Consider the following 72,089-nt stretch of genomic DNA (forward strand, 5'->3'; position numbering starts at 1 on the left):
GTTTACTGTCAACAGTCACCTCGAATTGGGTGCATGCCCTCCCGTTAGCGGAATTTGCTTATAACAATTCCATGCATTCCGCAACTGGGGTTTCCCCCTTCTATTTTGCTCATGCCCGCAATCCTAGGTTCATGCCCTTACCAGTACCTCTGCACCTAGAAAGCATACCTGCAGTACAACGGCATCATGCTACCATTTTAGAGACTTGGAAGGCTGCCTCAAGGGAGTTAAATAAAACTCAAGAGACTATGAAGAGACACGCAGATAAGCATAGAAGACCATCCCCGGAATATAAAGTTGGTGATCAGGTGTGGCTATCTACCAGGAATCTCAAATTGCCAGGTCCACGTAAACTGCAACCCCGTTACATAGGACCTTATAAAATCATCAAGACAATCACTCCCGTATCCATGAAACTAGAGCTACCTGAGGAAATGCAAATACATCCAGTATTCCATGTGTCCCTGTTGAAAGAACATCGAATCCCTATGACACCTGAGGTCCCTCCTCCTCCTATAATAGTTGGGGACGAGCTAGAATATGAAATCAAGAAAATCTTGGATTCTCGTAGATATCAGGGAAAACTACAATACCTGGTAGATTGGGTAGGTTTTGCTCCTGAGGATCGGTCATGGGAACCGGCAGAAAACGTGCATGCTCCTGTTCTGGTTCGTAGATTTCATGCACTACATCCTGACAAACCTCGCCCTGTGCAGCGGCCTTTGGGTAGGAGAACTGTTACACGACAAGCCTCTTGTGTCCTTGCGGGGATTCAGGGAAAGAAGCGAATAGCAACCTGTACTTTTTAGGCGCTCCCTTAGTGCAAGTGGTGGAGGGAGTGTCCACTGAGTTTCTCCCTTAAATAGCTCTCCTCAGCAGCAAACCGGTGCTTGGCTTTCAGATTCGTAGAGTCCTCAGTCCACGCCCCTCCTCGCTGTGTTCCTGTTGTCCTAGGGAGCCCGCTTTGCTGTTCTCCTGCAACCTTTCCTTTGTCCATGCCCCTCTCAGAACCTGATATGTGTATCTAATCCCTGATTCTCCCCGTCTCCAATTGGATGCAGTCGTGTGTGTTGTACTGAGCAACGCGACCGCGGTGAACTTGCAACGTTGTTGCATTCCTCATTCCTTTACGCTCGGTTAGAGCGGTTGCATTCCCAGAGCCTTAGGCGTCAGCAGAGTCAGTCGGATATATTGTTTCCTGTATTCGAGCTCACCGCGCCTTGTAATCTGCTGAAGGGGATTGTATTTATTTTTACACGTGCTTGGTGCGCGTTTAGGAAATTCCTTTGAGGATCCTCAAGTAATTTCTTGGCACTTGTTTGGTGCTTGTATATAGGCCTGTTGGTCACATTTTGTTTCTTTCGATATTGACTCACAGGGCTTCTGAAACCTAAAGAAATCCTCCTCTTCTTTTCATTTATACTCTTTTGTAGAGTCTTATTTGAGCCTCCAAGTCTGAATTTACCCCGTGTAGTATTCCTCCTTTTTAGTTTCCAACAGTGGCCCCGATCTCCTGTTCATTGCCTGGCGGATTTTCCTCCCCTGCCTTGCTGCTTCCTCCAAGTCCCAGCTGAGTCGCTGTTTGCAGCTTAACGAGATGTCCAGCGGGTAAGAGGGAAACGAGGTAGAGTTTAGTTCACCTTAACTTAGACAGTTTGATAGTTTTACAACCCTATGAGAGAGCAGAGAGTAAATACTCTTATTGTCTTTATTGTCTTTGCTGCAGGTTGTTTCTGCTGTGCTTATTAGGAAACGCCCGCTGGGGGATTCAAGTGAGCTCTTCCAAACCTTGTCCCCACATCTCTCAGGGTCAGTCTGCTGCTAGAGTGTAAACAGGTTCACGCTTCCGTGGACTGGCCTCAAGAGTGTGGGGGGTATTCTCGTCGTTCCTGTTGATTAGGACTACGCAGGTGGGTCTACTAGGCAACACACTTTAAAGAAGTTAACGCTCACTCACCCTCACTCTTAGGCAAAGACATTAAGTATTTACAATATGCAGATGACACTATATTATTAAGTCATTCTGTCATAGGTCTAAGAAGATTAGTTGATTCTTTTAATCATTATATCACTCTTAACGGTTTGAAAATCAATACCAAAAAGACAAAAATAATGATTATAGGTGGAACAAAAACAGATAAGAAAGAATGGAACATTAATGGGTTACATATCGAAACTGTAATATTTTATAAATACTGAGGAATAACATTTGGCGATAATATGTCTTTTAGACAGCATTTTATTAACCTCAAAGCAAAGGCAACAGCATTGTCATTTGCTTTTAGAAATTTGAGGGACAAGTCGTCATGCCCAAATCACGAACACCTATTGAAGGTCATGAAAGCAAAGCTGATTCCATCTTTGGCTTACGGCTCAATGATTTTTCGAGGTAAAGACGTAAAAACTCTTGATGCCCTGCAAATAAATGTCTTTAAATCAGTTTTTAGGAACCCCAGGTATATAGGACATGCTAATGTCAGATTAGAATTTGGTCTGAAAAGGCAATCCCTGGTACGGCAATGTGCCTTCTTAAAAATATTATATTCATTATATCGCTCAGAACAAGGTACCCTTGCAAACCAGTGCTGGCAGGAGATAACGAGGTATGAGCATGTTAGCAGCTGGAGATCCTTTTTAAGCGAGAGTTTAAATAATTTTGATTGCCCAACCTTTGAAGAAGAGGTGAGGAGCAAATCTGTTTTTAAACAAACAATAAATCAAACAGCCAATCTACTATCGAGTGTTCTAGATAAAGATGAGCTCAGAATAAAGTATCATTCTTGGTCAATTACCAACTCATTTATTAAATTAGAACCCCAATGTCACACAGAGGCAGGTTGCAGCCTGTACCGACAGCCGGATACAGCGGGAACGATGAAGACGTATGTTAACCCCTTCCCCTAAGGAGAGATGTCCGTGAGTAATTAGACAAGGTACACTACACGGACATATCCCTAATCGGGGAAAGGGGAAAAAGGGATAAAGAAACTGGAGTACAGCTGCGAGACCTCAGGACAAGGATATCTTCGGAGGGAATGACCTTCTCGCATCTTATCTGCCACCCAGAGAGCCCTGGAAGTGAGACAACACATTCATTAATACTTCCTTCTCTTAAGTCTTACACTCCCTCTCCTTCCCCCCTTATGTGTAGGTACTTACTCAGGAATCGGCTGCACGTCTACATTATACAGAATAGTGGCAATGATTCAGGAAGAAGAATACATTTTTAGACATTGTCACTCCATAGATGAAGAGGCACTTATCTGATTGGGCGCCTCCCTTAGACTTCAGGGAGTTCGTGGCAGGACAAGCCTCTGCTTCGAAATGAAATGGGTAATCCTTATTCCTCCAGGATAAGTGCTCCCTATCGCCATGACCTTTTCAGTCAGATTGGGGCGAAGGAGCAGGCGTTCCTTAATTAAATGTTTTCAAGCGCCTTGTCTCACCCTTCCCTTCCTTTCAGGGAGGCGAGTAATAGTGCGCTTACAGTGTATAGTTTGTGCCGAACTCAAAAGTAAATCCAGGTAATGGGAGTCCCTTCAGCCAGCGGGTCCTTTGCAGAATAACCCAGAGTGGGAGAAACGCAGCCACAACAACGACCTCTCGTTGAGGCGCCGAGGATTCCTCTCCGGTGGGGGCGAAGGCGCGCTCTTCCGTGTTGCGCGCTGACTCAGAAGGCTGAGTGCTGCTGCGTCGTACTGTTCGGCAGGCAGCTATGCGGCCACCTATTCCAGCGGGGTCTTTTCCAGCGAAGGTCGTATCTCCAGCAACCCCGCAGCCGGGGTTGGAGTCTGGCACTAGTACTGTGCTCCTATGTCTCCCGCAATACTCTGTGGGCGGAAACTGGGCAGAGCAGCATGGGATAAATCCGGGGAATTCAAGAGCAACTTGACGGCAGTAGAAGCACTCCGGCAGCCAAGGCAGGCAAGGACGTACTCAGGTGACAAGCCCTGGTGGGAGCGTGGGCGGAGCTTATGTACTTGAGGGGGATGTCCGGTTTCTGTCTCTTGGGCGCCTGGGACACATAGTCTTCCCCTAGTAACTCACACAAGGTGATTTCTATGCCCCGTGTGCCTATCTCCGCTGGGTTGTGACACCCAATCATACTTGTGGACCAACTTAAAATCATTTCTACTAAAAAGCACATATATTTTTATGGAGATCATTGTGTAACTATCATTTATTGCTCAATTGTACCACTTGACGCTTCCATCTGTTATTTGCGACAATTATTGGATCCCTCATATGGTCACCCCATCCATATTCTATAGTTCTTATCTTCCCAGAGTTAATGACTTTATCTAAGGGCAGCGCCATGAATCGAGCTATTCCTTATGGGTGATGCACTTAAGTTAATGACAATCCACTGCCCTCACCAAACCCTTTTTACTCCCCAGAATGAATGCCTGATCCTGGCCTGTCTCTAAATGCCAACTAGCCTTTCCAAACAATATTGTAAGATATCTTGGCACACAGTGTCAAAGGTCATCAAGAGTCCTAAAAACATAAGCATTCCTTATGTGTCCAGACCAAGAAAACATCTTACTCGGCACATGCATGGGACAGGAGACCAGGCTGGGTCTGGATCTGGAGAGGTATGGCCCTTCATCTGTGCCTTGACTGGTGGGTCACCATTTCCTAAAGTACTTCAGGTAGTCATGATAGCCTGTGATGGGCTTATGGTCTAACAACACTTCCAAATCTACGAAGGGTTTTGCCAGCCGCAGACATATAAATGAATTGGTAAGTCCTTCAGCACCATCCCAGTCAGATTAAAAGATTTAGCAATGATATCGCCCAGTCTTGGCACGTTCACCTCGACTACTTCTGGACAAATATCCACACCTCTTAGGAGCCTAAGAACTTTGACTAACAGAAGAATGTCCTGTTCATCCGCTGTTCGAAGACTGCACTGTGTCAAACCACCCTCAGGACTCTACTCATGAGAACGTTTACCCTGTGCCACACCAGAAAGTGTGTATCAGTTCCAGCAACATTATCTTCAAAAACTCAACAAGAGCAACTCCTGGCTCTTACGAAAGAGTCACAACAGATTTAGTACACCCTGGCATGGACTGGGAAATGTTGTTTGGCAAGTTCACTTCTTGAGCCATCTTCTCAGAGAAGCAACGTTGTTTCACCTAAAAAGTGGCTTCATAACACGGTCTTTATGGTTACATGGCCTCTGACGAGCAGGACCGAGTACTAACATTTCTCCATTTGGCCTCGAGCGCCGTACAATGAGGCTTCATTGTGAGTCTGCAGACAGCCAACCACGAGTCTTTCCTTCTCCAAACCTTGGTGGAGGCCAGCCCATCCTGGAGTCTTGATCTTAAAGATTCCAACTGCAGTAACCACAAATTGGTCCTTTGCTCGCAGTGCAATATATCCATGTGTGTAGGTATCGGTGTTTATACAGCTGTGATGGCGCCCCAGCTTGCATCAGCCTAGCTGAGTAGCAAGTGGAAGGGATTGCTACTGAAGAGGGGGGAGTGGTGGGATTATATAACTCAAGAGTTTAGATACGGGGCAGGTGACCGTATGAACCAGAGGTCCTTATGAGGAAATTAGGACTTTTCCTAGAAAAGGTAAACTAAATCACATGTTTATTCCGTGCTCTGTTCCCACCAGCAAAAAGTAAGTGGTAATCCTGTGCAACGAAATGTGCAATCCTGTGTGGTAATGGTGTAACGACACATTGTTCTCACTTTTTGTACAAAACCTGGAATACCCCGCGAGAACTGTAAATCCACGACAAAGGGTCTTCTTCCTGGTTTAGTATGAAACGTTCAGTGAGACAATATTCTCCACACCTGAAATACAACAATCTAAACTTATGTAAAGGTCTTTCCAGTCTACTAGTTGTACTAAAATAATATTAACTTCTATATAAAATGAAGTTACCACATGTAGCCCGGGAGTGGCAAACACTAGTCCTCAAGGGCCAAAGATATCCGTATTTTCCAGTATTAAACCACCATCTAAGCCGATGACCTCCATATAAATTCACTGAACCTAAATGCATCCCGTGAGTCCGTTCTGCGAAGATCCATGCCAGATTTTTAGGACAACCAGTGGTTTCCAGACAGATTTGTGGCATATAAATTCATCCAATGTGGACAAACCTCAAAGATCCTTCCCAGGTTTTCACGATAACTCAAGGCTATCTTGATGGATGGATAAAATATGAATGCACCCTTCATGCACTTCCTGCGAAGATCCATGCCAGATTTTCAGGACAACCTCTGCTTTACTGGTGGCTTTCTTGCACATAAATGTATTCATAGTCGGAATCCTGCAGATATCCTTGCTAGGTTTCCATATCAATTATTTGCAGGTGAATTTAGCCCCTGCAAACGTCCTAAATATATAGCCTGGCTCCGGGCCTTTTGGAGAATGCTGAAGACTCCGCTGTCCTCTCCTGTCAGCAGAAGCAATGTTACACGTATGGCATGTGCATGCCACATACGTGAGCCACCTGCCGCTACAAACACTTAAGATTACAGAAAAACGAACTCATGCAATCTGAATTCTTTCAGCAGCAAACAGGAAGCTCCCAGAGACGGCTTTGATTCAATATAATTTTTTAATGAGCCACTGCGGCGGAATCGGAAAGCAATGGTAAATGCCAGCATGTGTAAGGTGACTGTCTCAACGTCTGGCCTGCTTCACAAAACCTGCCTGCTTACGCTGCTCCCTGAATGTACAGCTGCAGGTTTCTGCGCTCAGAAGGTCCAAGGGTGCAGTGCTTAGTGCGGTAAAATGACAGTTTTGTCTCGATTTTTTACAAATAAAAATTGACTTCTTTTGATAGAGCATTTGTTTTTCCCTGTTCCCTCTACAAACTTTCCTCAGTTACTGCAGCCCCCCTACACGTCGGGCCCTATAAACGGACACATTTGCTCACAGACACAGAAAGGGCAAACACCTTTGATACATCTGGCCCCGAGTCCATGTGGGCCCAGATACAAAGGTGAGGCCTGGGCCTGGGCCAAATGTCTATTACGTCGGGCGTAATCTGCATAGTTTGGTTAATGTTTTGTTATACTTGGGCGAAATTTCCAAAATGACGCCGTTATGCTTCTTCACATAACTAAGCCGTGTTTGCAGCACAATCATAGCACTGGAACAATGCGAATAACTGGCACTCAAGCAGCTTTTTGGCGCTGTATAGCCAAATGCCATATTTGTATTTCACATCATTTCCCCTAAATGTCATGTAATTACGTGAAAATAAATTATGCACATTTGGCAGATCACTGGAGAGCACGTGGTATTCCAAATGTAAATATAAAATAAGGTTCACTAAGAAGTTTGTTGATGACGTCTGGCAGACTTTTATTGTTACCTAAATCAGCGATGCTCATTTTATCGACCTTGGAAGAGTCAGTGAGATTTTTTTTTACCTTGGAAGGGTCAGTGTGTTTTTTGTTTTTTTAACCTTGGAAGGGTCAGTGAGTTTTTTTTGTTTATTTTTAACCTTGGAAGGGTCAGTGAGTTAACACCGTGCTCCCCATTTTATTTGATTTTTTTCAGTTTCAAGTCACCCCGCCACAATGGTTTCGTCCACTATGTAGTAAATGGGTTCTCGCCCTTTTGGAATGTGGCAGGTGGTGCAGTCCGAGTGTATCAAGGCGTGGCTATGCCCGGGCCCGCCCCCTCTAGTTCTGTCCAGCTTTTGCCAGGTGTGGATGACCTTTCACCTACGGCCGGATGGGAGACGGCCCGTTCTCTGCCATCAGAGGAGCCGCCAGTGGACAGGTACCACAGTGATCTACCCCTGTAACAAAAGTCTCCCACCCTCTAGACACAGTTTTCGAAGTAGACCGAAGGGTTCACTTTAGTTGTGTGTTTATTTTTTAAGCTGTAACAAAATTCTCCCCCGCTTTTGGCCACAGCTTCGAAGTAGGCCTGCTAATAGGTTAATACAACCTGTCCACGTGTGGTTGTCGGGTGTAGACAAAAATGACCCGAGCGCGGCGGAAACACCTGTCCCTGCCCTGTAAAAAGCATCAACAACTCCTTAATTGTATCCAAGCAATGTCTAAATAAACCGCGGCAATGCACGGCGATCACTGGTGCTCGGCAACGGGGGTTTATTAAAACGCGAGGCCTTTTTCCGAATCGTCATTGTGCTGCCGGTCTCCTACATTTTTTCGAACCTTTTGTGCCTTATTTATTCAGACGCTAAAATTGTGGAATTTTAGGATACCTTTCTTTCATTGAGGATGGACGGGAGTTGCGGACAGGCCTTTGGAAAAGTGACCATCGTGGCAGTAATATGCATTTTAACGCTTAATGCAGCCTTAAAGCTCCGTAAGTCGTAGGTATTCTTAACCAACTTTTTTTTTTTTAACTCCCAAAAATTCGCAGGTGAGTGGGGCCCAAGGTGAGTAGAAGCAGTGACATGGGTGCAGGTCACAAACTCTCAGATAGCGTAGCTGCCAAGAAGCCAATGGCACTGCAGTACCATGGGCCGTAGTGCGAGGAAGGAGAGGATCTCTCCCCCCCCCCCCTTTGAACTTTGAGATATTGAGCTACGCCGGCTTCAGGGGGATGTTCAGGTCTCGGCACCAGTGGTAGAAGTGGCCCCGTTTCATTGGACACCTGCCAGTTTTCGCCAACAGCCTTCTCTGCCTCCACGTATCGGGATACCACGATTTCTATTTCGGGCTTTCATATGACGACCTGGTGCACTCTGGGAGTTGTAGTCTTTGTTGGTACCATTGAATAACCGTTTGTGAGTCCTACCGGATAGATATGGTTAGTAATAGAAAAACCCAGGACTGGACGCCTGGCGTCCCGGGCACTTGTGAGCTGCACCGATGGAGGAACTAATACAACTGGAAGCCGGGTACTGCCCTTGAGCTGTACATTCAATGTAGCAGGCACAAAACACGCCGAGATGCCGTACCCAGCTAATGGTGAATAGTTTGTGTAATCGACACAATCGCTTATCGCAGACCGAGTTTTCATTTCCCGGCAGGTGTATACGTTTCAGGGAGATTGGAGGGCCATGCCTGTCCGCAGCCTGCAGCTCCCTGTGGATGTCGCAGCCTGGAAGCACATAAGCCCCTCCTCGGAACCTCAGAGGAGCCTTTTGAACTGGAGGACTTAGACCTTAGCTTCGAGTCCTAACACCTCCGTTGCACTGCCAGTCGCTAGCGTCCTGAGGCCCCTGATGAACTCGCCCGATGCAGTGGGTGGGAACATGGGCGTCCACAGAAATTTTTCCGGGGGGGGGGGGGGGCGGGGTATCCTGGCAAATGAAGGGGCGTGGCTAATGTTAATCAATAGGGGCGGAGCTAAAATGGCAGACCATCAGGATCGGGTAATGCTCATGCCAAGCTGAGAATAACAAACATTGGCATAGCCAATAGGTCTCGCCTTTGGGGCCTTGTATGTATTTAGTTCTGCAGCAGGTCCCAAAGGCGAGACCTATTGGCTATGCCAATGCTTGTTGATATATCTGGGCATGTTGAGAGGCTAGGGGACTGGGTCTCGATGTCGGGTTGGGAGCACAGCAATGACCTACTCAATTTGAATGTATAAGTAATACAACCGGAGCGGTGAAATGAAAGCTTCACTACCAGGAATAACAGGAAGGTAGAAAGTTAGGCTGGTTGGAAAGGTAAGGGGGGTAGAGGCAGGCATGGTGGTGAGGGGAGAAACAGATGCATGCTAGGAGAGCGCTGTGAGGGAGGGAGGCGAAATGGGAAGAGGCACTGAAAGGTGGGTCGGGGAAAGACCGTTGTGAGGCAAACAGAAGGGTAGCGAGGGGTGAAAGGTAGACAAAGAAGTGAGGTGTAGAAGAAAAAGATTCAGGAGCAGAGACAAGTAAATCAAAGCTGGAGAGGGGAGAATAACGCAGTCGTAGAACGCGAGAGGGCCAGGTAGAGAGAGGGAGAGGTGTGTCAGATACAGAGGGTGATCCAGCGCGAGATTGGAGAAAAAGGGCACATTTTTACAACTATCCTTCCTGCGTCGCAGACCCGACGTCACACTAGCTCATTCACACACACAGTCATTGGTGGGGCCCATAACACCAACACTCACACTAACTCCACTCACGAGTCTGCACACAGGAGGGATGATAAATCAAGCGCTGGACATGGGGGAGGGGGGGGGAGAGTACCTTATTACCTATAGGGAAGAAAGGTTATTTTACAGAATATACATCACCACCTATAGGATCCTAACCTTAAACATCAAGGCACTCCCCCACTTGGTCGATGGACCAATTAGTTGGATTGGTTGATGGTGATTTAGAACCGGCTAAAACACATTTAAGACTCCGAATCCTCTACTCACTTCATTGAAAAACCACAAACTCGTAATTTCTGTTAGTCAAATATTGGTTTATCTAAATATTGTTTGCAATTAATATTAGCATTTTGGTCCATCAGAGTTTAGAATTTTGTTCAATCAGCACAAATCGCATGACATTTTATATTTACCTATTCTTGCTATCTGGATTTTTCCTAATTCATTTGGCTCTGCATAACCGAATTTAGCCGTTAAATTGTCCAAATAAAGCAGGCCAAAGCTCAAAGTCCGAAAGTTCTTTGCTCAGCACGTTACAGTCCCAAAGATCTCCAAAGGACCAGAAATCGTGCAAGCATCTGTCATCGCCTGTGGGGGCAATATGGGTGGGCAGTCATCGAAAACCGCAGAATGCCAGCCCCTCCCTATTCTAATACCCTTTTTATAATGAAATTCTCAGAGTAAGAAAGCAGATGATTGGTTAATTTGAAAAGTCCGATTTTCACATCACTTGAGGTTCTCATGGGTTTTGCTGGTTCACTTCCTCCGTTCATGTTGCCCTTATGCAACATTGTAAAAGTTTTGCTTGTATGTCCCAATTGTTCATTTAGACCAGATTTTACTGACTGAAGTTTGGCAGTCCTCCATGTTCCTATCCTTGACCAGGAACTCTGTGCCTTGGGGTCGCCCGGAGGTCTACGGAGCCATCCGAGTCTGCGCAGTAGGCATCGCGCTCACGAGACGGTGGCCACTTCTGAACTCCATTTTGGACGCCATGTTTTGGTAGGCCCAAATGCCAACTTACGCGAAACAAGCACAAGAGTAATTAATACATAGAAATGAAGATTCTAATGTTAAACCCTCACTAATCCCTTTATGTTTTAGTATTTACCTAGCTTTTAGCGACATTTAAAGCAATAAAACTCACCCTTATGGTCCAAAACGGGAACGCAAACATCACAAAAGCAATATAAATCATGCGATATCCTGTTACCACACGTACTACTATTGATATGCATACATAATTTAGTTATTATAGGTATTCTGCCATGCAAATTGCAATAAGTCCCATGTGTAATTGATGTTTAATAAAGGTGCAAATAGTTGATTATTATAACACAGCAAACCGTTACTCAAATTGTAATATAAGTAGGTTATATAATTAGTATTTTCATGCAAAATAGAGGAGGTATACAAAATTTTGCTTTACCTGCTCCATCAAGGGAATAATAAAGACTGAGGTAGACAGGTGAGGTAGAGGGGTGCGTTGATATAAAGGAAGTGCAGAGATGTGTCAGAGAGATGTTACTGAAGAGGAAAAGAAGTAGAGGTATTGAGAAAGGAGTAAGGTACTAAAAGAAGTAAGTGGGTGAACAGAGGTAGAACGAGTGGAAGGGGAGAGAACACGTAGAAGATGAATGGCAGGGTAAAGTGAGCGATCAGGCAGTGCGTGTGAGGAGTGGGATACAGAGGGATATGTGGCAGTGAGCGCAAGGTGCGGGGTACAGAAGGATATGTTGTGGCAGTAAGCACGAGGTGTGGGGTACAGAGGGATATGTAGTGGCAGTGAGCGCGAGGTGTGGGGTATAGAGGGACATAAGGCAGTGAGCGCGGGGAGTGGGGTACAGAGGGATATGAGGCAGTGAAACACAGGGTCAGGACGTCCTGCCAGACTTGGTAGGGTGCATACTGGCAGATAGATATGTTATTGACACGAGTCTGTGTACGTTTTAGTGGGATCTGAAATCCGGGCTATGCTGCAACCTCTATTTTTGACTTGGGAGGATAATGCATCGACTCCCCCTAGAAAAGACCCCTTTGCGCTTTTTTTTTTTTGTGTGTGCATATTTATATAGCACGAACTCGACCCGAAGGTATTGGAGCACCGTATTTACATTACACATTCAGGCACGGGGAGATTAAGTGATTTGCCCAGAATCACAGCATGTGGACGCGACCTCGAGGCTCGAACTCTGGTTTCCAGCACCAAAATCGCTAGTACACAGTGTTAAAAGGAGGTCTTGGTGTCCAGACCTAACCACTCGTGCTTGTGGCGCGCAGCTCAAACTGGCCATTGTCATTCTGTTTGTGATAATCAGCCACAGACAGAATGACAATGGGTGGGAGGGGCTGCGAGGAGTGGTGCGAGGCGCCCCATCAGGGAGTTGAGGTCTACGGCAGGGAGCACCTCTGCTCCCTGCAGGGCCAGTATTTACGGACAAAAGGCGTCTGTAAAAGCATGGGCGGCTACAGGGGGGGCAAGCGTCCCTCCTTGCGCCCCCCCCTGCGGACACCCATGGGTGGGAATGCTGGGACAGTAACGGGTGTTGCACTTGGGCCTCTGGTGAGCGCACGCCCTTACCTCAAGCTCTCCATAGCACGCTCTATAGGCAGGGCCACTGGAATTCTGCGGCAGCCAGGGGAGGGTCAAATTACGTGGCAGAGTTGAGTAAATTCTGCGGCATAATGCAGCACATTTTGTGATGGCATTACTTCATTATTTTGTCATTTTTAAGCTTGTTGACAGTGTCTGGGCATTAGTTTTACCTCCTTATTACCAGTTTAACACCCAAATATATCAATAAGCTACATAATGTTGACCAGTCATCCTTTGCAATGGGCAAGGCACGGCAACAAGTGTCGCTGCATTTTTACTAACTTTGGAATCTTTTGAGCTAGTAACCGTTTTTGTTAAAATCATCCGATTATGCAGCAGATGATGGATTATGTGGCAAATCTAAAACTATGCAAAAATTGTTACAGCCACACAATTGCATATTTCCGGTGGCTCGGTCTATATAGGTTCCCCTTCAGCACACAGTGCACTCACTTGTGCAGGCGGAGGGTTTCCTTTGATAAGGAAGGTGGGCTAGAGTGGGGCACCCTGGTCGCAAGTGGCACACTGCTTGACGCCCCTTTAGTCTGTGCCCACAGCAAACACAGTGACAGGATGGGCATTTTTGTAACCCATCGAGGACAGTTGTCTACTTACCCATCCTGTTTTGTTACATTGGTCTGCCAGTCCCCTGCAATGGGTCCTTGCAGGGCTTTAAGTGGGCCGGGTCTCACCGGGTCTGAGCACCGGCAGTTTTTTTAAGGGGGCTTTTGGAAAACGAGGCAGCATCTGTGAGGCCTGCACAAATATCATGACTACATTTGTCCTTCACTGGGAACCAAACACCCAATTGTAGCGCCTAACTCTCAGAGGGTAGCGTTGCAGAGCAGTCTGGGGCTTACTCAAGGGAGGTGGTGTGGGCTAGTAATTGCCATTTGCAGGTGCACAAAAATAACACTCAATAATTGATTGTCCAGTCAGTACTTTGCTTTATAAAAGTAAGAGTACATTTAATAAACACACACACCACTCAATACTATGCACCGACTTACAAATATACATAAGCTGTTGGAATTACTTTGTGACATTGCATAACATCTCCACCCCTCCCACAGGGGGGGTGGGGTCTAGTACCACCACTCCTATGTATTCACATAATCTTGACCCCAATGCAGTTGGTTGAACATAACCTGGGGCGAGGGCCCTGCGCACTGGCACCATCCCAGTTGCGACCCCCCCACATATCTCAACAAGCATTTAAAATAGGTAACCCTGCCTTGGTGACACATGACCCTGATTGAGCATGTCCTACTGACCATAAAGTATGCACCTCTATACCTTAAGGGTAGCAGTCTGGGTTCTTCACCTAAGCGCAGCAGCAAGAATACATGTTTAAGCAACACTTTAGAATGACAGTACTCATCACATTTGTGGATCATTAGAATGTATTGCAATTGCAGCCCCTAAAGGCATCACAGATAAAATCATAGGATTACGCATATACAGCCAGACACCCTAGGAGGAATGTCTGGCAACATAACCCCACTTTGCTTATGACATCACCTCACGTGTACTTCACATTTAAAACATGAACTTTAGTCCCTCTAAAAGAAATAACCATTAGTAAATGCATTTCTGGTGCAAATACCTCTTCACCTCCAGGGGATGCCCTTCTCCAGACATCTCCAATTCAGCCCTTCATTCCATGATGCACTTTTTAATTCACCCTCCGCTGTAGAACAAAAGTTCCAGCCCAGGAGTAGTTAAATGCTGGCTGAGCCCTTGAGGGGTTATTCTTTCAAATCCCCAAGACACTTTGGGTGGGACTTTTTTCTTCGTGCAGTGGGTGAGACTGCGCCTCTCCAGCATGTCCACCAGCACCTTCACATTCATTTGGTGGTGTCCCTGTCCTCCTGGGGCCACCACAAGCAAAGACTGCAAGGCATTATGGGTAGGCTCGCACACTAAAGCAGCGACTCTCCCGCTGTGCCGGGGAGAGCCGTGATCAGCTTTATGGTGCTCCGTGCCGCCTCCTTGGCCTCTGTGGCGGGCCCGGTCCCACCCGGACCCCCAGGTGAGGGTACGGCCGATCTGCTTCATTTTCGGGGGCCCGGTCCCTCCCGGGCCCCGTGCAACTCCTCCTTGGTTGCGGGGGTTGGGGCTCCCGGTCCCACCCGGGACCCCAGCAGGCCATTCTCGAGGGAGGGCAGCACACGAAGCCCACCCCCGCCGGCTCCCCGTGCGGCCCACACCGCTGAGTGCGGCCGCGAGAGCTGGCAGTCTTCTGGTCTGCCCGCGCGGGTGGGCAGACACGGAGGCTCCCGCTGGTCCGGCGGCCGTCGGGTTAGTGGGACAGCACTCCCCCACCTTCCTCGATCGTCGGGGCCTGGGGATGGGGTCCCAGGCCCCCTCCATGACTTCGGGGCCCGGGGATGGGGTCCCGGGCCCCCGCCTCCCTATTCGCGGGGAGCGCCCCTGCGCTCCCTGTCTTTACGGGCTCGCTGGCGGGCCAGGGTGGGCTCCTGGCACCCCCTCCTTCAGTTTTCACGGGGAGCACAACGGCTCTCCCCGACTTTGCTTCGGGGCCCAGGGATGGGGTCCCGGGCCCCTGGACATTTTCACGGAGGGGGGGGGGGGCGCGACAGCGCTACCCCCATTCTCCAGCTTCGGTGACTTGACCCACCCCGGGGGCCTGATGGTGACTGGCGACGGAGCCCAATGCGCTTCATCTTCGGTCCCAGGTGGGGTCAAAGGTCGCCTAGCTTCTGGGAGGCATATCTCGGCCCCCCCGGAGTCCGATTTGCATCCTTTCGTGTCCTCAAGCTCCTCTCGGCCAGCCCCAGCCACTGAAAACACTCTCCTTCGCCCTCGGGGCCTGTCGGGGGGGGGTGGTGGGGGGGGCATTCTGCAGGGAGAGCTCTTCACTGGCTCCCTGTGCCATCCTTTCACCTGATTCTCCTCCTGGGCCTCTCCTCTCCCTGCGCATAGGCCCCTGCTTCTGCGCACCAGTCCTGGGCTCTTCTTATGGCGCCGTTAGGGCCCTGGGGGGCAGTCAAGGGGTCTTCCGTTCCAACTGCCCTTTGCCAGGCTCCAGCACCTTTCGCCTCCTTAGACCACACCCCAGAGAGAGCTTCTCTTCCTGTGCAAGCACTTTTTAAAAGTTGAGTAGGGGGCTGGCAGGAAGTCTCTGTTGGTCCTATCAAGCAGCGACACATCACTTCCCTGCCCCTGCTCCCTCCTTGTCCAGCCTCTGTGCTTGTTCAAAATGGCGTCATCCAGGGTCTCTGGCCACATGTCTCTGAAGCCCCCCCCCCCCCCTCTCCCCCCCACGCTGGCTTCCCTCCTTGGTGCAGCCTGGTGCGTGGCACCCAGTGACAGCTGCTAATGGATGAGTCTGTAGCCTCGCTCATCTTCTCTTCGTGGAGAGGAGGCCCTAGTTTATGGAAGAAAGGTTATCAATCCATCCAGCTGAGATCAGCCCTCAGCCTGGTTCTGGTCATGGCTGGCTCAGAGAAATGTCAGTTCTGGATGACCCTAAAGCAGTACAAATATGACTTTGGACTCTGCAGAATACTTCTTTTCACATCCGCAGCAGTACACTTAAGTGCGTGTCTGGAATCTGTAGGCCTAATGGAGGTTAATCTAGCCCATGGGCTCCACATTCCCATAGGGGAATAATGAAGTAAAAAAACAGTAAGACACACTGACTTTCCCTGGCATGTTTCATTCCAGTGTATAAAGCCTATTCCATGTCACCACCCAATACTGCATAAGTCCTGCCACAACATTCACTTTGTAGCTGCTCCTGGACTGCGCACGCTTGGAATCTCCCCTGCGCAGCCCGTACATGCTTGCACACGCATGTACACATGTCTGCATGTAACCAGCCCGGTGTCCTTACTCCAGCTGCTGCGTAGTGGCCTGGTCAAGCCAGGGGGACACCAGTAACATCCCCATGCAGTCTCTTACATCCTGAGTTCACTGTAGGTGAGTCCCAAATTATGAGGCTCCCCCACAGTAAAAGCTCAACAATTAGGTGCTCAAAAAGCGAAAAATCCGGGCAGTCCATAATGTCAGAACCACCTTCTAACAAGGGGCCTCAAAACGTGTCTCTATCGGGCTCTGTTTCGTGCGCTGGCACAGACGGTCCGTTTTTTGTTTACAGACTGCAGTGACAGCAGTCTACGGTCACTACAGTCGGGAAAAAAGTGCCAGGATGCAAAACAGAGCCCGATAGAGACCCGGTTCGAGATAGCAGGCACATCGATGTACCCTACTCACAAGGTGAAAGTCACGGCATGACGTCATGTCAGGTGAGCATTGTAGGGGAAGGGAAATCTTTAAAGAGTCATTTTCTCTCTGGATTTCCCTTCTCTTTTGGAAATTCAAGAGCAGCAATATTGTCGTGGTGTCACCTGGGCTTTAAGTGTAAGCTTTTTCAATATTCTATTCAAGCCATAGTTTCTGCTTATTTATCTTATGAAACGAACAACCATTGTCAAAGCCAATAGTCCTGACTTGTAGGTATGATGTTATTTGTTGTATCCTATACCTGGATGCAATGACAGAAACAGCAAAATACAAGTCGAGTGGCACACTATGCTAAACACAGATTTTTAAGGTACTGTTTTTAAGCCACGCCCTCAATTACTTTGGCCACGCCCCTTTGAGAGACCCCTATCCTGTTTTTTCATCCCACTTAAAGCCCTGGGTCCTGGGATCCCTCCACGCCAGACGTGGATTACGCACATGTGTGGACCGCAGTGTCTTTACTTGGGCCTGCTTTGATTTCCTGCCCTCAAGTGCGGACAGTTGGAGGGAAGAAGCGTGCATTGCAGGACTTCTGCCCCCTGTACTTCTGAGGTCCTTCTGATGTGGCTCTGACCTGAGGGTGCGGAAGATGGGAAATGGTGGGCCATTTAATAGTGCAGGGAATACCCCTGCCCCCTTTATTCCTCTGATTGTAACACACACCAGGTTGAATGTTACCCGCACCAGCCTCTTCCTCTTTGTGTCTTTGTTTTCAGTCGCCCCGGAGAAGACTTCCAACGTCATGCCAGGATCAAAGCGATACTCGCACCTTGGCCATGCACTGCTAATTACCTCACACATTACATCACTCATGACAGGTTTTATGACATATCATGACTGCAACATCTGAAATGACCTCATTGATGACAACACTGTGCATGGCAAGGGTACAAGTTAATAGTTTAAGACACAAGGTATATAGTTACTTGAGATGACTACAACAGGTTAATTTAAATGGTTTTGTTGAAAATAGTATGTCTTAACTGACATTTTCATCTAACTATATCATCCCTTTGAATGTAAATGATTTTTTAAATGTACAGTAAGACATGTCAGTCTGACATGACTTACTGTTGGTGATAGTGCAACTGGTCTTATCGCACTAGGCTATTTCGCAAGGCCGGCAAGTTAAACACTCACTGCTGACACTTGATGTAACTTGCGGGTGACACGTCTCCCATCATTTTGGTAACTGGAGTACCATTAAATAACACTTATTATATACAGTGCCTAGAAACAGCAAACTGCAGTATGAATTGCCATGTGAAATGCCGGTGGTTATCATAGGAGTTGGGTGTCTTAAATGTGGCAGCTGGGCCCCTCCTTGATTTCATTACAAGACCGGAGGCTACATTATGCAATGACTTTTATTGCTGCCCAAGATATGCAGCCTTTCAAAGTGCAACCATTACATCACAAATAAAACATTCCAATCAACATAAGTGTGCCATAGCAACCAAATATCTTCCTCTTTTATTCGGTGCCTCACGGACAGTTAAGTACAACTTCTTCTTCTCTCATGACTTTGATATTTTAAGATATTTAAACTGTTTTTACTTGCCTTCTTGGCGTTACTTATTCATTTATATACTTTTTAATATATTCATTGTGGCATTTTACTCGTGTTATTTTAGATGTTGCATACCTTTTAACTTGATATGGTAAGTTTTTCATTCCTACCTTTCTAAGACTCGTCTCCCTTCCAATTTACGGTTGGGATCTTTATTCTCTTTTTCTCTTGTATCAACAAACAACTTTAAAATTAGCATAATCGGAGAGCTCCTTACTCTCCGATATCTCTCTCTCTCCGATATCTCTCTCTCTTTCCCCTCGGCTTTAACGAGGCATTAGATCGAGGCTTTAACCATAAGGTCTCCGATCGCTCCCTCCACTCTTTCGGCTTTAATGAGGCATTAGACCGAGGCTTTATCCATAAGGAGGAAACCTCCTTTTTCAACCTCTTATAACTTCCTTTCCCCCCGACTTCTACGTGACCGGGTGTTTTTTCTTCCTTCATACGCGCGTAAATCTACAAGCGTCTTAGAGTACTTCCGGGTCCCTCCGGCTCCCCCGGTGGTGACCCACTTTACTAAATAAGAGCGCCTTCCTTTTTTTTGTGACCACCAAGGCAAAAATTTGAAGAAAAACAAGAGCAGAGTCTAACTTGCTCGCTGTGCGTCTCCATGGAGACGCACAGCGCTCAAACAACGGCCCGGTATCGGCTGTTTTTTCCACGCTACAAAGTCAAACAAAATAGGATCTTTGACTGCACTCTTTTGCTCCATAAATAAGACGAATATATTGTGGTTTTTTTTCTTCTAAAAATCAAAGAAAGAGTGCTTACAGGTTTGACTTGCTCCAAAAAAAAAAAGGGGCAAAGAATAAAGAGGTTTTGACGCTAGATAGATATATTATATTTTGAATTACATTATGTCTCGAGGACTCACAACCTAACAGTGAAACCCCCCTTACTCAAACCTCATTAATGAACCTCTTTGAGAGGCAATTAAAGTCCTCACTTAAGGAAGCTGTAGAAGCAGCACTTACCAAAAGGAAAAGGGATACTTAAGGCGATCAAACAATGCTTTCTTCGGATAAAGAAGTGGACAGCCTCCCCACTAAAGGCGGTAAGGTGCTGAAAAAGACTAAACATATTGAGCCTCAAGGTATCCTACATACTAGCAACGAAAGGGTCTTATCTATTGGTAGCCTCAGCGCTACACATGATCTAGGTGTCCAGAGCGGCACAAAAAGAACGAGCGGCGTTAATGGCGCAAAAAGCATAGGTGTCCCTCGCGGCACAATAAGATCAGGTGCACCTCACGGCACAATAGACTTCATCGAAGATGACTAAGATTACCTCTCCCCAAATGACATGATTGATGAGACCGATGAATACGTCTTTGACCCCCAAGAAAAATTGGAGGATGACCTCGACGAAGATTTGTGGCAATATAGTAATTCTAACACCATTAAAGACCCATCTGGTTCAGAGATGTTTAACCCGTCTAAAATTACCCATCCTAGAGGTTCGGATTGGTGGCCTCTAGATCATGTAGCCAAATTCATTAAGGTGTGTATTAGAAAACCGCTGGAAAGAAACTCTCAGAACCTAATGCGGTCCGAATGTCCAAGACCTTTTCTGGACATCAAGGCCGGTTTAACCCCAGACCTAGACCCTGAACTAATAACCTTCCTGTTTAAAACTGGGAGAGATCCACGCAAGGGCCTAGAATGCAGTGCCAAGATAAACTCTTTGACACCCCTGGCCCTCTTGCTAGAATTCTGGATCTGGCCGAGGAATCCTCCATGAGTGGTACCCCGGTAGATACTGAACTCCTTCGAGGATGGAGCCAACGTGCTATTTGCCTCCTCGGTAACGTTAACGCCAACCTCACCTCAGAGAGGCGCAGAGCCATCCTAATGCGCATGAATCCAAAATTGGGAGATCTGGCTAACAAAGATATTCAAGGAGACCCTAACGGCCTACTCTTTGGCGAGGCTTTTATTAAAACACTTGGAAATTACGTGTCAACTTTCTCCGCTTTTAACAAAGCACAATCTAATATGAGAAGAATGTTTGGAAGAAGAGTTTTTGGAAGGGCTGACAGGGGAGGACCGGCTGTCAGCCGAAGTTTTAACAGGTCCTCTTATCATCAAAACCAACGCGTTACTCGAGATTCTACCGGGGGAACAACAACTTCTATCCCCAAAGAGGCCGCTACACTCGAGCACGAGGTGGTAACAGTCGTGGAAGATTCCAAGCACAAGGGCAACAAGGTAAGACCTTCTCTTCCTGGTTCTTCCCTCCCAAATGTAGGGGGAAGACTTCTCCTTTTCACTCACAACTGGTCCACCTTTACGAACGATGCCTGGGTCTTAGAGACTGTGAAGGGTTTCAAAATAGACTTCATCACTATTCCTTACCAGAACAAACATCCCAGGGAACTTACCCTAGATCAGGAAAAATCATCTTTGGTAGGCGCAGAGGTAACCCAAATGTTAGCCAAAGGAGCGATTGTCATCGTCTCGGATGACAGTCCAGGCTTTGTGAGCACAATCTTCCTTGTAAAAAAGAAAGACAAGGGATGGCACCCTGTTATAAATCTAAAAGAGTTGAACTCCTGGCACCCTGTTATAAATCTAAGAGTTGAACTCCTCTCTCGTATACAGACACTTCAAAATGGAGGGTATAATCCTTCTGAGAGAGATCCTCCAAGAGAAAGATTGGCTCATAAAACTAGATCTCAAGGACGCGTACTTTACGATCCCTATGGATCCATCCTCTCAAATTCCTGAGATTTGTATGGAGAAATGTAACTTATCAATTTAGTTGCCTTCCTTTCGGTCTATCCTCAGCTCCTTGGTGTTTCACCAAGATACTAAGACCAGTGGTCTCCTCCCTGAGGAGAAGAGGAGTTCGCCTCATTATCTACCTAGACGACATCTTACTGATGTCCCAAAGCAAAGAAGAATTACTGACTCGCATGAAATGGACTGTAGATCTCCTAGAGAGTCTAGGTTTCATCATCAATGTGGAGAAATCCATTATGACCCCTTCTCAGAACTTAGAGGTCCTAGGTTTTCAGGTGAATACACCTCTAACCCAATTACAACTTCCACAGAAGAAATTATCAAAAATAAAGAAAGAAGTATCCTATGTCCTATCCAAGGCCTCAGTCAGCCGGAGAGAACTTGCAAGGATAGTAGGCCTCTTATCTTCATCTATTCAGGCAATTTCACCGGGCCCCTTACATTACAGGGCCTTACAAAGACTAAAATCTTCAGAACTGAAAAAAGGCCTTTGGTATTCAGACCTTGTTCCCCTATCTCCGGAAGCTCGAGAGGACCTACTATGGTGGCGCAACAACTTAGACAGTTGGAATGAAAAAGCAATATTCGGGAACAGCCCGGACTACACACTGGAATCCGATGCGAGCAATCTAGGCTGGGGTGCCAGACTTGGGAAATTAAAAACAGGAGGCAAATGGTCCCAAGAGGAACTTCCCTTACATATAAATTGCCTGGAAATGATGGCCAGCTTAAATGCCCTTATGAGCTTCAAACAAATACTGAAAAACAGTGTAGTTCTTATCAAATTAGACAGCTTTACAGCTGTCTCCTGCATCAATCGTTTAGGGGGAGCCAGGTCAAAACTTCTAGCAGATCTGGCCCAAAAGATTTGGTATTTCTGCTGGAATCAAAAAATAATTCTGAGAGCAGAATTCATCCCAGGTCATCTGAACACAAGAGCAGATTGGAACTCGAGGTTCCTAAAAGACTCGAGCGACTGGACGCTGAACCCTTTAGTTTTCCAGAGTCTTCAGGATCTTTGGGGTCCTTTCGAGATAGATCTCTTTGCCAGCAGACTGACTTTTCAATTCGATCGCTTCTTCAGTTGGAGACCAGACCCTCTAGCAATTGCAGTGGACGCTCTTCTCCAACCATGGGACACACCAGGTTGTTATGCCTTCCCTCCTTTCGCACTAATTAACTCCTGAAAGTCCGAATGGAGCGTTGCCGTGTTGTTCTAATTGCTCCCTTTTGGAGTTCTCAGGCGTGATGGAGTTAGCGATAGAATCTCCACGATTTATCCAAGGGAATTTAGACCTCCTTCAAGGCCCAGAGGGAGAGGTACATCCTCTTCTTTTGGAGGAAAAATTAACCTTCTTGCCTGGAAGATTTCAGGGGTTCAAGAAGATACTCGGGCCTTTCGGGAGAGGCTAAAAACCTTTTGGACGAATCTTGGGCTCCAGGAACAAGGAGAAGATACACTGGGGCTTGGAAAAGATGGTGTAGTTGGTGCCTGGAACGGAATATGGATCCCGTGGACGCACCTGTAGTTGATGTAGCGAACTTCTTAGCGGACCTCTTTAAATCAGGTCTTTGCTATAGAACAGTTAATTGTTAGATCAGCAATTTCTGCAGAATATTCCTTATTAAATGACTGCTGTATTGGTACTGACCCCCTAATTCGTAGAGTGATGAAAGGTATAAGACTCAAACGTTCTCCTAAGGCCAAATATGATTCATTATGGAACGTAAATCTCGTATTTGAGCTTTTTTCGTCTTGGCCTGATAATTCTTCCCTTACGAGAAAACAACTCTCCATTAAGTTAGCTACTCTAATTAGCCTTATATCTTTTAGACGAGTGTCAGATGTTAAAGCATTAGAAATATCTGATAAGGTTTACTCTCCTGATGGTGTATTATTTGGAAAAGAACCAAAACAATGTCTGAGAATATTTTCTACCCTTTCTTTTTTGACTGTCCCAAACTTTGTGTGGTAAGTTGCATGAAAGTATATGAAGAAAAAAGGAATGTATTTAGACCTATAAATGAAAACCAGTTACTGATTTCCTTTGTTAAACCCTACAAGGCAGTCTCTTCTGCTACTATCTCTAGATGGGTTAGAACAGTTTTGTTGGAAGCAGGTATAGACCTATCTAAATTTGGTGCCCATTCCTCACGAGGGGCTATGGCCAGCAAGGTTTTCTGGGGTGGAGGCTCACTCTCAGATATCCTTAAAGCAGCAGACTGGTCAAATGCTTCCACTTTTGTAAAATTCTTTCTTAAACCTGTAGAACATGTAAGCAATGTAGTATTGCAAAGCTTTAAACTTGCATAATGTAGCCTCCGGTCTTGTAATGAAATGACGATTCTCCAATTATCATACAGAGAATCTTGATTTCATTAAAGACAACGGAGGCTGACATTATCCCTCCCACCGCTCCCTGGTGGATGCATATATATTTGAATTCTTTTCCTTCAATATATTTTTATCTACCAATATTCTTTTCTTTTTCAGACTCCTCTTCTTTGTAAATTCAGAACATCTAACGTGAAGAAGTTGTCCTATTTATCGCAGCTCTGAGAGGAAGATATTTGGTTGCTATGACACATTATGTTGATTGGAATGTTTTATTTGTGATGTAATGATTACACTTTGAAAGGCTGCATATCTTGGGCAGCAATAAAAGTCATTGCATAAGGTCAGCCTCCGTTGTCTTTAATGAAATCAAGATTCTCTCTGTATGATAATTGGAGAATTGTCATTCTCTGTACCCTTGCCTCAGTGTGTTCGGTCCAGTCAATGCAACCTGTGTGTTGCGCCACCACATCCCAGCTGCTCCATTGCTTCCCCCACTGCACCAAGGGCAGCTTTTGTTTTCCTCCTGGCTTCTCCCCCTTAGATGTGGCTTTTCTCAGGTACACAACTCTTGTACTTGTCTCACACAGTACTCTGAGAGGTGGTTACAGCATCGACCCTAGTTATTGTAACCCATTGTGAGGGAGGAACAGCAACACTCTGCTATGGGTGGGGTTTACACATTGGACACACCCCTCCCCTAGGCATCATGGACTGTCCTGGTGAAGACCACAAAACCATGGCTCACTAGGGTGGGCTCACAGATTGTCTAGTCCAGTCTTGAAGAATCAAAAACAGTCAGAGGCTGGGTGGCATAGCTTCCTAGGCATGTCAGGGTGTTGATTCCTGCAATATACGTCCCCCGCCGTCCCCAGATGAAACCAACCAGGCAAGCGTAGAGAACATTCTGATCTGAGAAGGTTTATGAGCGGTCCCACCAGGTCTATCATGGACAGTGAAAGCAGACAAATGACCTGGGATAGAACTGGTATGTGGAGGGGGGCTCATTAGTCCTTTTCTATTATTTTTCAAAAACTAAGTCCTGCTTTGAGAGTTTGATTTTGAAACATAAACCTTAGGAATAGTTTGACGGCCACCCATCCTGTTTGGTGGAACTGTCCATTAAGCTTCTCCTACATTGACAGGAACCATAATGACAGCGGTCCCTGCTAATTTGTAGAGATCTCTGCCAGGCTAGCGGACATCTCTAAATTTCAAGGGCAGAGTAAAGGCAGGAGAGTCTTCCACCACCCTGTCTGCATTTGTTCCATCTGCTAAATAAGACCCTGTGTCTAGAGTGGCACAGTGCGCGGAGAACAATGGTTTGGAATTCTCCTCCGGTGGATAGCCAGCAGTTAGATATTTACAAGCATTCATCCCATCACCTTTGGGTGTTTAGATTGCAAGTATTATGCGTGGAAGCCTGAGACGGGAGCAGCTTTCCAGCCTATTACTGCCCATATCTGTTGTATCACAGAACAGCAAGAGAAGTTGTTGTGCTGTATTGCATCACCTGAAGAAAGCAGAACTGTGCCATATCTTCGGAAACGTGGTGCAGTTCTTCTCCCTCCATGCACTGCGTACATTGGGCTACCCAAGACCAATGCAGGCATCCTTGTGCAAGCGTGTCTGTTATTGTTAGTATAGTTTTTGAGTAGGAAAGGGTATCTTCATACACAAAAACTCTTTAGAGGCTTTTTTCTCTTTGTATAGGTGCTGCAGAATATTTCTCCTAGATAAGTCAGCCTCGGGCAGGTACACCATTTTGGTGCAAATCCATGTCTACGTCTCCTCGTAAATATGGGTTTGCATCAAAATCCATGGATGGATGCATTTGATGCACCCCCTCCATCCCCCATGGAACACCTCTTTGATGTTTGAAAGTGGATTATTGGTAGGGGTAAATGTGGGTCTGCCGCTGGCAATAAGGCCACTAACACTGTAAAGGTCTCAGAATAGGTCTTAGAAAATTATTCCTATGCTTAACCCTTGGTAGCTTGGCTGCGAGCAGGCAGGCTTAACTTTAAAGACAGGTATGTAAAGCATTAAAAAAAAATACACCAATTCAGTAAATAAGACACAACACAAAATAAAAATCTAACCCCAATTTATAAAAATAGGATTTAAAAAAATCTTTTAAATGACACCAAAATGAAACAAAAGCCACTGTAGGGAACCAGAGATATGCCTTTTTAAAGATTAGTCTCTTTCTAGTGCTTAGAAACCAACAGTGCCTCTAAGTAATTTCGTTGCCTCTGACAGGAGCACATTCTCCTTTAGCATTTGTTCTGGAGGATCTCTCACCAGTCTTGTGCAGCCCCCTCCAGCAGGCGGGGTCCATTTAGAACTCCTTCCTGAAGTTCTTCTTGCGGGTCCCAAAGTATCCAACACAATACAAGTTTCTGGAATCTCCAAAAGGGTCCTTGAAAGTGTGAGACTTCAATTCCCACCATACATTTGGACAAAACCCTTACAAATCCACTGGTGGTACTCCAGGCTGGGGTTTCTTGGTGGTGATGGTCCAGGTGAGCTCTATTATCCTGTAGCTTACAGGGAGTCCACTTTTTAGTCCTTTTGAAGCAGGTTTGAGCCACAGGGCTGTAGTTTCAAATGGCGCAATCTTCAGAGGGCAGGTCTTAGGAAATGCACATCAAACTCTTCAGCGCAGATCCTTCTGATTCTCTTAAGTTTCAAGCAGCAGATCTGAGGGGCTCTGCCCTTCTCAGATACTTACTCCACTTCTCTGGGTCAAGCAGGAGGTCACTCTTATCCAATGGGCTTCAGGGTTCCATCCAAAGGTCTGACCGCTTCCTGCAGAGAGTGGCAAAATGCTAAACCAGAAACCACTATTCTTCCAAAATGTAATATGTCAGAATTTTCAGCACGGAGAGAAGAGCTGGCTAGACACACCCCTAGGATGGATAATCTCCATAGTGCCCCCCTCCCCCCTTGCATCTGCTCATTCCTTTCTTAAGCCTAGCATCTGGCTGTAGGTGAACGGGGTACAGTTGTAAATGACACTGGGGTCCTCCCCTTACTCTTGAAGTCCATGGTTTACGACTCCTCACCCTGCTCTGGCATTCCTATGCCCAGTAACCTCTCCTCCCCGAGAGGCTTCCTAACTCCAGGGGTCATGTATCACCTCTTCAAAGCAGCCAGGCTCACCCACTTATCTCTGACCAATCAGCACAAAGCAGTACATGGTTGAATTTTGACTTGCAGACAAAAAGTCTTAACTTCTTGTCTGTACATTTTACAATAAATTCAACACTACCATATTGTTGGATTTATCATTACCATTCTAATGAGTCCTTTAATCCTAGTTTTATGGCTTTTCTTTCTCCAGGTATTAACTAATAACCTTTTCCAATGTTAACCTATGGCATGGGATTTGCAATAGCGAAAGTGACTTGGGTCATTTTTCCAGCACCAGGGCTTATAAAAACATATTTTATAAGTACTCTACATATATCTACAGGAACACCTAGGGGAGACTTTGGTGGTAGGAGCCCTGTGGAGAGAGGATCTGCAATATTTTTACATATTCAGAACTCCTAAAGTCGATTTTGAAGCCACACTTTATCAAAATGTGGGGAGTGAAATGTGCAATTTCACTTTACCTAGGACATCTAAAACTCATTTTATAAGGGTCCACCTTATAGATACCTGCCCCCCCCCCCTGCCACGCCGCCCCTGGGACCCTGGGGGTACCTAATATGCCCAAACATGGTAGGTTAACCATTTTAAGTACCCCAAACACAAAAGTAGAATTTGGGCACAATTTACTTTTTAAAAGCAGTCCTGTAGCCCAGAGCCACTTTTAAACTGACCTCAGGCTTCAGCAGTGCACACATGCAAGTGCAGAAAGGGCTGCTGGCCTCTAAACTGCCATGCCCCATTATATACTAGGGACTGATAAGTAGTTTCAATCCCCCTGCCCTATTATGTCTAGGGCCCTATGGGGTAGGTCATGCCAATCACAGGGGTACCCCAACCCTTAGTGTACCCTAGTGTATGTAGGTGTTTTCACTGTATTCTAGTTGTTTTCAGCATAGCACTGGCCTTGGGCCTAGTTAGGCAGAGCCCAGGGTCAGTCAGTTACCACCAGTACCAGTCAGCAAAAAGTTGGAGGGTGCCCAGGGCACAGGATGACTTTGCAACAAAAGTTAACACAAGACAGTGCAGCCATCAGACCGAACTACCAAGACAAGGATGTGTTTATTTGGAGGGCATCAGACTCCAAACCCCTCATTACCCCCCTGCCCTGGAAGTAGGATGTCATTTTCAGTTCCTGAGGGTAGGTGGTGTCCTGAGGTATCTGCTTCGATAAACTATCATGTTTAATTCTCTGCACGCACTGTGAGATGCTCAGAAGCTAAAGCCTGACAACCATTGTTCAACCTCTGCCCCCTCTCCCCTTCTTAGAGGTCGAAGTGACCTTCAGAAGAAGCTTCCAACAGCACTAAAATTGAGCCCATATGACTGTAGCATATTGTACTCAAATACAAGCTACCCAGAGTAGCTGCCCTGTGGAAGCAGTAGAACTGAGTGACTAACTCAGGCTGACCATGGTGTCAGTTTTACAGAATTGTGGATTTTAAATATATATTCAGATTTAAAGCAGCAAGGCTATGAAATCTTTTTTTATCTTTTTATCAACAGATTTATTTATCCAAGGCGTCTGACCACACAAACAGCCGGCAGTACACCATGCGGACCTGAGGGACAGGCCACAGAATTAATCGACAATTTTTAAGGTTGTGAAGACCATCAGCAACTACCTCGAGATGCCGAAACCCAGGGGTCCCAAGTGCAAGGAATGCAGCCGGGTCTTCAAAACAACCCTAGGCCTTCAAATGCACCAGCGGTACCATGGCAGCCAGCAGGGCCACCATGGAGCCATTCAGAAGGCAGTGCTACAGAGTCCCCCAGAGGTGGGACAAGATGGCGGGCCCCCTCGGGAGTCTGCTGAGGCTGCCAAGCTGGGGTCCAGCTCAAAAGAGCACTACATCTGCACTGAGTGTGGGGAGAACCTGGAGTCTTTCAGTGCCATGAAGGACCACCACCACACTGAGGCCAAGGGAACAATGGTCGAGGCCATGCAGAGGCAGACGGCGTCACCTAATACTGAGGCATATATTTGCTCCCACTGCCACAAGAGCTACAAGCACCGTGCCAGCTTGGGCAGACACTGTCAAATCCACAAAATCAAATTTTGGCAGGCCTGTCACACACCCCACCGCGAGCTCCTTCCGATCCAGCAGAAACAGGCTGGATGCAGTGGAGGAAGAGTGGGTTACACGCAGGCACCCACGCTGCGGCGAAGTCTGAGGCAGCAAGCACGGGCCCAGTCTCTCAGCTGCACAGAGTGTCACCAGGAGTTCAAAATGGAGGCTGAACTTCATGAACATTACATGTGGCATGCCATGGAGGTGCCATAGAGACTGTATCAAGGCAGTGGTAGTGTCGAAAGCGGCACAAGGTATCCTGTGGAAGTGCCATAGAGACTGTATCAACACAGTGGCAGTATTGACAGCGGCGCAAAAGCCATGTATAGGGTATCATAGGTGACTGGCAAAGCTCAAAAACAGTAAATGCTGCATGTCCTGTCTAGAACTACAGTGGAGGGTATATCAAAATGTTGGCAGAGCTTTAAGAACCCTATGTGTGGTGGAGGCACTGTAAGGAATATTTCAAAATGGCAGCTAAGCTTCAGTGATGACTGAGGCATGGCATGGCCTGGTGTGGTGTAGAGGACATGTCTGGTGCTAGGGACACTACATGTTCTCTGTGTATTGAGTACTCCCTATTAAACTCCGTACTTATACCAAGTGCCATTAAACGAAGTAACACATGGGCCAGAGTTGGTCACGCCCCTGAGAGATGATATGGCCCCTAAAAGTACATCACCCATGAACCAGGCAATACTTGGGCTCCAACTAAGCCGTTGGTACCTGTGCATGCTGGTATCCTTGTACGATGGGCCAGCGCTGGCCTAGATGGCTGTTGCCACAGGGGCAACTGGTGTCCTCCAATATATATAAAAGGTATATTATGTGTTAATTTTTGGGTTCCAATTCTGCTCAGTTGGGTGCAGATGCCTTCTCTTTTCCTCTCGTTTAAGTAAGAATGTATGTTTATAATGTCCATTGATGCCGGTGTAGAAAGCCTGAGAGGTGATGCTTGTGACCCGTTATGTTCACGACCATGCTGTAATAGGGATTTGAAAATGTATCGAGATCATTTAATTTGCATGTATGTCATTTGTTTACATAGCTTATAACCAAGATATGTGTTTGTGGTGAAGCAAGGTATCGCTTGAATAGGTTTATCGTATGAGCATACACAAATATGAAACCAATATATCCCGGTTTGGGATTTGGATTTGCTTTTGAGAGCGCAACTGTTGATCAGAAAAACACTTCTAGAGGAAAAGGTGTTGGGGTATTTGGATTTAAAAAAAAAAAAACCTTGTAAATTGGTTACTTTAATTTCCCTACCACTGGGATACAAAATTGTACTTTGTTAAAATCTCAGTAAACTGGACAGAGTGCAGCGCTGCTTTTGTTGTTTTTCCATCTTAAAATAATTGTGTAGTTACATGTCGCTTCCTGACTTTTGATGGCGTCTCTTTCACTCTACATCAGTAGGATCACGTGCAGTCTCGAACTTTCCTCCTCACGGACAGTAACTATCTTCCAGTGAAGCTCAAAGCTGCAAAGGCCATGCCCTTTCCTGTCCAAGCCCCACCCTTCTGTACACGGCCCGCCCCCATCCACATCCACTGTAGCAAATCATGGCTCCCATTGTAGGCAATACATGGTCACGCCCTCTTCCAAATTATGATATACCTCTGGCTGTCATTCTGGAGAGTCAAACCTAGTCCTGAAGACATGACCTTTTGTGGGACTATTCCTTGCCAGTCCTGGTACCCTTTTGGAGAGCTTGCTGCCAAACTACAAAAAGGTTATTTTAGGAAGTACCCAGCCAGCCCACTTGAGACAATCTATAATAGTGAAGAGCTCTAGTAAACCTCAGTCTTTGTAGTTTGAGTTAATCGCAGAGCACCTTTATTGAGATTACAATTAGCCAAACCTGTAATGGAAGGGTTGGCGAGCGATTGGACCATACTCACTGTTTGTCGCTTCTGTGATGTTTTGTTGGAGAAGTCCAGGGTAGTCATTCATCCCAGTTTGGTGTTTCATACAGAACATCCAACACAGTCCTCCGTGGATGGCCATCCCAATGGCCCGCTATGTGTCTTCTGAATTCCACCCATGGTAGGTCTTTGTTCAGGCCTGCTATAAGGACAACAGGCTTGTACATGCTAAACCCTTCTTGGGCTCATCCCACAGACAGGCCATTGACATGTTTTCCATCTTTAGCACACATTTTCAGTACTAATCACAAGTTATAACTTCCCTACAGACCAGCTGTAGAAGGTTCTAGGAAAACTGCATGACCAGCACCAACAAAAACCCACCTCTAGCCCTGTTTAAGATTAAAACATTTGGGCATTTTTGCACACTCAGTTTTTTCTTTCCTACCTACTCTAGACTCAATTCAAGTGGGATTTATAAAGCACAGCTAATCACAGAGAGGATATCAAGGTGCTGAGGTTAATGCTGCTTTAGGTGGGTTCCACTGGACAACCAGGTCTTGAGTGCCTTTTGGAATTCCAGGAGAGAAAGGTCCGGAGGTACAGGGGGGATCTTCCAGGATTTTGTCTCACGGTAGTGGAAAAAACATCCTCCACTGTTATTTTGACAGATGCGGGGGTTGTGCACGAGGTGGAGCATAGGCATGTGGAGGGTTGGTGGAAGTTCAAGCAGTGGTTGGTGTAGGCTGGTCCTTGGTTGTGCAGGGCCGTCTGGGTGTGGAACAGTATCTTGAATTGACATCTCTTCTATGTGGGGAGCCAGTGGAATTTCTTGAGTTGAGGGGTGATGTGGGTCCATTTGGAGAGATCGAGGATGAGTCTGACTGCGAATTTCTTTATGGTTTGCAGTCTCTTCAGGAGTTTAGTGGTGATTCCTGCATGGAGTGCATTGCATTAGTCCAGGCTTGAGTGACGGTATGTCTGGTGTTGATTAGAAGCGATTTGGAGATTTTTCTTGAGCATGCGAAGATTGAGGAAGCAGGTGGATGAGGCTTGGTTGGTGTGGATTTTCATGATGAGTCTGCTATCCAGTATGACGCAGAGATTTAGAGCATGGTCTGTCTGAGAGGGAGAGGGTCCTAGTCCCAGGGGTCATCATTCCATGGAGAGGTCTTGTTGTCAAAGACCAACACTTCCGTCTTGTGTAATTTGAGTTTCATTTAGTTGTCTTCCATCCAGTTGGCGATGCTGGTCATACACCTGCAGAAGTTTGCTCTCATGGTGGTGGAATCTTCTGAGAGTGAAAGGATGAACGGGATGTCGTCTGCATAGGATATGATGTTTAATCCATGAGACTATGTTGGCCAATTGGGGTCATATAGGCGTTTAACAGAGTGGGGCTGAGGGATGAGCCTTGACGAATGCTGCAGATGTACATGGGTTCCGAGGTGAATGGAGGTAGCCGGACTCACTGGGTTCTTACGCTGAGGAAGGAGGCGATCCACTTGAGGGCATCTTCTTGAATTCTTATGTGGTGAAGTCTTTTGATGAGGGTGTAAGGGACACTGCCGAATGCTACCGAGAGGTTGAGAAGGATTAGGGCCGCCGTCTCTCCTCAGCCGCGGAGGGTTCTGATGGAGTCTTTGGCAGCAATTAGGGTGGTTTTGTGGCTGTGGATCTTGCCGAATCTTTATTCGGATGTCCAGAAGATGGTGGTTCTCCAGGTGTTCAGTGAGTTGGCGGTTAATGTTTTTTGTGTGTACTTTGGTGGGGAAGGGGACCTGAGAGATGGGGTGGTAGTTTTTGAGTTTGCTGGGGTTGGACTGTTTCATGAAGGTTTCCACTTCTGCATGCTTCCATTTTTCGGGGAAGGTGGTGATAGTGGCAATGCAGTTGTTGAACAGGGTGGTGAGCTCACAGCTGATCTTCTTTCTCCCAATGTTAAAGGTGTGGTGAGGGCAGGGGCCCGTGGGGGTCTCCTGAATGGATGGAGTTCATGATTGCTGTGGTGTTCTGTGTGGAAAGCTGATTCCAGGTGGTGAGTGTGCGGTCAGGTCTTGCTTCAGTGGGAGTAGGATGGCCAAGGAGGTCGGAAGGGGTGTGCTGGGGTTCAAAGGCATTTTAGATGGTGGAAATCTTGTCATGGAAGCAGTCCGTTAGTGTCACAAAGGTCATAGGAAGGGGTGATGTTTGCGAGAGTTTGGAGAAATCTCTGACAATGTTGAGTTCTTTACTGTGATTGGAGCTGGCTTTGATGCGATCTGCCGGGGCATTCTTTTGAGCTTCCTTCAGGAGCTGGTGGTAGTGGTAGTGGTTGAGGGGCATCTTGAAGGTGGCTGTCTGAAGATTCCTTACTAGTGCACCATTTTCTTTCTAGTTGCTTGCATGCATGTTTTCTAGTTCTCAGCTCTGCGGTGTACCATCTGGCCATTTTGGTGGCTCTTTTGTGTTTGCTGGGTTTGATGAGGGTGACTCTCTTGGCGCTGTACGTGATCCAGGTTTTGAAAGTCTTGACCGCTTTTTCTAGGTGTAGTGTCAGGGTGTGAAGTGTTGAGGGTGCCAGTCCACTGCTCTCTGACACTTTGCTCCAGCTGTAGTGTGGGGTGCTGGTTGGCACTGGGGGGGCTGGTGATGACAAGGTGCATGATGGTGTGGTCTGTCCAGGTGACTTCTGTGACATGACTGTACTTGACGGTGTTGCTAGACGTGAAGATGGGTTCAAGAGTGTGTCCTGTGTTGTGTGTGGGGCTGCTGACTAGTTGTAATAGGCTGATGATCATGTTTTCGAGAAGGTTGGTGGTGTTGGTGGTGTTGAGGTGGAAATATAGGTCGCCGAAGATGTAGTCCTTGGAGTCAGTGGCGTGAGGGTGATTAAGTCAGAAATAGCATTGCAGAAGTTGGGGTGAGGCCCAGGAGACCTGTAAGTGAGGGTGTCATTGATGGTAGATTTGCCCTCTTTTTGGAGTTTGAAATTGAGGTGTTCCATGATATGGGCAGTGTCATCTGCGGTGGTGGTTTAGTGAATGTTTTCTTTGTGCATGATGGTGATTCCGCCTCTGTGTTTGTTGCTGCAGTCCTGGTGTGCTACCTTGTAACTGGTGGGTGTTGCTGAGGTCGTGTCGGGAGCTGATACAGGGCTGAGCCAGTTCTCGATGACTAACGTGACGTCTGGGGTGAGGGTGGTGATGGTGTCCCAGATTTCAGGGGCGTGCTTGCAGAGTTATCGTGCTGAAGAGGAGGCAGTCAAGTTGATCAGACAGCTGTGGTCGGCATAGTGGAGGTTGCCATGCATGCGGGTGCTCCGAGTTGCACGAGAAGAGGCTGCTCAGGCACGTGGAAGGTCCTATAGTTGATTGAATTGATCGAGGAGAGGCGCAGCAGTTGTTGTTGCGGAGTCTCTGTTCCAGGACTCGGAGCTCGGTGGTGGTGGATCTGCGGTGGGCCACAGTCAAGGGGTCCTGGAGCTGAGCGTGGTCCCGCCTTTGGGCTGGCCGCGCTGTGGGCTCCATGAAGTAGATCCTGGGAGGAGGGAGGGCACAGGATGGTGGTGAGTAGGGCTTGTGGAAGGTTGGAACCCAGCAAGGCGGGAGAAGCAGAAAGGATCGAAAATCAGAAGAAAAATGGGGTTAAAGCAGAGAAAGCTGTAGCAGGAGGAAAAATGCAAAATTAAAGAATATTCAAAGATGTAGAAAAACGATTAGATGGATGAAATGGGGGAAAACGCAGAGAAGGCAGTGAAAGGACAGTGGAAAGGTAATGCGAAAATGAGGTAGGAGTTAGAGGAAAAGAGGCAGGAGCAGTGACAAATTCAGAAAAGGCGAGAGAATGAGGCAGAGAGATGACGGTTGTCAGGCAGGGCTCGGTAGGTGGCAAGTGTAGACCTGCTGCTCTGGACAACAAGGGGGAGCGGAGTCAAGGACCTTGCTTCTCCTCGACTTATTGTCCTTGGCGGGGGGGCTCAAGGTGATGGTGATGGAGTGGAAATCATACTCTATATTACCATTTAAGTACACTGCTCTACTAGAAATGCGGATGACCATGTATTCTAAATACCATTAATTTGTCAGTTCAAGACAACTCTGGGGCAGGTTTGACGAGTAATTACAGAAATGTAAACCTCCGTGATCTCCTTGCCTCCAACAATACATGGAGTGCCTACGTAACACCTTACACTTTCTCAACATCTATTTTATGATGGATTCCCTGGTTACGTGCTTGATTGATACGAAGTGAAAGATTCCAGATAGGATGCAAGTGCCTTGAATGTCTCTCTAGCATATACTCAAGTGGCGGACTGCGTTGCTATATACCGTCCATTACCTCCCCTCCCTACCTCCCCTCCTCTTGCTTAGTCTTGGTTTTTTCTTTTGCTTTGAGTTGAATACCACCTTGTTGTAGTCCTTTCTGTACATATATCATTCTCTGATACTGAGCTTCACGTGGGCAGAATGCTGTGTACCCTCTGATGACCACTGGCTAGGATGCACTAGCCACAGTATCCTATGCCACAGGTATATGCATTCTGTTTGCTTGCCTTGGGACATGATACCAAACTAGTCTTCTCTCATGGAAGTCTCTGTGGCACGCACTCCAGCTTATGATTGTACCGTTCATTTGCACTGTTTTTTTTCTTTCTTTTGTTCGGTTTATAAATTTCTAAACAATTCTTATTGAATGACTGACTATCAAAGTCGCATCTGCCAGGAATATTGTGAGACAGGACTGAGACGAGTAAGGAATGCATGTCTACAGCATCTAAAGCCCCTCTTCCATAGCTAATCGAGATCTTCTGCAGGGTGCGACAATGCAGTTGGAGCTGTGCACGGTCACGTGTATCCTCTTCTCCAGGAGTTAATATCATGTTTAGTGTATGTGACCCTTAAATGTTCAGTTATGGTCTCCGCAGATGTACAAACCCCCAAATCTCCTAGGCTTTGTGTTTTTGTTTTCTTAGTAAGAGGGCCTATGTACGGCTGCTATGCCCTCACAAAAGCCATGTGCTCACTGTGCTGTTAGACCCAAGCTACCCACACAATGGTCCCTTGCTCACTGTGCCATTGGACCCGAGCTGTCCTCACAACTGACCCGAGCCCACTGTGCCGTTGGACCCAAGCTGTCCTCACAAGGGACCTGAGCCCACTGTGCCTTTAGACCCAAGCTGCCCACACAAGGGACTCGTGCTCATTGTGCCATTGGACCCAAGCTCCCCACACAAGGGACCCATGCATACTGTGTTATTGGACCCAAGCTGTCCACACAAGGGACCAGTGCTCACTGAGCCGTTGGACCCAAGCTGTCCACACAAGGGACCAGTGCTCACTGAGCCGTTGGCCCCAAGCTGCCCACACAAGGGACCCGTGCTCACTGTGCCATTGGACCCACGCTGTCCACACAAGGGACATATGCAATCTCTGTGCCGTTGGACCCAAGCTGTCCACACAAGGGACCCATGCTCATTGTGCCGTTGGACCCAAGTTGCCCACACAAGGGACCCGTGCTCATTGTGCCAATGGAATCAAGCTGCCCACACAAGGACCATGTGTTTAGTGTGCCGTTGGATTCCAGCTGCCTACAGTAGGGACCTGTGCTCACTGTGCTGTTGGAATCTAGCTCCCCACACAAGGACCATGTGCTCACTGTGCCGTTGGACCTAAGCTGTCCACACAAGGGACCCGTGCTCACTGTGCCATGGACCCAAGCTGTCTACGCAAGGGACCCGTGCTCACTGTGCCATGGACCCAAGCTGTCCATGCAAGGGACCCGTGCTCACTGTGCCATGGACCCAAGCTGTCTATGCAAGGGACCTGTGATCACTGTGCTGTTGGACCCAAGCTGTCCACACAATGGACCAGCGCTCACTGTGCCGAACTATGCTTGGGACCGTAGAACATCAGTATGTAGTGAGTGAGTCACCATACCACCTCAGTATCAATGAGCAAGAGTCTGACTAGCTATAGTGCCTCACTTGCTCTCCTAACCTTACGAGAGCAACAAGTGAATTGGCGCGCCAGAACACAACACTCTTGACCATCTCAGGGATCACGGTAACAGGACACACCCTTTCGCTCTCACCCGCCCACAATAAATTAACCAGAAGACACGAAGTTTAGAATATTTATTTAAATTGTCATGCTCAGAAATGCAGTGTATATATGCCACAATTAGAAAGCAAATGCATAATGAAAATAGTTGCATGGTTAATAATCCATATACCATGAAAAGTGCTGTCGTTTTATATAACAGTGACCCATACCCTCCCCCCCCCCCCCCCCCCCCCGCTACTAAAGCTAGATGATTATATATAAAAGATCTCTAGGATTACTGGCAGACCCCGTACCTTAGCATACACAGATGGATGCTCTATATCTCAGCAGACACAGTGCTCTTGTCTCAGGACACTTTCCATGTGTGTGTTTGTCTCGTGCTCAGCTATATGGTAGGACATGTGTGCACATAAACCGCTGCATTCTTGTGTTCTGTCTCGGTGCTAGTGCCTGGCCAGAAATAATAACAAGGGACATTGTTGTTTGACCTTGTTGGTGGTACTTAGTCTAAATCCCAGGAAAGATACGGAACACAAACATATGCAGGTTCTGTGTTAAAGTACAGTGTGGCACAAAAGCAAGCATGTTTATATAGTAACGTGTGCAAAGGAAAATTATGCCTATCGCATGCACAGTTAGGCTAACCTAGGGAAAACTAGAGTGAGCCATGCAGGAAACACATGACAGCACCTCACTGATGAGACTCAGAAATCTGAAACCTTTTTTTTTGTATTGATGTTGTTCCCATCTGGTGGGGACCTGGCCTGGACGTGCAGCTGGACAGTTCCTATTTGGGCAGGACAAAGGCTGATTTGCCTATTGATGGTCTCTGTGTGGAGGGCTGTTGTGGAAAATGGACAGGAATGCAGACCCAAGTAATTCTAAGTGGCTGACATTAAATCAAGCCTTCCATTCTCCAATTTTTGTTTTTTCCAGCATAGTCAGAAGCGTGATTAGTGATTGTGGGGAGATGTGTTCTCTTCTCGTGATCAAACTGTACCCCACTTGTGTGGCTCCACCTATTTCCCGCGAAAGGAATGGACCAAACCAGAAGAATACCACATTCATTTCATAGGATTAGTTTTCATTGTTTCTGTAGTGGGAATGGCCACCCACTCAAATGGGGTTCTGTTTTTATTGGCGAAGGGTGGGAACACATGGCGTTATGAACCCTAGGGAAAAGGAGCAATATTTTGCCAACCCCCGGCAACCAGTTCCAACAATCATGGCAGTCTATATAATTTAGCTTTTCTACACACTCAGATTGCTAAAAAAAACTTCCCCAGAGTCAAAATCCTATATTACTGCTCTTTATAAAGCCCATTTTCACATTCTGGTGTTTTTTAGTGTGATCTCTGCTAATGTGGAGAACACAAGGCAAGAAAGACCCTCTCCTCCTTTCTTTACAAGCCACTCCAGGCCTCCTGAGGGTTCTGAGGTGCAGCTACCTGGCATGGGTGTCGGAAACCCCAAATTTAGCCTCAGACCTGTTGCAGGAATCTCCCTCTCAACCGAGGGCTCCAATGCAGCTCTAGCATTTTCCCCTTCAGAAAGCTCAATCCACAAGGTTTTTGCAGCTTCCATTCACTCACTAATGTGGCATGATTCCTAATATTCAAAAGTTATTCTGAAAGGAGCGGTCCAGCTATACTACAACTTTTTCAGAATTAAGGGCCTCATGTATCAAGCTTTTTTCTGTGCGCAAACGGACCGATTCACAGAATTGGCTCTTTTGCAACCACAAAAAAGCCTTTGGTGTGTATCTAACCCGAACTGCTATTCGGTATCACGTTATCGAAATGCAATTTTAGTTTGCGACCAAATACCGATTCAGTATTTGGAAGTGGCGTCCGTTCCAAATACTGAAACGGAATGGCATGTAGTAATATCTTATGACTGAACCCCGGCCAGGAAACATAATTTACAAACTACTGTAGTGGTGATGCAAAGGGGAAGGGGTCCCAGGGGACTCATTTCCATTTATGACTGTGAAAAAAGTTTTAAGAGAAGGCAGTGAACCACGGGACCACTGAGTCGTTTTAAACAAATGGCAAAAATAACTTTTTTTTTAATGCATCTCTTTAAAGGAAAATGGGTTGCATTTAAAAAACAAACAAAAAAAAAAAAGACCGCTTTATTTTAAAGCAATCACAGACATGGTGGGGTGCTGACCTCAGCAGGCCACCATCCCTGTGATGGCATCATTCCTAATAGGTCACAAATTGCAACCTACCTCATTCATATTCATGAGGTAAGTCGATTTTGCAAACTACTAGGATTCGCTAAAGGAATCTCAATGCGTTTTATAAATTAGGAATTGTGATTTCCAAATTGGATTTTCAGAAAATCTCAGTTAGGTAAACGCTATTCCTCGTACTGGTACATCTGGCCCTAAGTTTCTGAGTGAACGGTCTGCAGGTCGGTCTCTGTAGTGTATCTTGGGCTAGCTTCATAAATATATCACAGGGAAAGTTCTGAAAGGACATCGCGGCCTCTTGCCATGCAGTTTGCAACACAACTTCCTTGTCAGAGAGGTAGTTGATCTTACCCAACATGTCACATGGTCTCTAGGTGTGCTGGTGTGCATCAGGCCTCCTCTGAGTACCCTGCCCAGTCTCACCTCTGCATGTTCTCTACCCAGCATTGATTTTGGCCACAATCACTGCCAAAGCAGAACCATCCGACTTTGCTCCAAGCGGCCAATGCACAGATTTTCCCTGCACAATCTGTTTCCCAATTCATCTGCTTATAGAAGGGCCATCCACATCTTAGAGCTGGCCATGCATTTGTGCCTTGAAAGCTTCCAGAGCATCAACACTGCCCTTAGGCTTCAGTACCCTGGAGCACCTTGAGTCCATTTCTTGTTGCTTTTTCCCCGATCTTGAAGGGCAGATCTGAGTAATGTTTGTTTCAGTATTTGTCAGTCACTTTTCAGGTCCTCTTGTAAGTTTACAGTCTAGTTGTTATGGGCTACTGACCCCTGGGCTCACTATGCCCCCCCCCCACCCGACAACTTACTGTGGCAAGTGGGCATAACCCTGTCCCAGAGTTCTTAAGTTTTCCATCACAAAGATGACAGACTCTGAAAGACAGACTCTGAAATTTCGTATCTGCCTCAGGTAGCCCCACTTAGGGGTGGAGCTAGCCTGAAGGTGAACATTCCTCTCTGGATACTACATTCTACCTGTCTAGTCGCCAAATGGGCCCTGGAGGGAACGGGGGAGATGTTGTCATCCTCTCCTGAGGGAAGCCTGATTTGCATACCGAAGGCGGTGTACTTTTTGAAGCATGCCAAGGCAGGGAGCTTATTTGAGGTCATCCTGTGGGAGGGGGTGTTAACACCCTCTGCCTGAGCAGGCTTTGTTCCTGACCTGAGAGCGAAGGCAGTCACCCCTGGGGTTCAGAAACTCTTCTGTGGTGGCAGGCTGGGTAGGACCAGTCAGTCAGCACACTTCTAGTTGGTAGGTTTTCTAGGGGCAAATCTAAGGTGCCCTCTGGGTGCATGTATTGAAAAATCCATTACTGGAATCAGTATGGGTTTATTAATACGAGACGTCTGATACCAAACCTCTCTGGTTTCTTTGAAGACATCATGTAGCTGTGGAACTCTTTTTGACCAGTACCCAGCACATGTACTTAAAATAGTTTCTCTGGTCACTTGTACTGGCAATTGAACTGACTAGCACTGGGGCACATCTGCTCATGCAGCTATGTCCACACATGCAGCATGGTGCACCCTGCCGTAGGGCTGTAAGACCTGCTGTAGCGTTGACTTACTCATGCTGCATGTAGTGTCTGAGGGCATGGTACACAGGGATGTGTGTCGGGTTTTCACTTTTGTCTGCACCAAGATATGCAGCCTGCAATGGCAGCCTGCCTGTGCTTGATGAGGGGTGCCTTGGGGTGGCACAATTCACGCAGCAACCCTTAGGGACTTCGTTAGTACCCCATGCCATAGGTACCAGGGGTCCATTTACTGGGAACTTGCAGGGGGTGCTAAAGGTATTTAATTGAGGTACAATTGCACAGTTTTAGGGAGAGAGATCTGGCACTGGGTTCCTGGTAAGCTGGAACCCAGTACACTTCCAGTTGAAATTGTGTCATTTACCAGGCAAAACGTGGGGGTGACCATGTCAAAAAGGGTCACTTTCCTACGATTTGTATATCTAAATATATATACACAAACATTTTGAGTAAATATACATGTGTGCGTATAAATATATGTATGCATATGGCCTGTGCAAGTGACCCCACCAGTTTTACTATACGCACCCCCTTAAAATTCACTTTTAGAGACATCACTAAGCGCTCTACACTGACACTTTGCATGCATCGCACTTTGTGTACTCTGACACACTGCGTACACTTTGAGCGCTCCATCCAAGAGTGACTGAATACGGAGGGGCATGTTCTACCACACCTCACATACATTCCTTGCGTACAGTAGACCGCTCATGCCCAATGTACGCTTCACGCTCTACGAACCTTATTTAACGCAGCTCATCGTGTTGCTTTAATTTGCTGGTCCGTCTCAGATATTTATGGAAACCTACAACCAGTGTTGCCAGATTTTGAGACCCATCTTAAAGGGAAGTACAAGCCCAAATTTAGCCCAACGCTGACCAATATCTGTTCAAAATCAGCAAACATTTGCAACTCTCAAATGATGGAGGCATGGCCTTCAGAAAACATTTTGTTTCCGAGGGGTACACAAAATAGGAATGTACGTGTACTTCTTAGGGCCTTGGATACAGTTATAAGGCAAAGTGTTGCTCGTGCTGCCTATTTAATGTGCAGTTTCACACTCAGTGCACAGTGTCTTTATATTATATGTATGTACTTACTAAAATAGCACAACCCTGGCTGTGGATCAATAGAGCACTGTACAAACTCAAGTGTGAGTGGGGATTGGTGAGTCTCCTCGTCATGCAGACTAGTCGTGTGGTCTCTCCAGAAAGTGAGGACTTACATTCTATCCAAGTAGAAACGCAGCGCCGAGTCAGCATTTCCACTCATGCTTACAATACGTTTCCTTCAACAGATGTGCCCAGTCCCTCCAATTGCCCTGTTAGGGAGGGCACATTTAAAAGATCATTTAAAGTGACATACCTTCATGTGATGCTAGTAATTGGGGTTGGCGTAACTCGTGTAAATCTGTGTAGTGAAATCACGCAGAATTTCCACTGAGATTGTGTGAATTTACGCCAGAGTAATTCTAGATTTAGTGCAGAAATGCTCCCTCTTTTCTGAAAAGGACACGAGATGCGGATGCATTCAGCGCAACAAAATTGCGCTAATGCAACAGAACAGGAATAGTGAGCGCGGGAAGCCGCGTGCACCCCCTAATTACGCTCTTATGGTGGTATGCACCCCCCCCCCCCCAAGTACTTTTAATTATGCGAGTGAATGTAAGTGTGCTTTAAGTGATAATTCTGTGTCAAACAATATCGTAGAATTACTCTGGCATAATCTGTATTAGTCCCAGGCCTGCTTGTAATATTCAAATAATAAAGATGACATACCCACCAGCATGCAGTCCCATCAATGACCCAAAGATCAGCTTTCAGCTGTGCCCTCCAAACGTCTGCCAAGTAAAGCCCCTCTCCCCGCCCAACATACGGACTGTGGTAGCAGCAGAAACGTAGCTCACCATTTTCATTCATGAAAGCCGTGCTCCCTTCTGTTCCCACCATCCCATCGAAGCCTCTCCTACCCTTTGGAACAAGTGCAAAGCCTGCTTTGTTGGTGGGCAAATAACTTGCCACCCCCTGCTTCCTCTGGCTGCCAGAGTGCCAAGGCTGGTCTCTCGTCGTTCCAATGTGTAATTAAACACTCCGAGCATTGGCCTCTTAAAGTCTTCCCAGCCACATAGAAAAGCCAGGTTTTGTTTTTAATATAGATAAATGTTGATCTTTTATCCAAAATACTTGAAATAGAACTATGTCTGCTATTATTTTAGTGGAACGTTTAAGAGCCCGTGCGATCTTGAGCCAGCGCAGTCCTTTTAATAGCGTACACATTCCATTATGGGGCTTGTAGTGTCCGTTCAGCGACCAAACGTCTGGAATGGAAGCATGGAGGTGTCTTCTTAGAAGTTACAGTAAACAAAAGGCACATGAGCGGAAAAAAACATGTCTCACTTTGTTTTTTTCTGTTTAATTTCCCGCATAATTTCACAAACCTAGATAAGCGTACTTCATTTAACTCCAACATTGTAAGTGTTTGATTGAAGATACTATGAAAGGTGTGCACACAGAATGTGTTCCCCTGTGCTGCTCTGTACAGCATGCTAACATGTAGAGACTGTCAGAACTATCCCGGTGAGAAGAAAGACTCATTTCACAATATAAAAGGACATTAAGGAATGCCCCGGGTGCTGTTTTTTTCTTCCTGCCGGAAGGAAGGTCTCATGCGTGAGGACTGCATCCAGGAAGACGGACGAGGGGGTGATGCTCCAACTGCAATAGGTTTTTGAGCCCATGCAAGAAGGGGCGACGTGTCTTACACTGCACAGCAGAGCCTGACCACCACAGGCCCCTGCGGAGGAGGAGTCCAAGGGCTCGAACGAGACTGAACAGATTTCAAAGCTAAAAGAATTAACGAGAGGAAAGTTGGGTCTGATAAAAAGGGAAGAATGGATACTAGGATGATGTGGAAAAATAGCTATGCACTGTGAAAGACAGGGAGTGATCGGCACTTCAGTGGGGGGAATGCACAGATTTTTGCACAGGGTCACCAGAGGGCGCTATAGCACCGGCACATAGCTGTTGATTGTGGGTATTTATTCCAGCAAGCTTCGTTAGTAGCAATCTAGTTCAGTTGTTCAGAAATGAGACTATAACTCCCAGAAACCCCTGATCTGTTTATTAAAACCCCAAGTGCCTTGTTCTCTTACAGAAAGCTAAACGTTGGGAAGTCGGTTTTGGGGCGGGGTCTAAATTTATGTGCAAAGAGGGTGTTGTGCCGAGAATAACGGGGAGGACACCAGCATCTTATTGGCACTTGCGTGTTGATTTATTTATGGTAAACTCCACAAAACGTGTAATACAATGGGCCCACGAGGAGCGGCGATATGCACTCGCCGGCCGCGCTCTCCTTGAATGTCCCGTCCCCCTCCGTGTCACGGACCCGCCAGTCCTGATAGGACGGGGCGTCATAGATGGCAACGAGACATTCGTCTCTATGGTGCAGAAACACTAGCATGTACAACAGAGGGGTCCCATTACCAATTCATGGCATTGCTGGGTGCGTCAGAGGCAGGCGGAGAACGCACGCATCTGCCGCCACCAGCCCCCGCACACGCCTCCCACCACACAGGTGACAGAAGCTGAAAGAGTGGCACCCCCTCACACACACACACACACACACACACAGGCTGACAACCCGGATGAGTACCGCCACCCACACTCACATGCACGCAGTGGTCGAAGTGGGGGGAAAAAAGAAGGGGAACTGTGGGCGCAGATCAGAGGGCGGGAATAGCCTGAGGATTTGGTCAGTGGGCGGAGTCAGAGGTGTGGCCAGAAAGAGCAAATCATTCTAATTTGTAGTGTCTGTTTGGCATTTCACTACCTAGTTGCAACTTATTAAATTATTTAATTCAACCAATGGATACACATGTATTTAATGTTTAATGAGTTATTGACATTAAAATACATTCACAAATTGGGATTCGTTTCCAATCACAGAATGTCCCAAATACACTTAAAAGTGGAATCACAAGCCATTTGTCTCTGAGCTATGGAGTTTCTGTCATCAGTACATCTCCCTCTTTCCACAAGAGCAGAGCAAACATGAATGGCAAACAATTATTCTACACGTTTATACAAAGCAATACGCATATATAGGTACATATCTATAGTACAAATAAATGCTTTTGTACAGAGGGATATGTTGTATATTTCTGTTTGCTTATGGTGGTCATGTGGGGAAGAGTCAATTCTTGAGTAGTTTTCTGAAGCTAAGGTGGCTGTCCATGGATCTTATCTTCCACTTGACAAAACTCCATCCCTCTCTAGGAAGAACATTAATCACCGGAGTTATGAGTACATTTTTATTGTTGCGGAAAATTACTGGAGGCCAGGAAGGAGACAGCAAGTGATTTTAGAAAAATAAAATACCTGCAAATATGACGCCCCCACCCGAGTCAGTACCCCCAGGAATGGTACACTTCCCCACCCATGGAAAACAATGTTGTTCAAAGAAAGACGAGAAAATAAAAGTAGCGCTTCACTGGCAAACTCAGTAAAGTGGCGCTAATGTGTTTGGGTGAATAAAATCAATCTGGTCATTTTGACTCCACTCTAATTTTTATTGTATTGTAATTGCATTTATATAGCACATACTACCCCTGACGAGGCATCGAAGCACTTTTTCGGCGAGTAGCACTCTACTCCAGAACCTATAAAGGATTAGTGGTGAATTAGCATAGTGAAATATGAAAGTAATTTGAGTGGTGGATATTAATCAGTTATTTGGATTGAGAAGGATAGCAGAGGGATAGAAGAGGGAAAAAGGTTTGCATTTATATAGCGCTTGCTATCCCTGATGGGGTGTTGAAGCTCTTTTTCGGCGAGTAGCACGCTACTCCAGAACCAATAAAGAATTAGTGGTGAATTAGTATAGTGAAAAATGAAATTAGTTTGAGTGGTGGATATGTTAGTCTGTTATTTGGATTGAAAAGGATAGTGGAGGGATGGAAGAGGAAAGGATTTAGAAATCTTTTTTGTTTTGGAGCTTGGAATGAGTAAAAGGGAGGTGTAGTGGGAAGAGTCCGAAGGAAAGGTTTAGAAAGGCTTGTTTTAGGGGATCGGAACAGTAAAAGAGGCATAAGATGATGTAAGGAGGCGTAAAGTAGGGAAGAGTCTAGAAAGGGTTACTTTGGGGATCATAGTAGTGGTATGGGGTTTGGGATGAATGAGAGTGTGGATGTAGAGGATACATTGATAGAGGTATAGGGTGAGAAATAGGGTCGGGTGGTGCATTGGAGAGAGTAGTAGGAAGATGTTTGAGATGAACCAGAGAGTTGAGGTAGAGGATATATTGAGAGCGGTATAGAGTGAGAAATAAGTTAGTTCATTGGATATGCTGAATTAAAAGAAAAGTAATATATAGATCCATAAGTACATGGAAGGTATATAGATGCATAAAGGAAGGTAGTATATGTAAATTAAAGATGCATTAAATAAGCTCCGGCTTTCAAGTGTACTTCAAATTAATTATATATATATATATATTTTTTATTATTCAACAGTGAAACAATTGTGAATAAATAGTTATGATAAAATATTTAATTATTTATGCAGTCACATGTATATATATGTTAAAAACATAGAATGATGTAACTATAGGTAATATGCACATTTGTTAGGCAGAACTAATGAATATCCATTTTTTAAACAATAATTCTACACGTTTATACAAAGCAATACACATATATAGGTACAAATCTGTAGTACAAATAAATGCTTTTGTACAGAGGGATATGATGTATATGTCTGTTTGCTTATAGTGGTCATGTGGGGAAGAGTCTATTCTTGAGTAGTTTTCTGAAGCTAAGGTGGCTGTCCATGGATCTTATGTTTGGGTGTAAAGAGTTCTATAGTTTGGCTGCTTGAACAGAGAAGGATGTGCAGGTGTCATAGGAAGGATGGTTCCTGCCGAATCCCCTCCACGACTGAGTGCCACACTCGTCGGGAGTAGGAAGCGCTATATAAATGCAGCTTCAATTACAATTCTGAAAAGGCCCTGACAGGCCCATTCCTCAGCACTGTCTCTTGTGTGGCAGTCTAATTAATCCCCTAGATAGAGTGCATAATGTAAGAGCAGGCAGGGACGTGGCCATGCCTGATGGTCATGCCTGATGGTCATGCAAGCCTTCCCTGATATCAGTATCTATGCCGCTAGGAACAACAGCGGGAATGAGCCGGGTCTGGTGGCTCAGTGGACTAATGCGTCTGCTGCAGGGGCCTGTGTTCGACCTCATGGTCGCAGGTTCAAATCCCGGCGGGTCCAATCAGCCTTTCATCCATCTGAGGTCGATAAAATGAGTACCATTGAGTTGGGTAACAATAAACATCTGTTATTCAGCGCTAAGATACCCGTAGTGGTGAACGTGCGCTTTACAAATACACGTGTTGTGTTATGTTATGTTAATGTGTGGGTTCCAACGAGATCAGGACTGCGCTATGGAATGAAGGCTCTGTGGCCCTGGCATAGGCTGACCAGGCGTCCCTGATTTGCTGGGACAGTCTTGGTTTTTCAACAGCTGTCCTCGTAGATTTCAGCAAATTTGGCTCATGTACCAGTTTTTGTAGTGGGTCAACTGTAAACAGCGAGAATCACTTTTTTAGGGGTTCCAGAGAAGGGTTAGTTAGCATCTGTTATAAGTAAGTAATTTAATTCATGGGCATGATGCTGGTTTTAAAAATTACAATGTGTATGTCTTCTCAGTGCCTCTTCTGTGCTGCTGAGGGCTGTCATTCTCTGCCACTTCGCTGATGTAAAATTGTGGGCCTTTCTCTATTTTTGCGAAATCTCCCAGTTGTGGGGTCCTAAGATATGGTAACCCTACTCAGCATCTTACACCCCCCAGAAGACAAAAGCCCCTCTTCGACTGGAAGTGCAAACAGCGGTGGGAGGCAGTGCAGGACTAAAAGGCACAGCAGCTGCTCTGCACAGTCCAGCATGCGTGTGCCTCAAAGATTTAGCATGCTTCCTATCAGGGTATTCTAACCCTTTGAGGCCTGCAGCTGGACGGAGCAGTCTGAAGGTATGTTTGTATGTGCAGCCTGTGTTCGTGCACGTCATGTCCTCTCAATGTACACACGTCCTCCCTCATCCTCATAACAAGGTGTTACTTACAGATCCGTAGTTTTCCTTTGCTGTTCATAGCCAGGAACAGACCGCTCTTGACGCTCAGTACACTGACCACGCCCCTTTCCACAGGAGAGATTTCTAGCCGACTATATCGTTTTTTTAGGTCTCGCCTAGCGAATGCAGCGCACTGCTTCGCTTGGCGAGACTCTATTGTTGCCACTTTCTGTGCCGAAGGGAGACAGGGGATGGCACGCGCTGACAGGAGATGTGCACGCGTACAGACCGGAGATGTGCAATCTGTACGCATGCACATCTCCTGTCAGCGCGCGCATCGCTTCCACTTTCCCTCCCCCCCGTCGGCTCCACGGAGTTGTACATGGTGGTGGCAGTCTGTGAACAGGGTGGCACAGGAGTGCATGAGCGTGTGGAGAAAGGATAGGGTGGTACACAGTGGTGGCAGCCTTGAAGAGGGTAGCACAGGAGTACCTGGGCATGTGGAGAAAGAATAGGGTGGTACACCGTGGTGGCAGCCTTGAAGAGGGCGGCTAGCAGTGTGTGAGCTTGTGCTGGCACGACTGACAGTCTGGCAGAGGTTGGCACTCAATGAAAGGAGGGTGAATGGTGCAGCAGGGAGGGTTGCCCGGGTACGGCGGTGCTTGCTGCTGCGGACTTTCAGTCATTCATTTATTCATTCATGCAGGCAGATGTGAGCGCCGCAGCACTTTGCGCCAGACTGCTCTCACCTCAGGAGGCGCCTTGAATGCGCATTAAGCGGATTTCTCCCCTTAATGGCTCTATAACCGGATTACTGTCTCGCAGCTGGAATGGTGGCGGCAGCAGTGGGCTGTTTATCACATTAGCGGGAAGGAAGCAGCGTGGGCCCCTGGCACGTACTATCCGTGTGTGTCTGCGTGTGAGGTCTCTGTGCCCTGAAGGTAAGGGCATGGCACGAGAAAGATACAGATGGGCATCTCAGCGTACGGCAGGAGGTCGTGGGCAATGCCAGCCTAGTCCAGGGCACCCACAGGGTATGACTGACCATGTTAGTGAGGTGTCATGCCCATTCAGTCCTTGGTCACCCTGTGTGGCTCACTTGTAGAGACCAGAGAGAGAGGGGCGCATTACAAGGCCCTCTCTCTGGCGCCCTCCTCTGCTTTGGAAGGGTGGGGGCTGGTGCCCCGGGGCTGTCCTCCAGACACCGAGGGACAGGGTGTTAGAATCCTCTTTCTCTGGACCTTTGTGCGCCATAGACTTATTCAATCCTCAGGAAAACACTGAAATGTATCCCTTCTGTTGGAGGCTCATTGAGGACGTCTTCTCTGCCTTTAGGTTTCTTGCATGGCGTCTTCACGTTTCAGTTGTCCTTTTCTTCTTCTTAGGGGCTGCTGGGAACCCTCTCTTAACGCCAAGAATACTAAGGGTGGTGGAGCGCTGTATAAAACAAGCATTTGCAATGCAATAGGTCTCGCATTTACGCGAGTTTGAGCTATTGACATTGCAAATAACAATGCCTTTTATTTTTTGTTTTCAAAACATAAATAAAAGACGTTGTCATTTACAATGCCAATAGCTTAAACTTGCGTAAATGCGAGACCTATTACATTGCAAATGCTTCTTATTATTGTATCGGTTACTTCGTTATTTTCCACATTTTGAACCTTTAATTTCTCTCCTTCCCAAGGCTGCACTTTGGAATAGAAAAATGGCCCAAAAAGACGACATTTCCAGAGGGAATTTTTTTTGGGATCCATTTCACGGAGAAACAAATAAAGGAAAGGAGAGGAAAGAGGAAGTAATAACTGTTTCTTGAAGTCAATAAGTGAGGAGGAGCAAGACATAAAGAGACAGTGTGGGGGGCAGCTGCTGGGGGCAGTGGGCAGCTGCCAGCAGCAGAGCAGAAGACGTGGACACTGTCCTTGTCTTCCCTGGGCAGGAAGGAAGAAACAGAGTCTTTTTCCTTCTCGGCCACGAATGCCAAGCCTTATCTATAGATCTTGGCTATTTCTGGCGTCCTGGGACGCACGTTTAAACTAAAAAAGTAGGGGAACTGAATATGTCAAATGAATCCCGCCCACTTCGACCACTGCACGCACGACAGCACTGACTGAACGGCGCAAGCTCCCCACAGAATGAAGGCACCACAGCTACGAGTTGACTGGCTGCTCCTCCACGCATCAACCAGTGCATCCCAAGGACTGTCCACACAGGACCATACTCTGAGACTCTCCGAGATCCCCCTTTCACATTTAGCTTCCGCTGTACCCCAATAGGGGGATTCTCTAAATTGCGCAACAACATTCAGCGCACTCAAGTTTTCCAGGTCCACTCGGGAGCTCGCACACAGTTTTTTTTATCTGCCTTTTAGGGACTTGCAGTATCCAATCACAGAAACGGGACTTAGTTAGGCATGAACCTCTGAACAACCTACGGGCCACCCAACCCGTGCACACCGATTAAATACAAGGGCTGTCCCTACAAATGCATCACCGACTGAACTAGTTCTCACAAACCTCCTTAACTGAAACAAGCCGCACACGTACTTCAGGGGGGGCACAGGAACAAGGGGGCTGAGTCCTCAGTTAGCAGGGCATGACTCGCTCAAAATATCTGTTAAAGTACACTGAGAAGAAACATCACGGGAACCAAATTGTGTGGTAAATGACACCACCCCTCAATGGGCATTACTGCGCTTGGCAGGGTGTGTAACGACAACTGCACATTCAGTGCCAGCCGCGCATTTCCCCCTCCTAATAGGGATTTACAGGTGAGAAGATTAACTACAATTCCAGAGTAACCTGCACTGCCACGCTCGGATCCACACCCGGTGTGGCGGCCCCTGCAGACCTACCTCCGGGAAAGAGTCCTTGACGAACACGTGCAGCAGCGCCGTCTTGCCGCACTGGCTGTTCCCCACCACAACGATATTGCACTTCACGTTCTTGTTGGGGTTCATGATCGTTTTGCTGGTGACTTTTTGGCTTGTTCTTCTTTCCTTCATTTAGGTGAAAGGTTTCCTCAGCTTGTCTACTTCGGAAATTAAAGGATGAAATGAGTCAGGCATCCCTAACGAACCGGCTTCAAAGCGCTTTCACAGGCACAAGATGGTTGTGAAGTTAAACACTGCAGCAGGCTTGGACACTAAAGGCGATGCCACCCATGGACCTCGCAGGACTTTATGCCTTGTGAGGATACGGATTCTTGAGTTACTTGTGGTCTGTAACAAGATTTCGCAATAAATCCAAGAAAAAAAAACCCTGATTTTGGTTTTTTTAAACGGAAAATCCACAAACTGGCAAGCAGTTACTTAGGGACTCATCTTTGGTGGCTTAAACGCAGTTTTTTTTTCTTCACAAACTTTTATTCAGCAAGTCATTTAAACAAGCACAAAACAAGTGCAGCCGCGAAAGTGAAAGCGACCGCGCTATGTTAAATTAGTAAACTGATCCAGGACCAGCTGCCAGCTTGCGTGCCGCTGCTCGCTCCCGAGACCCAAAGGCCATGGGAGTGAACGTTTAGTGGAAAGGCGGGACATGCACCCGTCTTTGGCCATTTGCGAGCTTTCATTATTGAAAGCCACATGCAAAGGCCAATGGAATGTGTGGGAGGAGTCCGACCCACACGGAGAAGTCTCTGAGAAGTCTGGAGTGATTCTAAGAGGCCCTCTCCTAATGCAGCGCCTGCGCGCTGCACTAGGCGCGACCTAAAAACTGTGAGATCGAAATTCTCCTGAGCGGGACAACAAAAGAACAGGGAGGAAAGTCGCTGAATGAGGAGCAGAGAAGTGAGACAGACAACCAAGCTCTGCAACAATGAGCAGGAGCGGACCAAAAGCCCTCTCAATGTATATGTAATGTATTGAAAACAACAGGTCTAGAAACAACCAGCTAAAGCCGCCAGTAGCCGAGACCTTAAAAGGAATAGGGATTGAAGTGCTCTCCCTAAAATTAATAAAATATATACAAATATTTTTTTTTAAAGCAAGGAATTTGAAGGTATACTGCAGAATTCCCCAAAATAAAAACTGCTATGTAAGGAAACACAAGGTAAACTAAAGGAGCTTGAAATTGATCGCTGTGAGATTAATCATCTGTACTTCATCTCAAAGTGATTAATACATCTGAATAAACTGGACCCAAGAGGTCATTTTCCTACAAAACCCTATGGAGTCAATGACTTGTCGTTCCTCATGATGAACCCTATGTGGTCAGTGACGTGGACATTCCTTCTCTCCTAGGCTTTGATATACACGCCATCAAGTCACTTCTAAATTATCAAAGCCTATGAATTCAGTCACCTAGTGCATCCTCATAACGAACCTAATGAGTTCAGTGACTTGGTCAGACCATGTATAGCAAACCCAGGTCGAACACGGTAGATATGCTCCAAGGTTCTTTCTTATGTATCGAAGCCTGGGGGTCACTAACCTGGCCCTCCCTCATCTATCAAAGCCTAGAAAGTGGCCTGGTCATCCTTCATGTTGAGGGCTAGAAGGTTTGTGACCATGTGACACAGCACTGACCATGGATGAGCACTTGGGCGAGTCCATGATCTGCACACTTCAGGTGACCTTCTTAGTCCCAGACACGAGTGGTGCTGCAGATGAAACTGGTTGCATGCAGTGGTGCTGCGGGTGAGACTAGTTGCATGCAGTGGTGCTGCAGATGACACTGGTTGCATGCAGTGGTGGTGCAGATGACACTGGTTGCATGCAGTGGTGCTGCGGATGAAACTGGTTGCATGTAGTGGTGGTGCGGATGAGACTGGTTGCATGCAGTGGTGCTGCAGATGACACTGGTTGCATGCAGTGGTGCTGCGGATGAGACTGGTTGCTTGCAGTGGTGCTGCGGGTGAGACTAGTTGCATGCAGTGGTGCTGCAGATGACACTGGTTGCGTGCAGTGGTGGTGCTGATGAGACTGATTGCATGCAGTTGTGCTGCCGATGAGACTGGTCGCATGCAGTGGTGCTGCTAGTGAGACTAGTTGCATGCAGTGATGCTGCGGGTGAGATGCTTTGACGTGTCTTTGCACTCTGGTTTGAATGTGGATCTTTAATCATGGAGGTGCCTGGGTCAACTGAAGCACCACACAACACCGCAATAGAGGTAGACTACGTCATTTCCTTCGTGAAAGGATGTGACATACAAGGGTGGAAACAAATGTCACCGTCCTACCCAGAGGGTAACTAGTCACAGGGTAATCGCATCAGCGGGGTCCTGGAGTGGAAGAACCTACCAAGCCATCTACAGACCTCATAAAGGGCTGCCATGAAGAAGGAGCAGAAGATTGTCTGTACCTTATTATTCTTAATTGTGTGAAAGTTCTCAGGCGACCAGATATCTGAGACATGTTTGGCCTAAAGCCAATACAAATAAAGATAGGAAGGAAGGCCTAGCTTCTAAAAACAGAAAACCCATCTAAGTAGTCAAATGTTTCCGGGGATTCGGAGTTCAGATTACTTCTGCTGGGTGCTAGATTGGAGCTATTTCCCATATTTTCCTTCTTCGCCTTAAAAGATAACCGATGCGTCTTCCCTCCACACACTCATGTATATTTGTAAATAGACACAAGTTGCCTTCATCCCTAGGGAACTCTTAGCCTCTTATTGACACACTGTCCCACTTCTTTCCTTTCTTCGTGGCAGCGATATGAAGCTCAAGTGGTGGGCGCAATCCTTCCTTGCTGGAATACCCAGACTGATCGTGGGCTTCAAGAGTGATAAACGCAATGTAAACAAATGCGTCATGTTCAACATCACAGACGCTGGCTTGCAACAGGTGAGTATGTTTATGGTCTGTGCACACTGACCTACAATACACACTCCACCTACCATGTCCTTGGTATACCAGCTATTAAATGCCATATTTCACCAGCCAACTCCCTAAGCATCCTTCCCACCACCCATGAGCTGAGCTCTGTGGCAGGTTAAAAGGAAGGCCAAGGTAGGAAAATGCAACACCTGCCGTGCTCCTATCAGAGTTGCATTGAGACTGGTACGTGGGCCCAAGATCCAAGGAAGGTCAAAAAGAACTCCAAACAATCTGGTGACCACACTCATCCTGCACCCATGCGTGTCAAGCAAGATCAGATACAAAAATATGGTTCGTTCATAATATTTTTAATGTCTGAGCTGAATTGGTTTACCCAGTCCCCTCCCAAGGCTTATTTTCAATGTATGCGAATAAACTTCCTTAGGATGTTTTTTTAAATTATTTTAGCCAAAACTTCCCAGTTATGCATGAGGTGTCATGATAGCCAGGGTCATGTGAGTGGGCAGATGCAGAGACCACTTAACGGGATACTACTAACCCGCCACCATAGGCACTTGCCCATAATTGGTCCAACCAGTCAAAATCCCTAGCTTCAAAGACGATGTCACAGCAAGATTAGTGTGTCAGAACCCGTACTTTCAGCGGCCACTACCAGCTCCGATCCCCTATGTGCGCTAACTAAAATTATGCCCTTTCTTACGTAGGAGGCAAACAGATAGTCATGAATGAAACGCAAGTTTTTTGACTGCAGGATGTTCAGAAGAACAGAGTGAGACTGGTGGCTAAGACCACAGCTTTCACCTTGTTACACCAGAATAAAAACCTGCACTGGCCTACAATGCAGTCTAGAATTATCTTCAAGGCTTTATTCACTATCCATAAATGCCGTTGTGGCAACACACCTCTCTTTTTAAATCACATCTGCAGTGGTATTTACCTGGAAACATCTAGTAATCCTCCTGTGTAGGCCTAAGATTCCTACTTAAAACAGATCAAGATTTGGGGCAGAAAATTCTCAGTCTTTGGACCCACTATTTGGAACTCTCTGTCCCCTCTTTAATACACCTAGACAAGTGTATAAACTGCTCACCTCTGCTTGTGTCTAGCTAGGCTCTTTGGTTTTCTATCTTTCCTGCCTCTCTAGCCCTAATAACCTCTCATGGTTAAATGTGTGCACCACAAATATCTGTTGGTGGTTATAACATGAATGGCCAACCAGAAAACAGCATTTTGTGTTTTAAAGTCAATCCATCTATTCCATCCCTGCCCGCCCTTCACAAACGCCATCGTAGACCTTGCTGGAGCAGAGTTTTCTTTTAGAAAATTCTGGAGCTTTTGAAGCTCTGGCATGTCTATGCGTTTTATTAATTTATTAATAATTAACAACTAATTATTTGTCTTGTGCAAGTATGTTTTACTTATCAACCTGTTTGTCCTAACACGAGAGAAAGCTACACGAGGGTTAGCCTAAATATGCTGCTTCTGTATTTACAATAACGTGCAAGTTTTCATGTTTAAATGTTGCTGTGTGCTATTTATTTTGAGCACAAAACGCTGTCTGAATTAATGCTTTTTATGTTGCAAAGCTAGATAAATGCATACACATAAGGGTATTAGTGGGGTTAACACTGTCTAATCAATATGTTGTAGTAATTTTTATTTTGTCTCTTTAATTAAAGATGGTCTATTGTGGCCTATGGAGGCCTTTATGAAATGGCTGAGAATAATTTGAAGCCTGGCTGAGCTGTGGCACAGTTTGTGATGTGACAAGGGAGACCCCTGCTGGAATTCGGTTGAAGACAACTGATCGTAGTCCTTGAATGGAAATTTCCGTGAGGACATCAGCAGTTTGGAGGATCTCCAAAAAGAAATGAGTTGTCCTTGGTGAACAAAGAAGCTTCTGAAATGAACATTGTGCTGAAGCCGGGTTGCCGAGGGAAGTGAACAAGATGGATACTTTAATAATTTCTGTTTCTTGGTTCCTGTTCCGTGGTTTACGTATTGTGACTTTTCCTGAGCGGAGATTTCAAGATGTTGCAAAGTTACATCCCTTCCTTCTCGTTCTGCTCAGTGATACAATTATACCCTTGTCAATTCTATGTGAGTTTCCATTGTATTTTTCATTATAAAAATTGTTAGCTTAGGGAGGGCTCTCCCCACTCTTTCGTCGCCTTTTGCCGCGTGAACTTGCGTTGCTGAGGACTGATGCTGAGGACCTGGTCCTGAAAGACTTTATCGAGAGACTGGTCCTGACCCGTTCTGACACTTAGTTAGAATAGGTAACTATGAGAAATGATTTATTCTGATTTTACTTTGACTAATTGTAGATAAAGCAATATAACTTTTAAACATGGTGTTGAATATTTCTTTCCTTGTCAATTATTGAGTATATTTTTGATCATTGTTTATAGATTGTTTATATTATGTTAGACAACCACTAAATCAGGTCCTATCGCCTAGATATAGATGCAGGGTGTTTAGAAGTTTTCTTCCCACAGGTTTATTGCTGGTAGAGTATTTGAGCGTATGATAGTGAAATGGGCCCTAGCGTATGATGAATGTATGTGCGTGTAACTGTTAGAGTACTCTATCCGTGGTAGTGGGCATATTTTTGATACCCTGATCTGTATCAATTTCTCTGGTAGCAGAGGATGGTTTAGATGGTTGTCTTGATCTGATAAGATAAGATTGCTTGTAAATTAGCTTATTGATTTATTTTGATGTTTTTGGTATATGTACTAATACTATATGTTGGAGTCGTAATGTTGAGTTATATGTAGTGCTTCTGGAACTTGGAAGCTGGAAACAGTTCCGTAGTAGGGCAGAGGAAGGTGTATATGCTGCTCTCGGGAAAGACGGGATTGTAAGGAATTACGTGTGACAATTGAAGTTGCGCGTTCACATTGTCTGGGTTCGGAATCAGTGACATTATTGTATGTTACTATTAGAAAATTTCTGGTATATAAGGAGTGTGTATCGTAGTGAAGGTTATCTGTGAAACTCTGGTCTTAAGTCCCAGGGATCCGTAAGGATTGCCGTTAAAGCTTATTGCGGGAGGAGTAATAGGTATTCTCTGAGCTTGTTTGAGGAACTGGGTAGAGGTAAGCTGCTTAGTTGTTGTGAGTTATAATTCTGTACAGAGGCAGATTGTGCGCTGTTCTCAAGAAGCAGGATTCTGTGTGTATGTACTATATTTTTCTCGTATGAATGTGCGTGAATGCATATACATTTATTGATTGTAAGACTCTTTTGGATACGTCCTAGAGGAAACAGTTATGAGATGTATGTAAAGTTGTTGACTCTTGAGAAATAGACTCTCTTTTTACTATTCTGTGGTTAGCGAAGCAGACGATGGAGATGTTTTTATGTTGTAACTAATAGATTTTGTAGAAATTTTGACACACGAAGTCTACTGAGAGTTTTTGTAAAGGAGGGGTAGACGAGTGACAGACAGGAGACAGAGACTGCAGCGGCTGCTGACGTCAGAAGGTTCGCGCTCTGATTGGATAGTGACTCAGAATAGGGTTCGCGCTAGGATTGGTGCGTTAGTGTGAGTCGCGCAGGGATTGGAAGAGCTGCTTAGTGACGTAGACGCTCCAGGACTGGTGCGTTAACGAGAATTGAGTTTTCAACCTAAAAAAGTAGAGAGTTTAATAAGTGCTCGCTAAAATGTATTATCAAGAAGAGAAAAAGAAAAAGACGTTCTTTGGAAAGGTTAAGAAGTGGTTTAGCAAGGATAAAGAGGTTAAGACAAGAGAGGGTGAGTTGCTACCTCCAGCGAAAACACCTGCATCCTTTATGGTTGCAAAATATGGATTACATACCTGTATATGGTTGCAAAATTGGGTTAGGTATACTAAAGAAGATGGTGTTCTAGCATTCCCAGAACATGGTTCATTTAATCTGGCCGTGTTGAGAAATTTGCGGGAAAAGATGTTATGCTTAGACCTGAAGCCGAGACCTACACAGTTCGAGGCTTTAGTGGAATGGGAAGAGGAAGTTCATGACCGAGAAAAGCAAAGATCTGGAGGGTATTACAGATACATGTTTGGGAGGAGACATGATCGTGAGACACATCATGATCGAATGAAAAGATGGCGAGAGGTTAGTATGTCAGAGGGATTATATCCTATGAGAACAGTTGAAGCTTCTGCTCCTTCAGAAGAAAGGGTTTCTGAGTCAGATAGGAGAAGATATGGAGAGTATGAGGATGAGGTTTTAAATGACATGATTTACAAGAGACCACCTCCATATAGATCAGAACCAGATGAGAGTACACCAGTTGTTTCCCCGATAAGAGATACAGTTGAGAAAGAAAAAATGACACCTGAATCAAGAAGTAGTAGTTCTTTCAGAGAGAGAGAGAATCGAGGTAGTGAGGAAAATGCCAGACAATTAGCAAAGACGACAACAGAACTGACTGAGAAAATTAGAGAGTTAACGATGAATCTGGAAGCTGTTACGGTACCTGTAACTATAGGTCCGGTTATGCCTGTATTTGACAAGCAGAAGACAGGTGAGAATGGACTGGTGATTCCATATGTTTGGAATGATTTGACAAATTCAGCTGGTCCTTCAGGAGATTCGGATAAAAGAACAGGGAGAAATGACCTGAGACAAACAAGACATGACACAGGTAGTGACCTGAGACAGACAAGACATGACACAGGTAGTGAATTAATGGATGTTACTGAACCTAGTTGTTCAGGAATGCCGATTTTAGAACCACAGAGAAAAGGGGTTCCAGTGAGAAAAACTGCAGAAATAACAGTTGACGATTTAAATGACTGGATGAAGGTTCTCCAGAAGAAGGATAAAGATTCACAAGTTATTGATGTGGTTAAATTACGTATAGAATTAGAAGAGCTTGTGACAGGAACAGTTCCAACAGAAATCCTGAAAAGTCATCATGATGGTGAATTATTGTTTATGTGCAAGAGCATAACATGGAGAGCGAGAAATACACATGATAGACTGAGAGCAATAGCAAATGAGCAAGGAGTTGACATTGATAGAGTAAAGGCTTTGCAGAAAACGTACAGAATAGATTTCACAGAGAAGGACATAGAGAATTTGAATACTTCTGGTAGAACAGGACAGATTAAAGAAATGGTGGCATTATTGCGAAGATGGGGTGATGTAGAAAAGTGGAAGGATAGGTGGTATAAAAAGAGAGAGGAATCTGAAGATAGGACAACTTACTCAGCATTTCCAGTGAGAGAAAAAGAGAAACCAGTGGAGCAGTTTCCCATGAGAGAAATACCTGGAGGAGGATATGTACATGTTCCATGGACTAGACAGGATATTTTATCATTTACAAATGATTTCCCTCGATTGAGAGAAAAGCCCGTCGAGTGGTATAGGCAGGTAGACAGGTTTGTGAAATTGTCAAAAGTGCTGTGGGTTGACCTGAATAGTCTGTTTGATATAATTGTTCCAGCAGACTTGTGGACTGAGTGTAAAATAGTTGTGAGTTGGCCTACTGAAGAATATCCAAGAGATCCAAGAACATGGGCACCAGATCCAGAAGTGATGAGGAAGTATGATCAGGTGATGGTATACCTGAAGAGTAAAGTTCCTCCAAAAGAGACAGACTGGGTTAAAATAGATCGAACACAACAGGAAGCAAAAGAATCAGTTCATGCTTTTTACGAAAGGCTGATACTGGCTTTTAAACAATTCAGTGGAGATGAACACCTGGGTGATAAGGATTTGAGTCATTTTGTATACAGATTTGTATATGGTCTTAGACCTGAAATTGGTGAGAGAATTCGTGAACACACAGTGGATTGGCAGAGTAAGAAAGTAGATGAGATTCTGAGACATGCAAAATATTTCAGTGATGAAATTGAAGCAAAACAAAGAAAGCTGAAAGAGAAAGCAATGTGGGCACAAGTGAAAGTTGCAGAAAGACAGGAAGCACAGTTAGTGGAACAGGCAAATAATCCAGGAAATAATACAGGGAATAGACCAAGATTTGCAGGAAAAGGAAGGGGAAGTCTTGAGGAAGCAAAGAAAAAGTTCCCGTGTCACAACTGTGGCCAACTGGGACATTGGAGATCTGAATGTCCTAATCCACCATTAAATGAGGGTAAATCCTTAAATCAACAGGTGCAGAATGAAGGGAATAACCAGCAGCAACAACAGCAGAAAGTTGTGAGACAGCAGCAGAGTCAAGAGCCAAAACCACCCTTACCGCAGAATAGAGGGGTACAAAAGTACAGTCAGGACTCGGGATTCTTCAATGATGAGCAGGTAAACAAACCAAGACGTACTAACAAGGTACAACAGTACTTGTTAAAGAGTGAAGGGAGTGAGTCTGAGGGTGATTATTGACGGTGCCGAGGAGAGGAAGAAGAGTGCATACTTGGTGTAACTCTAGAAATAGACCAGGCAGGACCATTTGTTGATGGGAAAATAAATGAGGAGAGTGTTACTTTTTTAGTAGACACAGGTGCGACAAGATCAACTGTCAGGTCAACAGATGTTAGAAATCTTCCTCTCTCGGATGAAGCAATCCAAGTAGTTGGTGTAGCCAATACACAAATCAGAACACGTCTTACTGAACCAGTGAGAGTACAGATAGGGAAATTTTCAGACATGCACAGATTTATTGTCTGTGACACGAGTCCAGTGAACCTGTTAGGTAGGGACCTATTGTGTAAGATGAACTGCACGATTTTCTGTACACCAGATGGAATAGCTTTTGAGACACCATATAATGATGTTTTCTACCGGATGACTCTAGAAAATAGAGAAAATGAATTAATTGGTGCATTTCCAGTGTTCAATCCGGAGGATTTGCCTCAGGTGCTGAGAGACACAGTAAAAAGAGCAGTTTGGGATTTTACAGGAGAGGATGTGGGATTGATGAATAATGTAGATCCAGTGAAAATTGCAGTGAAAGAGGGAATTGCATATCCTAACATTCCTCAGTACAAAATGACACCAGAGATAATTGAAGGGATAACTCCTATAATTGAGAAAATGATTCAGCAAGGAGTCCTAAGAGAACTACTGAGTAGTCCGTGTAATTCACCGATAATGGGACTGAAAAAGCCTAATGGCAAGTTCAGGATCGTGCAGGACCTGAGAAAAGTTAATCAGATTGTGGTGGCATGTTGTCCCATCGTGCCAAATCCATCAGTGATTCTGTATCAAATTCCACATGATGCTGAGTGGTATACAGTGATTGATTTGTGTCATGCATTCTTTTCAATTCCATTGCATCATGACAGCCAGCCGATTTTTGCATTTAGGTTTGGTCAACGTATTTTAGCATGGTGTCGTATCCCACAGGGGTATACAGAGAGTCCTTCGATATTCAATCAGTTATTGAAGAGATCGTTGGAAAGTTTGATCATGCCTGAGAGCTCAGTACTAGTGCAGTATATTGATGACCTACTTGTGGCATCAAAGACACGTGAAGCTTGTGAAGTGGATACCATAGCTTTACTGAATCATCTGGCAGATGGAGGATTAAAGGTATCCCCAGCTAAATTGCAGTTTTGCAAAAAAGAGGTGCATTATCTTGGACATAATATTGAGAAAGGTCTGAGAAAAGTGACTACTGACAGGATCAAAATAATCAGAGAAATGAAAGCTCCGAAAACTCAGAGAGAAGTGAGAATGTTCTTGGGTATGGTGGGATATTGTCGTCAGTGGATAATTAATTTTTCCCTGATAGCAAAGCCATTGATTAAATTGACAAAAAGTGATATGACAGATCCATTGGATCTGGATGCAGAACAATTGGCAGCATTTGAAGAGCTCAAAACTAAAATGTGTGAAGCTCCAGCTTTGGGTATGCCAGACTATGAAAAAGAGTTTGAACTGTACTGTAGTGAAAGAAATGGATGCGCACTTTCAGTGTTAATCCAGAAACATGGGCAATTGAGAAGGCCTATTGCGTACTTCTCATCGACACTTGACCCTGTAGCTGTGGGTTTACCAGGTTGTCTAAAATCTGTGGCTGCAACATGCAGAAGCCTGGAACAAAGTGAGGGAATCATAATGGGGTATCCTGTAAGGGTATTCGTACCTCACAATGTGGCAATTCCTTTGACAAGAAGCAGAACTCAGCATATGTCAAATAGTCGGCTGACTAAGTATGAAAAGGTGATTTTGGGAGCATCAAATGTGACTCTTGAGAGATGTATGAATGTGAATCCAGCGACACTCTTGCCGGATATTGAGAATGTGGGTATAAAGATGGAAGATGATCATGATTGCTTAGATGTGCTTGAGTACTGTACGAAACCGAGACCGGATATCAAGGATATTCCCTTACCTGAGAATGACCATGTGTTGTTTGTGGATGAATCATGCCTGAGAAATGATAATGGTGTGCTATGTGCAGCATATGCAGTGTGCAAAGTTTCAGAGGTTATGGAAGCATCACCATTGAAAGGAGTGAAATCTGCGCAAGTTGCTGAATTAGTGGCATTGACAAAAGCTTGTGAGATTGGGAAAGATTTGAGAACAACTGTGTTGACTGATAGTCAGTATGGTTTTGGAGTGGTGCATGATTTTGGCCAACTGTGGCTACAAAGAGGTTTCTTGACATCGGGTGGAACTCCGATAAAGAATGCTGAGCTGATTGGAAAATTGCTTGAGGCGATACAGCTGCCTAAAGAGTTAGCAGTTGTAAAATGTGCAGCACATGTTTCAGGAGAGGATTTTATCACTGTTGGCAACAGGTATGCTAACGATGTGGCGCAATATTGCGCGAAATTGAATCAGTCAATTAACAGGGAAAGAGAGAAGGAAGAAATGTCTTTCTCTTCTGTGATGTTTACTAATGTCCTAGAAACGTGGGATGAAGTGAAACAGTTACAAGATGAGGCAGGAGAAGAAGAGAAACAAGATTGGGTTAAGGCAGGATGTGCTCCAAGAGAAACAGACCATGTTTGGGTCTACAGAGATGGCAGACCAGTGATGCCAAACTCAATTTTGTCGTCAATGGCAAGGATGTATCATGGCCAGGGACATCTGGGGAGGGACGCGATGATTAGGTCCTTTAAGCAAACCTGGTACAATGCAAAGTTTAGGACAATTGCGGAGAGCATCTGTCAAAGGTGTCTGATTTGTCAGCAATTTAACACTGGGAAAAAGACAGTGGTGAGTCTAGGGACAATTGGCAGAGAAGGAGGTCCTTTCACAAGAATGCAAATTGATTTCATTGAAATGCCCCAAGTGAACAGACTGAGGTATGTTCTAGTGGTAGTCTGTTTGTTTTCAAGGTGGGTGGAAGCTTACCCGACTAGAAGAAATGATGGATTGACAGTGGCAAAATTACTGTTGAGGGAGTTGATTCCTAGGTTCGGGTTTCCAGTTACAGTTGAGTCTGACAGAGGTAGACATTTTCAAAATGAACTCATTGGTTTGATTTGTGAAGCATTAAAAATACAGCAGAAGCTACATTGTGCATACCGACCAGAGGCTTCTGGTGTGGTTGAGCAGATTAATGGCACAATCAAAAACAGAATCGGGAAAATGTGTTTAGCCACTGGCATGAAATGGCCAGATGTTCTGCCTCTAGTCTTGATGACTATGAGATCTACTCCAGATAGAACTACAGGTCTGAGTCCGCATGAAACCATTATGGGACGTGCAATGCGCCATGCATTCGTGCCTGTGAATAAATTGATGACAATAACTGATGACATGATTTTGGATTACTGTAAAGGCCTGGCTGACGCAGTTCATTCTGTGTTTCACCAGGTTGGAGAAGAAGCTACCACACTTGAGAAGAAGCAAGCTCATGATCTGAGTCCAGGAGACTGGGTGAGGATTAAGGTGCACAGAAGAAGAAATTGCTTGATTCCAAGGTGGGGAAGGCCGAGACAAGTTATTCTGACTACAACGACTGCAGTAAAGTGTGCTGGAGTGAGACACTGGGTACATGCAAGTCATACTCTGAGAATTCCAAGCCCAAGAGAGGGAACTGGTGAAGAGTATTATGAAGAGTCAGATTCCAGTGATGGTGAAGATCCTGAAGATACGGAATCAGTGAGAAGAGAAGCAGAGAGAGCTTCAAGAGATTCACTGCGAGTATCAGAGGGAAGATCAGATTCTGTGAAAGAGCCTGAAGTTTCGAGTAGCAGTGGAGGGAAAAGAAAAGAGAAAACACACAGAGACTACTCCTGAATCAGAAGAGGAGGAGATTGAAGAACCACTTGAGATTATTCTTGAAGGAACAGGGTCAGAAGAAGGTAGAGAGGGACAGATTGCGGAAGACCCCCGAGGAGGTGTAGGGAACATTGATGAGGAGCTAGGTGAAGGGACAAGTAGACAGCAAGAAGATTGCGTGTCGGAGACCCGAGGAGGGACAGAAGTAGGGAAGTCTCAAATAGTGGTGAAAGAATCTGTGGAAGAAAAGAAAACTGCTAAGAAACGAAAGCAAAAGGCAATTGAAACAGAATCGGATGATGAAAATGAACAAACAGAGGGTCGAGTTCTGAGAAAGAGAACTTCGATTGGAGAAAGGAGTGTTAAAGAAGTGAAGCCGAAAAAGGTTGTGAAAGGAGATCGTTGGCCTAACAACAGAGTGAAAAGACTGAGATACAGGATAATAAGAGCAAATACATCGGAAGCTGAACAAGTGAATGAGGTATCCAGTCAAACTTCAAAAGCTGAAGAAGAAGAATCAAAGAAATCAAAAGAACCAGTAGAAGTTAAAAGACCCAACCAAAAGTACAGATCACCGGAATGGTCTTATGTGACACTGTCTGAAGAAAGAAAAGAAGAAACAGTGACTCAAGATAATCCGGAAGTGGTCTTGAGAGAAGTGGTTGAGGAAGATACTGGTGAAATCCTGAAAGTACTCTTGACTGACATTGGAGAAGAGTCAGATACTGAGGATTTGAGTGTTGGAGATCTGATACAATTTGATGTTGAAGAAATTGGAGTGAAAAATGATGAGTATCCAAACTGAGTAAAAGAAGGATTCACTTAGACTGAGTGAACAGAAAGATTCATTTGAAGAGCTGAAAAGTTTGGAACCAACGTTGAATATTTGAAAAATTCTAATTTCAGTAGTGGAGTAGTAGAAGTTAAAACAGAATGGCTAACATAGAGAATAATCAAAATAGATGTGCCTTCTTTAAAAGGTGGTGCAAGATGTGCTGCTGTTGTACTGGATTATTAATGCTTCTATGGGGTGTTTTAGTTTTATTAGTTACTTTTAAGGTTGAATTTGGGATGGACACAGAAAACATGACTAATATAGAGAAGAATTCACAAAAAGTAGTTCCAATTAGAAGTAGTAGTTACATATACAAAGATAGGTCAATTAATAATTTTTCTAGTAATGTTTTTTCTAAACTGTTATATGAATATGTGAAGACAATGGAAGTGAGGGATTGCTATGTCTGCATGCAATTACCTGCATCTGTTTCACAGGGTGTTACTTATCACCATTTACCAGCTACATATGGTATTTCTTGTAGTATTTTAAGAAGTGTTTTTTATTTGTTAGGGAAAATAGATTATAACATGTCTAATAGAGATAGTATTTTTGGGCATTTGCCAATGAACAAAGAGCTGAATCCAGCTAAAGAAGCTAACACTTTTGGTGAGATTTTTATTGAAGAGAAGGGACTAACATTAGATTACATTTTTAAGAATAATTTAACTTGCAGTTTGAAAGAAGAGGAGAAAGCTTTCCTGGATATGGTAGAGGAAAGGAGAGTGAACATGCATGAGAAAGCAGGGAAATATGAAGTGAGTGAGACAATTTGGGACATTGAGATGGGAAAAGAGTTGGGAAATGGGGCTAGTCCAACTTTGGCTCTAGATGCACCGCAGAAGGGTAAGCTATGCATTACCAGAAGGAAATCCCAATATGATACATATTTTGTGGGAACTAGTGAGTGCCATGATACATACTTCGTTGCGACTGGTTGGGGTTTCAGAGGTGGTGAAGATACAATTTTTCCAGGAGTGTACTATGTGTGTGGGAACAAAGCTTATTACAAGTTGCCTGACCATTGGTATGGCACATGTTATGTGGGTTTGGTTTTTCCTAAGATTTTTCATACAGATAAAATAAGTGATGTAGAAGATATTAACCTATTAAAACGTTTTAAGAGAGAAACTTGGTCTGAAATAGTGGGTGATATTTTTGGGGTTTTGATTCCAGCAGTGGGAATTTCTTTAAATGCTTATGGAATTCGGAAATTGTCCACAGTGGTTGATCGCTTATCGACAAATACCGCAGGTGGGTTTCTTTTGGTGAATACGGAATTAAGTGCCGTACGTGCCATGTCAATGCAAAATCGACTTGCCCTTGATATTCTTTTGGCCAAGGAGGGTGGAGTTTGTGGAATTTTGAAAGTTCAACATTGTTGCACTTACATTCCTGATGAAAGTAAAGACCTGAAGGTCTATATTAAAAATATTACTGATTTGCATGAAGAATTAGTACCACTTGAAACTGGGAGCTTATGGACTAAATTAGCTAATAAGATGATAGCTGTTAAGGATTTTATTGCAAAAATAGGTAGTACTATTATAGGTAGAATATTGTTTCCGTTGTCTTGTATAATTGTTGCTTTACTGATACTGAGATTAGTGTGTGTGTGTTGTAAAAACAGGAGAGGGAAAGAGAAATTGAGAAATGAAAAGAAAAACAAGAATTCGAAAAATTCGAAAAGAGAACCAGAAGAGATTGAATTAGAAGAATTAAGGGAGAGTGTTTATTTAGAGACTAAGAGAGATGATGAAAGAGTGACTGGTGTGTAATTTTGTGTAAGGGGAAAAAGACATTTCTGATTCTCCTAAAATGGGACTAAATTTTCACTAATTTTTTTTTTTTTTGGGGTTTATTTGGTGATAAAATCACCAAAGGGGGGATTGCTGGAGCAGAGTTTTCTTTTAGAAAATTCTGGAGCTTTTGAAGCTCTGGCATGTCTATGCGTTTTATTAATTTATTAATAATTAACAACTAATTATTTGTCTTGTGCAAGTATGTTTTACTTATCAACCTGTTTGTCCTAACACGAGAGAAAGCTACACGAGGGTTAGCCTAAATATGCTGCTTCTGTATTTACAATAACGTGCAAGTTTTCATGTTTAAATGTTGCTGTGTGCTATTTATTTTGAGCACAAAACGCTGTCTGAATTAATGCTTTTTATGTTGCAAAGCTAGATAAATGCATACACATAAGGGTATTAGTGGGGTTAACACTGTCTAATCAATATGTTGTAGTAATTTTTATTTTGTCTCTTTAATTAAAGATGGTCTATTGTAGCCTATGGAGGCCTTTATGAAATGGCTGAGAATAATTTGAAGCCTGGCTGAGCTGTGGCACAGTTTGTGATGTGACAAGGGAGACCCCTGCTGGAATTCGGTTGAAGACAACTGATCGTAGTCCTTGAATGGAAATTTCCGTGAGGACATCAGCAGTTTGGAGGATCTCCAAAAAGAAATGAGTTGTCCTTGGTGAACAAAGAAGCTTCTGAAATGAACATTGTGCTGAAGCCGGGTTGCCGAGGGAAGTGAACAAGATGGATACTTTAATAATTTCTGTTTCTTGGTTCCTGTTCCGTGGTTTACGTATTGTGACTTTTCCTGAGCGGAGATTTCAAGATGTTGCAAAGTTACATCCCTTCCTTCTCGTTCTGCTCAGTGATACAATTATACCCTTGTCAATTCTATGTGAGTTTCCATTGTATTTTTCATTATAAAAATTGTTAGCTTAGGGAGGGCTCTCCCCACTCTTTCGTCGCCTTTCGCCGCGTGAACTTGCGTTGCTGAGGACTGATGCTGAGGACCTGGTCCTGAAAGACTTTATCGAGAGACTGGTCCTGACCCGTTCTGACACTTAGTTAGAATAGGTAACTATGAGAAATGATTTATTCTGATTTTACTTTGACTAATTTTAGATAAAGCAATATAACTTTTAAACATGGTGTTGAATATTTCTTTCCTTGTCAATTATTGAGTATATTTTTGATCATTGTTTATAGATTGTTTATATTATGTTAGACAACCACTAAATCAGGTCCTATCGCCTAGATATAGATGCAGGGTGTTTAGAAGTTTTCTTCCCACAGGTTTATTGCTGGTAGAGTATTTGAGCGTATGATAGTGAAATGGGCCCTAGCGTATGATGAATGTATGTGCGTGTAACTGTTAGAGTACTCTATCCGTGGTAGTGGGCATATTTTTGATACCCTGATCTGTATCAACCTCATGACACGTCAGGCTCTTGCATCCCCTGAATACATCCTACTCGGAGACCTCAACTTCCACTGGACCACCCAAGTGACCAGAACACCGCCTCCCTACTAGAGAGCCTCCCCAACATTGGACTTAAGGAGCTAGTGACAGCTTTGACCCACATAGCTGGACACACGGTCGACCCCGTTTTCTCCGCCAGCTGGAACATCACCTACATCTGCACCACTGAACTTCTCTTGACCGACCACCACTGCATGCACCTCGCTTTCACCATGCCCACTGCACACCACCGACCTCATCACCACCCCCGGTGCAGCTGGAACAAGACCACCTAGAATGTCTCGTCGACCTCCTCGGCACTCCACTCCACCAGTACCAAAAGATGCCAACTCTAAAGCTCACACCATGTACCGATGGATCTCCAACTGTGCCGACACTCCGACACCCTTCAAGAAGACACCAGGCAGGGGGCGTGGCTGACAGCCGACTGGAATGGCGCACTCTGAAGCAGCTCCACTACCCTCGCCATCTTTCCTCATTTATCCGGTCCGAAATCGGCAATTACCCCCTTATTCTAAGGGGCCCAGATCCAGCGGACACCAGGGCTGCATGAACTGAGCAGTCCAAGCCCGGGCAGGAGCAACAGCAGACGCAAAACAGCGCCCCTGGAGCTCCGGCGAAAACAACATTGCGGCCCGCTCCCGTGCTCCCGATTGCAGAGGTGAGAAGGCGAGAGCATCGCGGTGAGGAAGCGACCGGAGGGCTCAGGGGCGACCCATCACTGAATCGGGACCTGCCGTGAGCCGCGCGCGCACCATCTGGGCATAAGGGAAGAACGCCTACAAGTGGACGGCAGCGCACATTTCCCCCGACCTGCCTACTAATCGCGTGACAGAATGCTGCTGCATTGCGGTATTGCAGGGGGCCTAAATAATTTAACGGCGCCCCTGGAAAACTGTAGAAATCAGCATGGCAGCCCGCCCCAGTGTGCCCGACTGCGGAGGTGTGAGGGCTAGAGCACAGCGGTAAGGAAGCGTCTGGAGGGCTCAGGAGTGACCCATACCTGAATCGGGACCTGCCGGGAGCCACACACGCACCATCTGGGCGGAGGCGAGGAACGCCTGCAAGTAGAGCAGAGCTTTCCAAACTGTGTGTCCCGACACAGTACTGTGTTGCCTGCAAATGGTGAGTGTGTCGCAGGATGACACTGGTATTAAGGGGCACTTAGCACATAACTGCTGCTAACTAAGAGGCATTCCTTTGAAAGCCTTGTTCTCACTATGCCTCATCTATTGCATAAGGTCTCCCAGTAAATGGTCTTTTAAAGACCTGCGAAGTACTCGGTGCGGCTGTGTGTGTGCCCGGGAAGCTGGAGTGAGGTGACGGAGGGTGATAGACAGAGGGAGACGGACAGAGGGAGACGGACAGGGGGAGACAGAGAGAGGGAGACAGAGAGAGAGAGGGAGACAGAGAGGGAGACAGAGAGAGATAGGGAGACAGCGAGTGAGGGAGACAGTGAGCGAGGTAGACCAGGAGAGAGGGAGACAGCAAGAGAGGGAGACAGCAAGAGAGGAGGGAGACAGCGAGAGAGGGAGAGAGAGACAGAGGAAGAGAGAGACAGAGGAAGAGAGAGACAGACAGAGGGAGAGAGGGAGGGAGAGAGGGAGAGAGGGAGGGAGACTGCGAGAGAGGGAGACAGCGAGAGAGGGAGGGAGACAGTGAGAGAGGGAGGGAGACAGCGAGAGAGGGAGGGAGACAGCGAGAGAGGGAGGGAGAAAGCGAGAGAGAGAGGGAGACAGCGAGAGAGGGAGACAGTGAGAGAGGGAGACAGTGAGAGAGGGAGACAGCGAGAGAGGGAGGCAGACTGCGAGAGAGGGAGGGAGACAGTGAGAGAGATAGGGAGACAGCGAGAGAGGAAGGCACAGAGAGAGAGGGAGACAGACAGAGGGAGAGGCAGACAGAGGGAGAGAGCGAGAGAGAGACAGCGAGAGAGAGACAGCGAGATAGGGAGGGAGACAGCGAGAGAGACAGCGAGAGAGGGATGGAGACAGCAAGAGAGGGCAGGAGACAGTGAGAGAGGGAGACACCGAGAGAGGGAGACAGAAGGAGAGAGGGAGGGAGAGGGAGAGAGGGAGGGGGAGAGAGAGAGAGAGGGAGTGAGTGAGAGAATGAGAATGAGAATGCCGGGTCTGGTGGCTCAGTGGACGAAGGCATTCGCTGCAGTTCCTGTGTTCAACCTCATGGTCTCAAATTTGCTTGAAAATGCATCATTTGCCCACTTTTATTTCAAAATTTTCTTCCAGGGGGAGAAACCCCCTAAACCCCCCTTAAGTGGTCTGGGCTCGCTCGCTCGCTACACTGCCTTACTGTGTCCCAAAATGATGCATCTCCAAAAAGTGTGTCACCAACATGAAAAGTTTGGAAAGCTGTGAAGTAGAGGGTGGCGCACGTTCCCCCCCCCCCCCGGTCTACCTACTAAGCAACCCCCCAGCAGCCCTAAGATCTCCACTGGCCTAGGATACCACCTCACTGGGTCACGTAACTGACCTGCTGCATTGCAGTGTTACTGGGGGCCTGAACAATTACGGAAGGCCCAGGTTGAGAGAGGTCCCCGAGGGCCGAGAACTTGGGCCTGCAGGGGCGCAAGAAAGGGGAAGTCATTGTGGGACGCTAGAATCCACCCTAAATCAAACCCACAGAATTATATGTTACGAAGGCCCCATTTTGAGGACACGGCCTCTACCTTCGCCTAGAAAGCGTAATGAACTTTTTTCAACAGCCATTTGGAAGTCCTAAAAGCAGAATTCAATAGCGCTCATTTACCGGGGTACACCACCGTCTATTTGACCGCGGAAAACCGACAGGCCGACGGGGAGGAACACTGTAATTCCCCCTTCCCTGGGCAGGCGGCAGTGAGTACCGATACAAGGACTACACAGTAAGCGCTCATACCCCGCAATGGGCAGTGGCAGGGGACCTAAAATGCAGGCCCAAAAGACGCCAGCTAAATTCGCATGGGGGAAAACGGGCGACGATGCAGACACAGCAGCCAAGGGTGGGGCAAATGACCCTCATCCCAAGTCTCCTCAGTCTGACCCTACCCTCCAGGATGCCATGGAAGCAATTGCGGGAGTTCGGACATCTCTAGAATCACGGATTGACACCGTCAACATCGAGATTTCCCTCATCAGAGCGGACCTGTGCAAAATCGACGATAGAGTGAAAGATGTGGAGGACGCTACAGTTGCATTAACATCTGACACTGATCTCCTTGAACAGCAAGTATCCCAACTCTGAAACCAGCAGGCGAAAATGGAAGGCCTCCTCGACGATTATGAAGGAAGTGTGCGAAGAAACAAAATACGCATACTGGGGGTCCCAGAGCGAGCGGAAGGGCCTGCGGCGGATCTCTTTGTAGAAGACCTGGTAACAAACAAGCTACAGCCAAAACGACTGTCTGATTATTTCTTCATTGAACAGGCACATCAAGTCCCCGAGGCTAGGTCCAGGCCTGGGGCTTCCCCGAGACAAATCATTGCAAGGGTATTTAACTTTCGGGTCTGTGATGTGATCCTCCAAACGGCTCATGCTCGACCGCCCTTACAGCTGGAGAACAGTGCAATCACATTTTTCCCGGACTTCACAACGAAAGTGCAGGCCTAGCGACGCAGCTTCATAGCGGTCAAGAAAGCGCTACGGGTCAAAGGAATCAAATACTCTATGCTCTTCCCAGCGAAGCTGTGGGTTGAATCGGAAGGCAAGACCTGGTTCTTTTCATCCCCAGAAGACACTTAGGACTGTCTGGAGGAATGACGACGAGCGGAGAAACAAAACAGCAGCAGGCACAACAGGATCAGAGGCGATACACCGAACAACGGGGTCGAGCCTCGTGAGGACCCGGCTCGGGGGAGAACACCTCAGACTCGAAGGGATGAGTGGGTAGGATGTAGGACACTGCTGCCTATTGCAGCACGAATGACTCTTGGGACCTCGACAAGCAAATGAACGTAGGGTGGGAAACGATGTGTAAAACGGAGGCCCCTAGTTGACTAATGGGGGATGATCGCTGTAAATCTGGATGGTTAAAAGTGCTAAGGGGTTCACGAGGATCTTATTGATTTACTGTGTAACATGTATCCATCCTTCATTCACGGCGAGGGTGAGAAGGTTGTACACCAGGCACCCACATATGGGAGGGGGGGCGACAGGCACTCTGCCTTGTTGGGGGGTGGGTAGTTTGAAATCCACTGGCAGGGGGGCGGGTAGGGGGGGGAGAGGGGTTGTTGGAGGGTTATTGTTTCTGTTATTGTTAGTTGTCACGATGCAAAGAGAATTCTACGTGGTTTGACAAATTGTGACCAATCTCAAGTGATGCCATCTATGGGACATGCAGTTGTTCGTTCCTCCATTTCGGATATCCAGCCCCTACTGAAACACATGGATGCCCTGCTTGAACTGGTTCCCCTCCCACCTCGAGGGGGATGTCGAATACACCCCTTTGATCGCACCATTGTTCCACACTGACTACTATCACAGATACAAAATTGTCCGCCCTGAAGTGGAATGTTAACGGGCTAGGGGACAAAATAAAGAGAGGCGTAGTGTCAGAGTACCTG

At 45.8% G+C, this 72,089-nt stretch overlaps 1 long non-coding RNA gene across 1 annotated transcript; it reads left to right on the plus strand.

Annotated features, from left to right (window-relative positions):
• The first annotated feature begins 7,610 nt into the window (after positions 1–7,610).
• LOC146808811 (uncharacterized) lies at positions 7,611–30,113 on the plus strand. Its single transcript, XR_014965490.1, has 2 exons — positions 7,611–7,761; positions 28,221–30,113. It is a non-coding gene; the product is annotated as an uncharacterized LOC146808811 (long non-coding RNA).
• Positions 30,114–72,089: the final 41,976 nt, after the last annotated feature.

This window comes from Triturus cristatus, chromosome 7, assembly GCF_964204655.1.
Source record: "Triturus cristatus chromosome 7, aTriCri1.1, whole genome shotgun sequence".
In the NCBI taxonomy this organism is placed as follows: Eukaryota; Metazoa; Chordata; class Amphibia; order Caudata; family Salamandridae; genus Triturus; species Triturus cristatus.